The 72,089-nt window shown below is 39.2% G+C and overlaps 1 protein-coding gene across 1 annotated transcript; it reads left to right on the top strand.

Moving 5' to 3' along the window:
- Positions 1-20,778: 20,778 nt before the first annotated feature.
- NDNF (neuron derived neurotrophic factor) lies at positions 20,779-71,883 on the top strand. Its single transcript, XM_055143228.1, has 4 exons — positions 20,779-21,081; positions 55,019-55,207; positions 58,805-58,929; positions 61,562-71,883. The coding sequence occupies exons 2-4, from the start codon at positions 55,020-55,022 to the stop codon at positions 62,953-62,955; spliced, it is 1,707 nt and encodes a 568-aa protein (XP_054999203.1). The 5' UTR covers positions 20,779-21,081; position 55,019; the 3' UTR covers positions 62,956-71,883.
- Positions 71,884-72,089: the final 206 nt, after the last annotated feature.

The raw sequence follows: 72,089 nt of genomic DNA, 5'->3' as shown, positions 1-72,089 counted from the left end.
AATCTACTATATTGTCGACAAAAGACCCCCATAGTAAATTAGTTTAGTTTTATTTTATCATGTGAAGAACTATAAGATAACCACTTTATTTAATCAAGTTCATCACATAGCCATAGATATAGTTCATATGAAGAGGTAGGAGAAAATTCTATTAAATACTATTTTTACATATGAATAGATGGGCAAGTTGGCACATTATTGTGTCATAACTGTTGGATCATGCAATTATGCTGTAGTAATTAACACTGACCAGTAAGAGGATAAGAACAAATGAACTGCCCAGGGAAAATTATGTAAGTTACTTAAATTTAAATCCACATATATATGCACTCATATGTTGCAACTTTTACAAAGAAGGAGAGGATTATCACAAATTATGTTGAATCCTGAAGAATACTGGATAATTCACTTTATGCAGGGCAATTCTAGTAGTTTACAAACCTAACTGAATTATTCATCTTAGTAACATCAAACACAGCACCTCTGACATCCCCAAATGGCTTACTACAGACAAGAAATTAGTAAATTTCAGTGTTCTTTCATACTTTCCCAGAAAGTGTCCAGTATTTAATTGGTAATTTCTATGCAAAAATTTCCTATATTACAATTTCTTTATTTTAAGATGAAGTTATCCAAAAGATCAGGTTCCTGTACTCTGGGGACCCTTCCATATGGAAGCAAATTTTCCATATTGTTCGAAGCATCATAGAGGAACCATATGTCATGACTTCCTACTTAGTGCTTCTTTAATTACAGTGTGCTGCAGTGGACCACCCTGACTTCCCTTCATTCCCCTCCTAAACATCCTCAGCCTAGCACAGGATTTCCCAATCTTGCCACGTTGAGTATGTATTTCAATGACATATGTTTTCTAGTTTACATTCTTTTAAAGAAACTCTAATGAAATCTTATCTAGAATCCATTAAAACAAAAAAGAAAACAAAAACAATGAATCATTTTCTGAGCAATCTGAATTACCATTGAGAAGTGCTGAAATCCTACGTAGGGTGCACAGTTATAAAGGGTTTTAGAGTGAGAAGAGAATATTTGGCAGTGGTTGTTTGAAATCCTAGATTCTGCCATTCTCCTTCAAGTCCACTGGCTATAATAACAAAGTATTTTTACTGCATTTTCATGTGCCTAAAAAGCTGCTTTTCTTTTTATCACAATAAAACATCAAATACTTACAACAATAAGATAATATAACTCAATGCTCAGTTAAGACAACTAGGGGAAAGGAACTCTTATGCTTTCTTTAATTTGACAATTTTTTTTAATTTAAAATGTTTTATTTAGGGGCTACCCCATCATATATGGTTCTGGAAATCCAACTACGGTTGACTGCAAGCAAGACAAGTCCTTTAACCCCTGTACTATCTGTTTCCAACAATTTACTATTAATCAACATTTGGGGAGATACTAGTTTTCCCTAGAGTTTTGGATTACTAGCATCCTATCAAATCTCCCCACGAGTTAGAGATCTGACTCAAGACAGCCAAATGTTCTTAAACACATATTATTAAAACAGAGTTTATGTTCCAGAGACAGGCTAGTTATAAAACATTCACACATTCTATCTGCAATACTTTTCTTTTCCCCCATTCATGACCATTGGTCTACTGTTCTTCAATACTTATTTCACATCCAAACCCTCTCATAAAAATGGGTCTAACTCACCTCAAAGGCCTCTTTTATGACATTTTTATATGACTTCTTTTTTACAACCTGTCAGCCCCTCAATCTTACAGTTTTCTTAGTACTTACCTTCTCTCTGCTCCAACTTCCTCTCCTCCACACCCCAGGTACACGCTGACATTTTGGAGACTTTGCTCTCTTTATACTTGGTGTGTACCTCAAAGTGACTCTCCCTGAATATATAAAAAGAATAGGATTTGAGAAAAACAAAATGAAAACAAATTATACTCTCATAATTTGACCTATCTCAAAATTGCAAATAATGTATAAAAGATCCTAAACACTGAAGTACTATGCACTGCACTGCACTGTTGTCCAGTTGTTCATCGATTTGTTCGAGCAAGCACCAGTAATGTCTCCATTGTGAGACTTGTTGTTACTGATTTTGGCATACTGAATACACCATGGGTAGCTTGCCAGGCTCTCAAGAGGGATGGAGGAATCGAACCCGGGTCGGCCGCATGCAAGGCAACGCCCTACCCACTGTGTTATCACTCCAGCCCTGACTAATTGTTGAATACATTATTTGTTCAATTCTTATGGCATGGAAGTCTTATAACATGGGAGTCTGAGCATGAATGTGTCTGCAGTTACAGTTTTTCCACCAGGTGGAGAGAAATATGCAGTCCAGAGCTTTGCTGTAAACTCTATCTTGTGAAGACAAGATTCTCAATTTGTGGCTAGAGCGATAGCACAATGGGTAGGGCGTTTGCCTTGCACTCGGCTGACCTGGGTTCAATCCTTGGCATCCCATATGGTCCCCCAAGCACCTCCTCCGAGAGTAATTCCTGCATGCAGAGCCAGGAGTAACCCCTGAGCATCACTGGGTGTGACCCAAAAAGCAAAAAAAAAAAAAATTCTCAATCTATCTTGCAATCCTCAGTGCACCTAAGCAATAAGATGCAATACAAATAACCGGGCTGGAGTGATAGCACAGCGGGTAGGGCGTTCGCCTTTCACGCGACCAACCCGTGTTCGATTCCTCTGCCCCTCTTGGAGAGCCCAGCAAGCTACCGAGAGTATCACTCCTGCACAGCTGAGCTTGGCAAGCTACCCGTGGCATATTGGATATGCCAAAAACAGTAACAATAAGTCTCACAATGAGAGACGTGCCCGCTCGAACAAATCGATGAACAACGGGATGACAGTGATAGTGACAGTGACAAATAACCATTTGAAGCAAGAAAATCAAGTTGTTAACATAAGCTTTAACCGTTTGATGAGAATGGGGAGTCAGACATATGTGTCTTTGGTTCTTTCACACATAGAATGAGAATTCTGACATATTTTCCTCAAAGGCTTTTAGCGAGGAACAGAATGATTGTGGAAGTGAGAGCCATTGGAAACTGTTCAAGACAATACAAAGATAAATTAAAAGCTAAGTTGTTTTCTTTTTATTTTGAATAGATAATATGTAAACTTTGTACAGAAATAAAAATGCAAATGGATGTCAAAGGCAAGTCTTTCTATCGCTCCTTTCCCTCAGCCACTCAGATCACCACACTAGGGGCAACAGATGTGGTCACTTGGCAGATATATTTCCACAGAAGTTGTATTTATATGCAAGTTATTATGTATAAATTGGTGCATCATATAAACTCTCCAACTGTCCCCCACACCTTCTTCTAGACTGTTTTACCTAATAGTGGTAAGGCCAGCAACATTCAGGGCTAACTCTTACAGCTGGTCCACTTGCAATGCTAAACAATATAGTTTTTTTAGTGAAACAATATAGCTTCTATTAAAGAAACTTAAATGTGATAAGAGAGAGAGAAAAAGATAGAAGGTGAGAAAGAGACAGAGTAGCTTTTATTAAAGTAACTTAGATGTGAGAAGAGAGAGAGAAAAAGAAAGGAGGTGAGAAAGATACAGAAGACCGAGAGACAGTGCTTGTATTCAGGAGAGAACAGAGGCTTAAAAAAGCAAGCCTAAATGAATTTACTACTAAGAGCCACTTAATCATAAATACTTTGCCACAAGTTTGACAAAAACCATAATTATCAGGACAAGAGACCTCTAACCCCAGGGACCATGGGTGCAGTGAAGTCCACAGCTGTTACCTACGTCTTCTGCTCAGAACCAAGTGATCAAGATTAACATTGTGGGGTTGGTGAAGTAGGTCAAGTGGTAGAAAAAAATTCATTTTTTTTCTTTTTGGGTCACACCTGGCCAACCAGGGGTTACTCCTGGCTCATACACTAAAGAATTACTCCTGGTGGTGCTCAGGGGACCATATGGGATGCTGGGAATTGAACCCAGGTCGGTCTCATGCAAGGCAAACGCACTATCCACTGTGCTATTGCTCCAGCCCAGAAAAAGTTTCTAACCTGTTTAAGATAATGAGCTTAATACCTGTTGCCACACTGCACACTTCCTGTACCACTGGTGGTCCTTCAGCATCACTGGGTGTGGTGCTGGTGCCTTCTCACATCCAGTACCTTTAGTACAGCACCAGTAAGATAGCCCTTAGGCAATGAAAAGATTATGTTGCTACTTTATTAGCTTTGCTACTCTTTCATCATTAATTTCATCAATGAAATTTCCAAATGAATGGAGCTGATGTTAGTATTTTTATATTTTGCATCATATAACAGTCTGTACCCACCAGAGACCAATACAAAGACAAAATCTGTGTTATTTTACAACAGAGAGAATTTAACTTAACTATGAATGCAAAACGTTAAAAGATCGCAATAAAGGTAAAAAAGAGACTATCAAGACCTCACAGAGATACCGAGATTCCCTACACACAACGAAGGAAGGTGGGATTATAAAAATAGATGAAGCTATTGTGAATAGGAGACATAGGTGGACTCAGGTCACTGTGTCTGAACTGAGGAAGGGGCCCCTATTGGACTGTGACCCGATAACTGAGGACTGGTGTGTCTGAGGGAGGGCACGGAGGCCGAACTCTGCAAAACTGTCAGCTAAAGTCAATCATTGCCCCTGCACACAATCCTTCCTTCCAGATGATAAGTTGGTGCTGTGGGGAGCAAGGAAGAAAGAACATCCCATCACACAGAAACTCGACTTCCTACCTCAACAGCCTCATAGACTGAGCCACTGGCAAAACAAAGGACCTTTGCCGGGCTCCAGCCCCCAGTCCACAAAGCACTGGTGGGAGAAGGAAGTGGGAACATATGGAGTGAAAGATCTTAATATAAAATATTATATACAATCTCATACATGTTTAGACTTAGTAAAAGTAATCATGCCCAAAACCCAGCAATGAGGAAACAGTAGCAATTTTTGAGTAAGACCTATGAACTTTTCACAGCTTCTTAAATATTTGTCAATAGAATTTATAATTCTCTTCTCTACTTTTGGAACAGTGAAAGTATATTGGTACTTGATAAAAGGCTATAATATTACCCTTAGCTAAAAGTAAATTAAATAGAAGATTAATTATTTTTCCATTTTCACTGAAGTGAAATTATTCCTTAATTGACTCCTAAGATGCTTGAATTAGTCCTATCTTGCTTGCTGAGAGATGAAAAATATAACATTTTCTGTTTACTTTGGGTTAAAATTAATTAAGTTGGCTTTTAATTTTTTTCCTACCTATATTGTAAAAGTGTTTTTTCAGTTCACTTGAACCAAGAAAGTGCAAGAAATCTATGTGTGCGTGTATTTATGCCAAATAGGATATATGAGAATCAACATCCCAAAATAAAAGTGAGAGTTAAAAAAAAAAACTCTTTGCATATCCTCTTCTTCCTGACCTAATTCTATGTAGCTCAGTCCCAAATACGTTAGATCTGTAAATGAAAAGGGCTTATACTTAATCGATTTAGTTCCAATCTTTTACATCTTTAAAAGATAATTCAAATGACATTCCAAATGAATATTACCTCCTGATTCTTTGTGCAGTTTCTGAGCCTGTGATTTAATGAATTAAGATGGATTAAAAATAGTTACAAATTGTGTTTTGTTTTATTTGTTGTTCTTTCTGGGTCATACCTGGAAGTGCTCAGGGATTACTCCTCCCTTTGTTCTCAGGGATTATTCTTTGTCTGCCCAGGACACCATATATGACCCTGGGGATTAAACTAGAGTCGGCCACATGCAAGGCAAAGAGCTTAACCTCTCTACTATCTCTCTTCCCCCCACAAATAGTCACAAGTTGCTTATACTTAATCTCATCAAGAAGTGGGATTGGCTTCCTTATCTCTTGAATCTGGGCTGACTGTGGCTTACTTTAATCAACCGGATGAGAAAGAAGTAACAGTGCTTCCTCCGTACCAGGCCTTAAGGGACCGTTTCCTTATATCTTCCCCATTCCTTAAGCCTTGGGTTCACTGCCCTTTACTTTCCTGCGTTGCCTGCCTTTTTAGGCCCTTTCAGGAAAGATTCCCATCACTGTGCATCAGACCACATCCCTTCTGCCTTCCTGAAAGGCTCAATCTATCTCATATCCTCTGCCTGAAAAGCAGCCGCAGCATGAGGCAGTATTTTTTAAGTGGTTCCATAGCAAATATTTTATTTGTTTTAATGTGTATGAGAATAAAAAACATAGCCATCACATGAAACAGATATTACTGTTTAGGTTGCTAATTTCCTTTTAAAATAAGCTATTTAGTTAAAAAGAAGGCCTATAGTTTAAACAAATCAAGTAAGTAATAGTAGAGGTTGTGCTTAAATAAGAAACGCTTTGGGGAAATTTTTCTATAAGGCTTATTGGCTCAAAGCCCACTTGGTGAAAATACATAGTTAAATTTACATTCTCTCCTTTTACCATGAAAACCCCTCTAACTTCAAAATTCTTCCTGCTTCACAAAGTCTCCCTCTCTTCCACCCCAACTGTCTCTGAAAATCATGTACTTAACTCTTTGATACTTTTCTAACTGGTAGCAAAATGGAAATTCCTGAAACAATTTTCTCTGCACACCCCTAATAGCAGCTCAGTAAATGTCATTGTCCCTATCCCCTTTCTCCCTCTTCACATAAATAATGTCAGTATGAGGAACTGGTAGAACATAGCAAAGCATTTTCAAACTTTTTCTGTCTTTCTCTTGCCTGTCTTCCCTAGTTTTACATATTACTTCCTCAAATCTACAGCCCCTGCTTATTACATGGCCTGTAGATTCATCTTTTTCTCTTACACTCCTTGACTCCTCTAATGCATTTGATGGTCCTCTTTGACTGTCTTTATGGCCTCCATTGTCATTTTACTACCTGTCTTTACTTTCTCATCATTCTCTATGTTTTTCATAGGGACCACTCCCTGCCTTCCAATATTAAATTCAGGGCCTTACACATACAAGGCATACATATGCTCTACCACTTGGGCTATCTCCGTGTCCCCTTGTCATTCTCTATTTTAACTTCTTTGGAGGGAAGCATGGGGTCATACCCAGTGGTGCTCATGATTTGCTCCTAATTCTGTGCTCAGGGATCACTCCTCAAAGGCTCAGAGAACCATATTGGATACTGGGGATTGAGTCCAGATCAGCTGCACGCAAGCAAGTACACTACCTGTTGTACTATCTCTTCAGCCAATCTATTATTTTAATTTCTTAACTGCTGTTTCTTTGCAACATTATTCTCTTTTCTCTCTTTATATCTCCAATTATCTTTGATTTTTGTTTTAATGTGGTCTCCTGAACATCCCCCCTTACACACACACACACACAAACACACACACACAACACATACACACAGAGTGTTTTTGTGGAGTTAGCTTGCCTGGAAATACAGGGAAGATTCTATGGGAAGTATGTAAATGTGTTTGCTATGCACATGTAGTACTTTCTGCACTTGGATTCTGAATGACTTTTATCACTTATTCCCTGAAGAGCACTCTTACTCATAATAAATTGCAAAAATTCTGACCTAAAACTGATTAGATATGATTATCTTTAGTTCTTGAATGGGACTGTATTTAACATAAATTACATATTCCTCATAGGTCAGTGGGCAATTTCTCATGTAGATAAGGCTTTGAAAAGTTCTTTCAAAATCAAAATGCTTTGACAGATGTACAAATAGATTCTTTGGAGTTTAGGGTTTCAAGTGATGTCTGCATTTCTAATCTATTTAAATTTTCATGATGTTCTCTTCTAATTACAGAAAAAAGTCCATCATCTAAATGTACAATTTCTTCACAAAAGGAGTTTCCTCAGATTTTTGACTGAGTAGGTTAAGGATTGAAAGTGAAATAATACCACCATAATTATTACATTAATAAGTATTGATTGGCAAATAAAGAGAGCTCCTGGTAAAAGACCAGCAAGACAAAAGAAAAAAATTAAGGTTTTATAATGTTTAGAAAAGAAAATGTCACACAAAGATTAATATAAAGGAATGGAGAGAATTTAGACTGAGTGATCTAAAACTTACTAAAAAATCTTTTAAAAGTAGATTTTTGTCTTTGTGACACTGTGCATTTTTAGAATCGAATCTCTGTTGGAATAGAAACTGCATTCCCCAAATAATTTTAGTGATTCAATTATAACTTATTATACAGAAAATGGCTTTGCTTCTTTTAAATGACCCTAAATATAATGCAATATTTTTCTTCAGCAGAGCATAATGCGAGTTGAGAAGTTATGCTCAGAGATCAAGAACAACTTCTGTTTCTCATTACTCGCACATACACATTTTGAATTTTATAGGATAATGATCCATATTTGATCTGGATTTATAATGGAATCTGGTTTGGCACAATGAAGTAAATATGAATATGTTTCTTTCTTGGATTTGGTATTTAAAAAGTAGCAGTGTGACAAAGTCTAATGTTAACTGATATAATCCAATATGGAATTTAATATATTGGAACCTAATAACACACACAGAGAAGCTTAAAAAAACGTTAAAATTATGTTATTCTGTTCAAGAAAAGTTTTACTTGCTCATAGGAAAAATTTTTGTGTGCCAAACTACAAAAATATAGTTTAAAAATGATATTGATATGGCTCGGGTGGAGCAAATACACAGAGGTAGGGCGTTTGCCTTGCATGCGGCCGACCCGGGTTCGATTCCTCCGCCCCTCTCGGAGAGCCCAGCAAGCTACCGTGAGTATCCTGCCCGCATGGCAGAGCCTAGCAAGCTACCTGTGGCATATTCAACATTGCCAAAAACAATAGCAAACAAGACTCACAATGGAGGCATTACTGGTGCCCACTTGAGCAAGTGGATGAGCAACGGGATGACAGTGACAGTGATTGATATGGCTGGAATTGGCTAATTTTTAAATTATTTTGTTTATTTTCCATGTTCAGGAGGTCTTACCTTGAATTCATTGCAAAAAGAGAGGAGAATGTGTCAAAGTAAAAGGCACTGCCTGGCTTGAGTTTTATTTTTTTCCTGTTAAGAAACATAACAAGTGCTGACAGTCTCAGTAGCTTCCACTCTAAAAGAAGAATCATAATACCCATTGTGCTGGTTCTTGTGGAGACACACGTGAAAATAAAAATAGCGAGCACATAGTAACTACTCAATAAACAGTAATAAAACTATCAAAAGAGAAGAAGGGGTGCCTTTTTTTAAAAAAAAAAGGAAAAGTAATCCAGTTGTTAATTCAGGGTTAACAAGTTTCTTGTAATTTAAATATATAAAGTGGTTAAATAAAAGGTATGCATAATCATATCCATACTTTTTAAAACTAACTTTACATGTTAGCATTTTTATAGTGATGTATAACTGTGGAGATAGCTGGAAGACTGGAATGTACAACTGACATGTACTAGACCCCAAGTTCAATTTCTGGCTCTGTATGCACCTCAACCCCAACTACTTGGATGTGGCCCTGCAGATATACCTAGAATCCATAGGCTAGCAACACAGCTCTCCAGGCTCAGCACTGCAATTATCATGAGGAATGGTCATCCCTCATCCACAAGCATCACTGTTCCATAACTAAATTAACTTTCGCATCCACACTTTTTTTTATTGACAAACTACTTTATTATGAAAGAGCAGGACATATGTGTGTGCGCAGAATGAAGTATAAATTTTTTTTAAAAAGTAAAAAATTCTGGCAGCTAATTAAGTTTTGACTATTATACCTTCCCCATAACTTACCATATTGATGCCAGCATTCTAAGTTGTATTAATTAAACCACATTCCAATGTTAGCAACCAATTGTATCTGCTGACCTCAATGTGTCAATTCTTTAAAATATGTGGATCTGAGAGGTTTGGGGGCAGAATTGATGGACAAATATACTTTTGTGTGTGGTTAAGTTTGTTTTGGTAGTGTCAACAAGGAGCCACCACTCAAAATCTGGAGTAAATCTTCTTATAAAAAGTACCTTTTTAGGTACCTTATAAAAAGTACCTTTTTAGATACTTTTTATAAGGCAGCACCAAAATGGAGGAAAATGAATCTGAAGATAATTCACAAAAAGGGTTCAAGTAATTATGGTAGCATAGCAAACTGATTAAGAGTAGAGGCTTCAGATTCAGGACGTAGTTTAAGACTTTATGTCCTTAAACTTTCCCCTTCTGTGAAATTTGGAATATTATCTCATTTTCATGGTTATTTTATGGAACAAACCAGATGAATATTGCTATGGTAAGAGTATTGATAGAGATCATGAATGTTTATCAAACTAGAAATCACTCAATTTTGTCTTCCTAATGAGAAAGTTCTGAATTATTTCATTAATTTTATTTATTCATTTATTTATTATTTACAAATGGTTTCCTAATATCGACACTCCATACATTTAAAGACAGTTTAATTCAAACAATAGATTAAAAAATTTCCCCTGTCAGGGAAATTTGTTTATCTACATTTTATAGATGAGAAAACAGAGCTTTAAAGAGATTAAGTAACTATCTGAGTTAAGACAGTCCCAAAGGTATTAAATAATAATATAGAAAATTTTACTCCAGGTTTCTGATTTAGAATTCAATGTTCTTTCTCACTATATCTAATGTAACTCAGCTTCACAACATTTAAAAAATAACCAGACTTTGTGTTTGTGTGGCCTTAAGGCAAAATGCTTTTGGCGACATGTAACTATCAGGCAATTAGGCTAAATTTCTCCATGATATAGTTTTTGTCTTAGCTATTTCTAAGTAAGCCAGGGTATATAGAAAATGAAGCCATATTCAATGACCCCAAATTACAAGAACATATTAATCATATCATCACAGATCCCCTATTATACCTAAGAAAACATTCCACTCTTGGCTCTTTCGGCCCTTTTTATATTTGAGTCTGACCCACTATTTTTCTCATGTGGTTTCAAAGCCACACAAACTATACTCAGGGCTTACTCCTGGCTCTGCTCTCCCAGTGCGACTTGGGAGGTCATCTGGGGTTCTAGGGATTGGCCACATGCAAGGAAAGGACATACTGTACAATCTCTCTAGTCCCTATTTTTCTCATTTTAGATATATTTTGTAATAATGTAGCTTCAGTACCCCCAAAACTATTCTGCTAGAAAATGTTTTCACTGTTAGATAGTTGTTAGGGTAGGGGTATTAAAAAGAGCAGTCCAAACTGATTTTGTCAACCAGTCTAGATCAAAGAATAGTGGTAGAGGGCATAGGATGGTACACAGTATAATCAGTGTCTTGGATCTCTTTTCAAAGACAAAGAAGCCTTCTGGGAAAAGTTTTTTGGATTGACAGTACAGAGCACTTTAATTTAATGAACACTGTATCACTGTCATTTCGTTGACCATCGATTTGCTCGAGTGGGCCCAGTAGCGTCCTAGCCCTGAGATTTTAGCAGAGTCTCTTTACTCATCCTTCCCAATGGTGCTGCATTAGAGGCTCCTCAGGGTCAAGGGAATGAGACTCATACTCATCATTGCTACTGTATTTGGCATATGAATACACCACAGGGAGCTTGCCAGGCTCTTCCCCGTGCGGGCAGTAAACTCTTGGTAGTTTGCCAGGTTCTCTACGAGGTGGAACTAGGTTATCAGATGTCCCGGGGGTCGCATTGCGGCCTCGTGCTTCCAGTAGCTTGATGTTGGCTGTTGATGGGATTACATGGTTCCGGGGGCAGTTTCTGGGTGTGACTGCCTAACTACTGGAAAATGGGGAATCTGGGCGGAAGAGGCCCAGTCCCGATCCAAGCAGCCTTGGAGATCTTGGCCCTGGATCCCGCACACCTGGGTTCCTCTTCCAGTTCCTTCATGCATGAGGCTCGTCCTAACATGTGGAGAGTGGCCTTCAGCATGGCTGTGTCTGGGTTCCAGAGGTCTTCAACTGCTGGGGCTCAACAACATATATTTTGTTGCATAAATGATATGCTTTAATATATCAATTGTGGGAATGGTCATAGGAAATGCAATGACTTAGCAGGCAATTTATTTCGATGCAAAGCAAATAGGTAAGTTAATGTAAGAGAAATACATTTATTATACAAAAAAGAATTACTTTAGACAAACCAGGAATATACCAGTACTTTGAGTTTATGTATTTAGGTTTTGCCCATATCCAAGAAGATAAAGTTCAAGACTTGTTCTCTAATATGACCACTCCAATCTGACCAACCTTCCTATGTTTCCTTTCTTACTAAGTTTTATTGCCCACATTCATTGTAATCAAACTTTTCTATTCATTATCTTTGAATAAATCTTGCTCTGAACTTTTTCCTGGTGTATTTCTTTTTACCCTCTTATCCATCAATTTAAACTGCTCCCAACTGTGACTGGGTTATATCCTATAACTTTTACTACTCCCTTAGAAATCATCATTTGGTGCCTGATATTAAGAGATATTTGATATTTGAAAGTAATTTGTCACTATTTTGTTTCACACTCTCTGAAGGTAGGGGAGAAATATGTCTTTTTTAATGATGCATCCTTAGCAGCTGGCAAGTTATAGATAATAAATATTTGTTGGTTGTCTAAAGGAAGAAAAGAAAATATGGTTCAACACTATTTGCAGAATTTCATGGACAAATAATGTACTTTAGGCACTAAACTCAGTGCCTTAAACAAAGTTAGGATTTTTAGTTTGAGAGTTTTTTAATGGCGGGAGGTGCATAATGGATGGTGAGTGGGACCAATTCTGACTCTCTACTTGGGGACCTGTGCCAGGGATTGAATTAGAGTCAACTGCATTTAAAGCAAGCATCTCAACCTCTGTACTATTTCTCCAGTCTCCAAAGTAAGGATTTTAAAAAAATCATTCAGTCAACTAGATTAATTACTGGAAATCAATGCAAAATTGTGTTTGAGATTTTTTATTAAATGTTTAATCTTCTTTTAAAACAATGACTATTTTGTAAGGTAATTGCAATTCCAACTTAAATGTAATTCATTCCTTATAGTGGCCATTACCAGCTGTTCTGGGGTCATACAGAACAATCAAACTCAGTACCACATAGGTACATGCTCTATCACTTCAGCTATCTCCTCAGTACAAATTAAATGTACTTAAATTCACTGTTAAGACTTGAAATATCCAGTTTACTTCTGAAACTAAAGCTCAAATGAAATAAATTTCCCTCATATACACTTTAAAGCTTAAATTTCTATAATATTTCCTGAATATATTGCAATCTATGCTATTCCTTTTTCCTTCAAACTCACTAACTTCGCAGTCACAATCTAAGCCAAGCTAAGGTTCTCCATTTAACTGTTACTTCACTGCCACTTGCCTCACTGACTTCCACAGCACTCTATAATTATCTGATTATACCACATGGTCATTATCTGATTCTCCACCAGACTACAGACTCTTGAGAGCAAGGGTCTTTATTATCATAATCAAGTACAGTAACTAGTACATAGTTGGTAATTAACAAACACTAATGAAGTGTGACTAAAGTTTAATGTTTAAACTTCACATTGAGTAAGTATAGAATAGTCATAATATAAAGACAATTATTCATTCTGAAGGAGCTTTAGGGAACTACCTCAAGAACTGTTAAAATTCCACCATGGTGGATAAGAGTAGAGAAGGAATTGAAACAGAGTTCACGAAGGAATGCCCAGTGAAGAGTCACTAATGATATAAACTATCATACTATTATACAAACATCATGGTTTATCTGATGGTTGACCCCAGTTCTTCTGTTGCAAGATATAGAAGTCAATTATAACATAAGGATAAGTATGTGCATGTAAGGGCATATGTACATTTGTGTTAAGTGAGAAATACATTGCACAAGGATAATTAAGGTGGTAACTAATCCATTATAGTGATTGGGGCTATAATGGATTATCTCTGAGCATCACTATATAAGATAGTGATGCTCAGAGACCTTTACAGTCTTAAAATTGAGGATTGGGTGGGAGAGCACAAGGCATTTGCTTTGTCAACTAAGGTTTGATCCCTGATGCCACATATGGTCCCTAAGCACCAACCAGGAGTGACTCCTGAGCACAAAGCCAGAATAAGCCAATGAGGACCACTGGGTATGATCAATATCCTTCTCCTTCAAAAGTTAATAAGAATCCCAATGTTTCTGTTTTGTTTCTGTGAGTTTAATTTAAATATTTGATTTGTGTGGGTATTTAGTATGACTGAAATAGAGAATGTAAGAATATTTATTAAGCATTTAAAAATAACTAATATGGGGGCCGGAGCGATAGCACAGCGGGTAGGGCGTTTGCCTTGCACGCGGCCGACCCGGGTTCGATCCCCGGCATCCCATATGGTCCCCCAAGCACCGCCAGGAGTAATTCCTGAGTGCAAAGCCAGGAGTAACCCCTGAGCATCGCTGGGTGTGACCCAAAAAGCAAAAAAAATAAAAAATAAATAAAAAATAAAAATAACTAATATATTTCATAGTAACAGATAATATCATTTTCTGAAAATAATTATATATTTTAAAGAAAATAATTTAATGAGAAAAGTAACATTGCTTCATATTTTACAAATCTCTCTAATGCCTGGCTTAGTTGAATTCTCCAATTATTTCTGTATTCAATTGTGTATTGTTTGAAGTAAATGGGGATTATCTGGTTTCACACAAAGAAGTTACTGGAAAATGCAACAGTGAGGCACTGGAATAACCTTTTAAAATAATTCTGGATATTCTTTTTATGCTACACCAAAATTTAACAAGTGGGAGTTTACTTTTAGTTATTTTGGAATAAGTCCTTCTCAGCAGGACTTTGTGACCCAGGGGTCACTGTCAGTCGCAGCAACTCTGCTGTCCAGATGCCACAGTTCTGTGTTCAGATCTTGTGGTACTGGAGTCATACCTGACTGTGCTGAGGGGACAATGTGGTGTGGGGAATCTGCTTTGTTCCAATTCTTTGAGCTATGTTTCTAGTCTTTACTTGGTACTTATCATTTCAATGTGGAATAGAAAACTGTCAGTTCCCTTTTCACACAATTTTAAAATTCACTGGATTATATATGTCTTCATCTCCTGTATGAGTTTAGAGCATCATTTGTTATTGAGCATTCGGAAACACTGATTCATTGCGTTATGAAATATTCTCAATATTTATATATTATGTTGCACAAACCAATGATCCACATTAATTAAAAATATTATAATCATTATAAAATATTATCAAACTCATAGTATCAGATACCTGCTTTCAAAATTTTCTATTTGTTACTCAAAGCTCTAATTTTTCACTGAAAATAATTACCACCTATAGTTTAAGTGACTGGTTCATTTCATTCATTTTGTAAAGAGTACATCTGTGAAATATCCAAGTCTGAAAAAACAGAGTTTGTCTGTCAATTATTCTTTCAGTAAAAATGTTTCCTGATAAAAAAAGCAGCAGTTTAGGTCCTAACTCAATCAAGTATTTTAATTCAGGACAAACATGGGTGCACAGGAGCAGAACTTGATGTCTGCCTCTGATTTCAGCACCTAGACTATTAAAAGGAGAGAATCAAAGTCTAAAAATTAATAAGATGAATAGTCTGTATTACTTCATCAAATATTCTCAGAAGAGAAACAGATATTTGTGGCAGAGGAGATCAAAATCATTATTAGTGATATTTGAAGCCATCTTGACACATGAAAAGGTGGCATTTTTGTTTATTGCTATACTCTTTGTGCAAGTGTCTATACATTCACTGTAGCACTGTCGTCCCATTGTTCATCAATTTGCTCGAGCGGGCACCAGTAACATCTCTATTGTGAGACTTGTTACTGTTATTGGCATATTGAATATGCCAAGGGTAGCTTGCCAGGCTCTTCCATGTGGGTCAATACATTGAAAAAGGAAAATTAATATTTCACCATAAACATGAAGATAATTTCATACTTTAAAATAGGGTATCATGAACTCATTGGAGTTTACACAGATCACATTTGTTACCTTAAACACAGGTTTAACAAGGAATTTTATGTGCACTAGAATTAGCTTCTAATTTTATAATTCTTTAGGACTATCTACTTTCAATTGATTTAGTATGTATTTTCTAATTTAAAAATAATTCAGACACAAATATATGCTCTACTGCCGTTATGCTCTCAGGTATAATTCTTATACTTGATGGCATAATTCTTAAAAGCATATATGATGACACAATCCTTAAAAAGTATCTGTAAGTTAACTATAATTTGTTCAATATTTATATTTTTAAAATAACACTGATATTTAGTGAGTTAACCTATTTGTTCTTCAGCAAACAACTGACAGAATCTATAATTAAATGCAGTCTGAATAAATGACACATTTTCAATCTAACAGGGCTATCACTAAGACTCTCTAAACATTGAAGATTATTTATAGACTTAAATAAATACCCATGGTTCCACTGATTTTACCAATGACATAATTTTTGAGACTATGGGTATATTGATATATGTAAATCCAGTGCTCAACACAGGGATATTTTTAGGAACTTTCATTAAAATATCTTGCACAGAGTTCTTAGCAAACTTTTCCTAAAGACTGCGATAACAGGCTGAATTCAAGTCACTTTAAGGTCTAAAGAATCAGTCTGTTCCTAATAACAATCTTAAAGCACTATCTCTCATCACTAGCTCATGTGAGTGTTCCACTGACCCTGCGAGATCCGTATTGCTACCATTACACTGAGGGGAAAAGTGACCTTCAGAGAATTTATTAGATGAATAGCCTTTTCCTCTCCAACCACTTTCCTTGGTTATCACTCAACTAAGATCTGCTCCTTTTTTTCAATTGTTGTTGTTAAAATGACATGGCTATGATATTGTTAATGTATAGTTTTGATGTACACAGTTATTGCATCTCACCACTAACAAAGTACTCAGTACCTTCCATCAATATTCTTATTTGCCCAATGTCCTTACCTAATTCACCTCTTTCTTTATCTCTACCTCCTCCCACCCCACTTTCACATATAACAATCCAAGTTTTGTAATCAAAGGCAAAGGATTTGTTATTGCTTATTACTATTTATTCATTTGCTTTGTCTACATATCACAAATTAGTGGAATTGTCCAATATTTGTCCTCCCTTTGACTTGTTAACATCTGCTTAACATCTGCTTGTTAACATTTGTTAACATCTGTTTAACATCTGAGTGTCAGCAAAGGTGCATGATTTACAACTGCATAGTATTCCATTGTGTATATATACCACAACTTCTTTATCCATTCATATGCCATTGACAGTTCAGTTATTTCATATCTTAGCTATGTACCAAGGTCTATAATGAACATAGGTTCTACCTGCTATTTTTTCTTTTTCTTTTCTGGTGTTGGTGACACAAGATAGTTTTTTACTGTAGCTTATTTAGACATATGTAAGGGGAAAGAAAGAGTGTGCTTGAGAGAGAACACGGGCTTCTCCAGAGTGGAAATAAGCAAATAAAGAAATAAAAAGACAAGTAAGTGAGATACATGTTCAAGGGAGAACACAGGCTTGGAGAGCAAGCCTTTCCACCAGCTCTTTTCTGGATCCTTCCGTATGCATACAATAAACTGCATTGATTCAGGGCACCAGCACAGAGATTTTGAAAACAGAAGCAGTTGCCTTATGGTCTGGTTGTCTTCATTACTCTGCCATATCCTACCCTGATCACCAGCCCCTTTATCCCTTGGCTTCATTAATTCTGTTCTCTACTAAGCATCCTCATCTATGGCAATATCACCCCATCTCGTCTCTTACGAGTCCTCCTCTCTCAGTGGTCTCCAACTCTTCCTCTTATAGGTTCCTCTTCCTTGCACTTCCCACCCCCTGCAACATTGGTTCCTGCTATGCTCAATCTATAGGTTTTTCCCTTCCTGGCTGCTTTCCTTCTCTCTCAGGCCAGGAAGACTGCTGATGAATTCCTCTAGATTGGACACTCTCTCTTGAGAATTCTTCAGATTTTCCACATGACCCTGAGCTTAGATGCTTCATGAGCACCTCTACCGTGTTAAGTTTAGCACAGAACTCATTTACATTCCTACAAAAACAGCTCCTCTCTATTTGCTATTTCTCTTAGCAAATGGAACCATCACCTGCTTTCCTGAAAATTTCAGTCAGAAATCTGGTGTCAGCTATGCCTCCTCTCCTTTACTTTCCAAACACCAAACCCTACCTATTCCATTTTCCAAACAGCATGAGAGCTTTCTCAAATTCCCAATTGATGCTTCTGTTGAAGCCTGTCTTCCTCTGGGAATAACCTCCGCACTGTTGTTTCTCTCCTACTGGTCAATAACACCAGATGAACCTTTCTAAAACTCCTATCTGAAGATATTTACAAGTCTTCAAAGCTGCCCTTGCTTAAAACCTTTAGTGTCAACCATGATCTGCTTTCAGGAAAGTTTTGTCTTGCTATGTCTTTGTAGCTTAATACAACCTGGCCTTGCTCACTTCAGCTGCAAACCAGCCACACCTAACTTCTCCAATGTCCAAGACACACCATGGATGTTGACACCTTCCTTTTATTTTTTTTTAACTTGCTTCTCTGTTTGGAATGACCTTCCCTCTCCCATTCCTATTTGATTCCATTTCCTCATCCATCAGAACTCTATGTAAAGTCTCTATCAAGAATTCCTTCTAAAGGAGAGTTAGCTGCTTCCTTTTCCAAGAGGTGCATTTATTATATTGTCACTTATGCCAAGGTCTCCCTGTCAGGCAGTGAACTCATTAAAGATATGCACCTCACCTCAGCTTCAAATCAAGACAAGGAGTTGTGTTGGTAATTATCCGTGTTTACAGTGAATACCTGATCACCTGTTCTGGGTTCTAGTTTCTAAGTGCAGGAGTTCTGGATCCAGCTTTTTGAGTGGTTATCCAGAATTTCCTTCTCCCACCTTATTTTTTCACAGAAAAAAAAGTTACACATTAATCTCAATGTCTCCGGTTAACATTTAATCGATATGACATGTACACAACTATTTTGTGACATATATATGGTCTCATAAATACACCTCCTGCTAATTTCTCATCTAGAAGGCACAGAGCATCAGGAGTATCCACAGGGAGCATATTTCATCAAAAAGATTCGAGTTTTTAACTAAACTGGGTTCAAGCTGACTTTGTTCTTGTTCACCTTTTGCTGTGGTTAGGGACGAGAGGGAGAGTTTCTTATACTATTGGTATTAGAATCTCATTCTATTCGGAGAATTAAAAATTCTAGCTTCTAAAAACTGACTTTGCAGGAGAGGAGGCTAACACTTGCAAAGGCAATCAACATTCAATCTCTCAAGACCCTTTTCCTCCTTTCCCTGATCCTGCCAAGCTGTTAATTAGGCAACTTCTTATCCTAATTACCGAGTCAGCTTAATGACTGGCCACTCCGCCTGCCGCTACACGGTCCCCAGAGCGCAGCTTCTCCGAGGGGAACTGGCCGCCTAGTTTCCAGTCCCTGGGCTCTCGGGCGACGCGTCGTGGTGGTAGAAAGTGGAGCGCGAGAAGGAACAGCGTGCGAGCGCCCCGCTTCCCGCTGCAGCCTTCCTAGTTGAACGTGTAGCCTCATCCAGACCCTGTCATCCCAAAGCGGTCGCCTCGGTGGGCGCCTGGCCTCCCAGAGGGTGTCAGCGTTGTTGGCCAGGGAGGATGCTCCCACGTTAGTGGCAGGGAGGTGTCGAGGGGGTGCTCAGTGGGCCTCCCCGTTAGCGCTCAAGTGTGAGGCGCGGGGTGCGGGGGAGGGCGGTGGGAGAGAAGTGAAAGAGCAAAGAGTCAAGAGTGGGTCTGTGGGAAAAAGTGCTCAGTGTGTGTGAGAAAGTGTGTGTGTGTTGTGGGTTTGAAATAGTGAGTGTGATGCTGTTTGTGAGTGTTTAAACGGCAGGTGTGGTGTGTGTGTGTGAGGCAGACATGTTGTGTGAGTGAGGGATGTATGTGGAGGCAGGCGTTTGTGGCAGTGTGTGTGGTGTGTGCGGAGGCAGGTGTGTGTGTATATGGCGTGTGAGTGTTGAGGAAGGTGTGTGTGAGAGTGGCGGTAGGAGTGCATGAGTGTGGTATGAGTGTGGAGACAGGCACGTGTGTGAATGTGAGGGGTGTGTGGAGACAGGCACAAGTGTGAGTGAGAGGTTATGGGTATGGAAGAAGATATGTGTGCGATGTGTGGGTGTGGAGAAAGGAGGATGTGTGTGAGGTGTGGGTGGGAAGGGGCATGTGTGTGAGGTGTTAGCGTGGAGGCAGGCGTGTGTGTGAGGTAAGTGCGGAGACAGGCGTGTGTGTAAGTGTGGAGGCAGGCGCGTGTGTGTGAGATAAGTGTGGAGGCAGGCACCTGTGTGAGATAAGTGTGGAGGCAGGCGTGTGTGTGTGTGAGGTGTGAGTGTGGAGGCAGGCATGTGTGTGAGGTGACTGGAGGCAGTCGTGTTTGTGTGAGATAAGTGTAGAGGCAGGCGTGTGTTTGTGAGGTGAGTGTGAAGGCAGGCATTGTGTGCGTGTGTGTGAGGTGAGTGTGGGGCAGGAGTGCGTGTGAGGTGCGTGTGGGGGCAGGTGTCTGTGTGCGTGTGTGTGAGGTGAGTGTTAAGGCAGGCATGTGTGTGCGTGTGTGTGGTGAGTGGAGGCAGGCGTGTGTGAGAGGTGAGTGTGGGGCAGGAGCGTGTGTGCGGCGCGTGTGGAGGCAGGCGTGTTCGCGCGCGTGTGTGCGAGGTGAGTGTGTGAGGCGCGCGTGCGGCGGCGGCGCGTGTGGGAGCGGGGAGCGCGCGCGCGTGCCCGGGGGCGCGGGGCGGGGGCGGCGCGGCGGGCAGGGCGGCGGCGGGCGGGGCGGCGGCGGCGGCGGCGCGAGTCCGGGGCGCTCTCCAGTCCGCGCTCCGAGCCGCCAGCGAGCGGACGCGCCCCCGCCGCCCGCGCCCCGTCCCGGCTCCGAGCGCCGCCGCCCCCCGCGCCCGCCCGCGCCGCGCTTCGCCGCAACTTCGGGAGCCGCGCGCCGCCCGCGCTCGCCCGCTCGCAAGTTGGCAAAGTTGTGGGGGGCCCCGGGGCCGACTCCCTCTTCCTCCCTCGCCACCGCTCTCCGCGGCGCCCCCCGGTGCCCCCCGTCTCCTCGCTCGCTCGGGGCCGGCGACGCGGCGCGTGGGGCCCCCTCGCCTGGACGACGGCGCTCGCCTCTGCCCTGACGAGAACCCGCCGTTCGCCGAAGGTGAGTGACCGCCGCCCCCCGGACCCCGGTCGCGCGCCCGCGGCGCTCACCCCGACGGCCGGCGGAGACGGGGTGCCCGGGGCGACGGAGGGAGACGGGGGTCGTCCGTCTCCCCGGCTCGTCTGGGACCCCCCGGTCCCGCCGGTCCCCCTTCTCCTCAGACAAGTCCCCGGAGCTGCGGGCTTGAGGGGGCGTCGGAGTCGCGGCGGAGAGTCGAGGGGTCCGGGGAGGCTGGCGAGCCGCGGGCGAGCGTCTGCCCGGCTCGGAGCTGGGGTGGGCTGGCTTGGGGGTCGGGGCGCGGGGCAGAGACGCCCCGTCTAGGGGGTCCCCGGGGCGCGCGGGAGTCGGGGCTCGCTCGGACGCGCTCTGGGGACGGGAGCGCGGGGTTCCCGGCGGTGCCCCGGGGGGTGGGGGTGCCGGGGCGCGGGGTGGGGGGAGACCGCGGGGTCGCGGGGCGAGGACGGAGCGTCCCCCGCGCACCTCCGCGCGCCGCGTCCCGCGACCCCCGCGCCCGGCGCTGTCCGGCCCCGAGGCGCGCCCGGGACCCGCGTCTGAGAGAGACCTTGAGCGCGAGCTGAACCTGAGCACACGCGTCCCGGCGTGGGACGGCAGAAACGCCAACTCGAGCCCACCGCGCGCGAGCCGTTTCCTTTGTAGCAACTTAAGTTGGGGCGGCCCCATTGTGGGTCCCGGGGTCGCGCCGGGGCGGAATCCCGCTCCTTTCCCAGGGAGCCGCACACGGTCCCCGCGCCGCCGCACCCCCCCCCCCCCTCCGGTCTCGCTTCCTGAACCCTTTTTCTTCTCGGAAGGAGGGAATCTCGGCACCCCCCACCCCTCCTCTCCTCCTCCCACCCGGTCCCGGAGCGCCTGTGAGAACCCGGGGAGTCGTCAATGGAAATAAATAGGACCCCGCGCCATTCTCCGCCCCCTTCAAACAAGAAAAATCCTCGCCCGGCTGGCAGAAGTGGAGATAAAACATCCCTCCCGAGGGAGCGCTTGTGAGGATTTGATGGGATTGAATTGTTTTATTATCCTCAAAGAGGTGATGGATGGATGCGAGAGCAAATATGTGTGCAGCGCGGAGGGACCGAGGGCGACCGGTATTTCTTCGTCCTCATTATTGTTTGGGAAGAGCGATAATGAGGCTGTAACCCGGGCTGAGGGCTGTGTTTATATTTGGTTTTGATTTTGTGTCAGTCTCTTATTACAAGTGGTTTCCGAAAGTGAAAACACCAAAAGGAGTATTAATTCCTCGGCCTCATTCTGCATATGGGATTAATCAGATGTCAGAAAGATACTGTCATTTTTGCCAGTTTTAATCCGCGAACTTTTAAAAGGGCAGTCTTAAAGAAATGCCCTCATTTGCCTCAATCTGTCGTCTTAAAGTTTGAAGGGGGAGAGAATACTTGGCAAACATAATTAATTATGGTCCCAATTCCCATTTTCAATCTAAACCTATATTCAGGATTATATTAAAATATCGGTTATCTTTTAAAAGTGACTCTGATTAAATTCTTGTAGGGAGGGTCAGATGGGAACAAGGCACCTAGGAGTTAGAGAAATTAGTACCATTTCAGATTTTTCTCAAATATCTTCCACTTCTTCAAGAAAGAAATGACACGCGCTTTCTTTGCACAATTCTTAACATCAGTGAATGTCCTTAGTCTTTGCCCTGCACTCCAAACATAACAGCTTGCAGCTTTTTCTGTATTGTTTTCATTTTAATGTCAAGACGGTTTATTCACTAAAGCTGTATGTTGAAAACACAGGCTTGGCATGGCAGTAACACTCTGTTTTAATTAGTAACTATCATAAAAAAGAAGCTAGACCTCTGTAATGGGCCTAAGTTGCTATGAATTACGTGTGGTTTAAATTATGCCTTTATTGCAGTAGAAATGAAACCATGAATATAAAACATCTTTTAATCACTTGCAGATACATCTTTTATCTCTTAAGAAGTAACAAAATGTATATTTGAAAACATCCTTTTGAGAATGAAGGTCCCCCTCCCCCAATTAATCTTTCCTGAATGTAGTGAACATTCATGTGGTAAAGTATCGCTTTTAAGACATCATGTCATAACCTTGGCAATACCACGCTGAGGGAACTCTGCATTTCAAGTAGCCACAGTAGGTCAGTCTTCAGATAGATAACTTAACACAGTGATTTTTACAATTGGCTGCATGAACCTGGTGATTTCTATTTTCATTTTCTCCGTTGAATTTATTGACCAGATCTTCTCTGTGGAAGGGTGGGCAAAGTGCCTTATAAAACTCTAGCAAGTTGTTTGAAGGGAAGGAGTAGGGACAAGGAAGGAAGTAGAAATCAAATGTATTTGTATTGTTATCATCCTCTTTTCCCACAGAAATTCTATTTAGTCTATCTAGAGGTCAGATTTTTTTAAAATAATAATTGTGTTATGTAGTTACTTTTGGCCTAGAATTCAGCTTTCATTTTGATATTGTGGGTAAATAGATATTGGAAATGCACTAAGACTATTGAATTAATAGATAATTTGGAGTGGTATGAATGCCTCATAATTTGCACTAAAATTCTTTTTATCTCTTTAATTACTTTTCTCAGTGATAAGGTAGTTGATTCTAATTCTAAGGTAGCATTCCAAGCCATGCTCACACACTTCTTTTATTTTTGTAAAACTACCTGTTCTCTTTCCAATTCTTGTTTTGGGGAGCAACTTGCTAATGACAATGCTTAAGCATTCCATGGTTTGTTATTATCAACCAGTCACCAGAGAGAAAAGGCAAGTGTAACCTGGAAATATCATCCCAATTATATGATCTTGAAACAGTAACTGGGATAATTAAACATTTATTTTGGAATATAAATTTATCCTGCTGTTGGCTTATAATCATTTAGTAGAAGCAACAGCTACATAAAACTTGTACTTAAAGAATAAATAGTAAACCATACCAACTATTTGCTTTAAAAACTGACTTCAAGATTAAAATACTCCAATATTCAAATGTTTCACAATTAAAATACTGAAGTTAGGTAAAATTCTACCATATTTTCCACTATATTACAAATGCAGATTGATATCTAGTATGCATGCAGTCATGCCTCTGCATGCTTATTTCTAGAGGAAAAAGTAAATAGTTCATGGTAATTTTTGTTGCCATAAAAGAAGCACATAGAATTATATAGAAAAATAAGCTGTTAATAATTTATTGTGTTATATGATGAAATGTTGATCATAATTCATTTAAAGATATGGGTAAAAACAGGCCATTTTAATGTGCATTTGTGTTTGTGTGGATGTATGTACAGATTCATGTATCATTTGCTGTTTTCTAGTCTACCAGTGGATCAAACCACTTTGAAAGCAGGTGTTTTCTTTGCTACTTGTATGCCAAACACACTCTAAATCCCCCAAATGCTCTATCTATACTTTCCCTCTTCTTTCTGGCAGTTTTCTGAAACCTGCAAACTAACAAATATATATGTTTTAGCCTTTTGAAATATTGAGGAAATGTGTAGTACTAAGTCATCCCCAATAGAAAGATATTGTGTGTTTTCCATTAAACATTTTAAGAGTAAAATATTTGATCAGTATGGAATAAAAACAAACAAGCAGTAAGTCTCTGCAGATTTTTCCCTTTGGGATGAAGAGACCAATTTGACCACAGAACAGCTGGATATTGGTTCCTGTTACAATGTCAATTTCTTTTTTAAGAGCTCACTGAGATAGATTTGATTCAAAGTTCATTTTAAAGGTCCTCAGAACTCATGTTTATAAGTTAGGAACTTCCAAGGTTAGATATCATTTGTCTTTCAATAATTTATGAATCCTTTAGTAACCAATTCATTTTCATAAGTTGGAGAATAATTTAGAGGTTTTAATCTGTTAATTTTTTTCCCTATAGAAAATTTAAATAAAACACATTATGTGCCATTTCTTTGTTTTTTTTTTTCCTTTTTTAGTGGATGGACCGTGGCTTGGGTGACATCCGTCTGAGCTTGAGGCTTATTCCTGGCTCTGTGTTCAGGGATCACTTCTGGAACTATTCAGGAGACCATCTGGGGTGCCAAGGATCGAATTGGGGTCAGCCGTGTACAAGGCCCCCAGTGTTTCATATATTCTCTCCCTGGCCCCTTATATTTCCTATATATCTCAGAGAATTTATATTTAGTTTCACTTGTGAAAATTCTGAAATCTTTTCTTTAAAAAGTGGCAAAATGTATATTAACCCACAAAGTGTTTCTTTTAATTATTATTATGAGAGAATTTTCTGTCTTCTATATAGTTCTGAGAAAAGAAAAATCATTTTTAAAATAATGAGGTTACACAAAGTTTGGAAAGAACTCAATGAAAACATGATTACCATTACGTATGATTGGAAATCATCTCCTTAGAGTGAACTCTTAGACACTGCCTCCAAATAATAAAAATCAAGTTAGCAATATTTGTTTCTGTTTTCTCGCCGGAATGATTTCAGTGTCACAATGGTGGTGACCGACTGAATGTAGGCAAGTCTACAACTTTCTGTCTGTTGAGGTTTCTTCTCCCTAACATGAAACAAAGGTAAACACCATCTTCCAGCTGTGTGCTCAGAAAGTGTGTCATGTATTCCACAATCTAAACACAAAGCCAAAAATATGGACTATATTTAAATGGAAGTTTTATCAACAACTGGAAATTGTCTTAACTGTAACTGGTCCTTTGAGGCAGTGTGCTTATATATAGAGAGATCTGGGGAATAAAATAATGGGACTGAAATGGAGCCTTTTTAAAAAAATAAGTTGTAAAAATTGAACTCATTAGATTTGTAAAGTGCTACAACTTGTGATATTGTATTTTTGAAATCATCATGATTATTTTTAAAGAAACTATGAACAAGAATTTATAGGCAGGGATTGGAGGAGGTATTAGAGGAATTGGGACATAAATCTTAATTTGATTTCCCCCCTCTCCAACTACATGGTCTCCTGAGCACGACTTTCTGAGGATCCCAAGGACCCCAGCACCACAGACCTGAGCAGCCCGTGTCTTCAAGCCCTTCTTTCCACTACAGTCTGGTTGGCCAAGAATTGCCGAGAGCGACCCCTAAGTCTCCTGAGAACTTCTTGGGAGCACCCCCATCTAATTTTTTTTTTTAGTTTAAGACTTTATAAGCAAAAGATACCAGATACATCTGGTATCTTTTGCTTATAAATTAGTTTGCCAATTATAAATTTATTGGCAAACTAAATTGGGGACAATAGTGCGATAGTGTTTGAAAATATTAAATGGAGAAATGGAGAAGCTAATGTGAAAGGATTTGATTCAATTAAAATTTGTTCTCAACTTAAGTGTTTTCAAGTGACCCTGCTTCCTGCAGTAGAGATGATTATAGTATCACCTTGTAACAACCTGCATTTTATTCCAGTAATAAAATGTGTTTCTAATTAAATTATCTGCTGTACCAAATGAAATAAAAACACTTACATACAAGTGTAAATATGCTTACTCCTATTAGTTATTATGTTTAAAATGATAAACATTTTACTATTAATAATATACTAGCATATAAATATAAATATGTCTAGATTATATAAATCAATAGCATATTTTATATGAAATTTAAAAATTAACTCAGATTTACTGATGGTATCCATCAGTATCTAAAGCTTCAACTGGGACCGATTCAGAATTGGATTCTGTAATTTAGAGAGAGAGCTGTTGCAACCACTGGTGGCAGAGATCAAAAATAACTGAAACACCTAGAAAACTAAAAAAAAAAGACCAGTCCTTTTTCTCTTTGCCTTCCTGTGATTCTCCTCTATCTCAGTTCTAGGATGCTCCTTTGAAGTTTGTCACATGTAATATGAAAAAATAAAGTTGTCTCTTAAATGGGAGATAAAAGTTTAACTCTCTAGCAATCACATATTAGTAGATGAACTAACAGGAAAATTGGGTGTGAGATGGTCTGAGAAGCATGAGGGAAGCTACCCTTACCCACATATATTTCTTAGGCCTCACAGGGTATTGAAATACACCTACAAAAATATTTTTCTTTTTTTGGAGTGATTTTGCTTCGAGTCCCCTATAAATATGAAAATATCCATGGGTCGTAAACAAGGTAGACTGAGGTCCACTTACATTTTACAAACATGTTATTAACAAGACAAAACTAGGTTGGAATGGGGCTAACTAACTGAAGACAGAATTTTAGAGAGGAGTAATATGTATTCCTTTGCATCTCTTTGGCCCTTCTTCTTCGGCAAACTATCCTTAATGTATGCCTTCTTTTTATTCTTTTCATCGTAAATTGATTCTTAGTTTCTCATACTATCATACAAGGTAAACACAGAACCAGCTTTCTAATCTACATTTGGAATCACTCCCCTGCATTGTTTGATACTGTGCCGTTGCCATCTTGATATTTTTATTCTTGAACAAGTTATCATCCACTGGGTCCACAGATGATGCAGTCTGCCTTCTTTCTCTTTTGGTTTGAGTTCAAACTTAGACTCTGATTTTGAGAAATTAGGAAAGACATTTAAGATGATATTTTCAAGGTTAGTCCATATGTATACATATATACATATATATACATACATATATATTTAACTTTTTAATGGAATCACTGTGATCTAGACCCTTACAAAGCTGTTCATGATTGCATTTCAGTCATACAGTGATCCAATACCCATCCCTCCACCAGTGTACATTTCCCAGCACCAGTGTTTCTTCCCAGGTTCCCTCCCATCAGCCCCCAGCCCCTGCCTGCCCCTATGACAGGCACTCCTCCTCCTCCTCCTCCTCTTCTTTCTTCTTCTTTCTTCTTCTTCCTTCTTCTTCTTCTTCTTCTTCTTCTTCTTCTTCTTCTTCTTCTTCTTCTTCTTCTTCTTCTTCTTCTTCTTCTTCTTCTTCTTCTTCTTCTTCTTCTTCTTCTTCTTCTTCTTCTTCTTCTTCTTCTTCTTTTTCTCCTCCTCCTCCTCCTCCTCCTCCTCCTCCTCCTCCTCCTCCTCCTCCTCCTCCTCCTTCTTTCTTCTTCTTTCTTCTTCCTCCTCTCTCTGTCTCTCTCCTTTTGGGCATCGTGGTTTACAATATTTATACTGAAAGATTACGAAGTATATTCCTTACCTACTTTCAACCCTCAGATCTTGTCCAGCATGATCATTCTCAGCTATTATTGTCATACTGGTCTCTTCTCTATCTTATCTACTCTCAGCCCCCCCACACACTTGTGATTATATGTAACCATCGACCAGTCCTCATAACCCCTGTTTTTCCTGGCCATGGAGCAGGTAGGGCATTTGCCTTGTACATGATTGACCCGGGTTTGATTTCTCTGCCCCTTTCGGAGAGCCCAGGAAGCTACTGAGAGTATCCCACCCACATGGCAGAGCCTGGCAAGCTACCCGTGGCGTATTCAATATGCCAAAAACAGTAACAAGTCTCACAATGGAGACATTACTGGTGCCCGCTCAAGCAAATCGATGAACAATGGGAGGACAGTGCTACAGTTCTATTAAACATATATATAAACATAAAATATATAAACATATATATGTGTTTATATTCCACAAATGCAATTAGTCATTCTATATCTGCCTCTCTCCTTCTGATTCATTTCACTTAGCATGATACTCTCCATGTCCATCCATTTATAGGCAAATTTCATGACTTCATTTTTTCTAACAGCTGCCTAGTATTCCATTGTGTAGATGTGCCATAGTTTCCTTACCCATTCATCTGTTCTTTAGCACTCAGATTGTTTACAGATTCTGGCTATGGTGAATAGTGATGCAATAAACCATAGGAGTGCAGATGGTGTTTCTGCTGTGTGTTTTTGGGTGCCCAGGGAAATATATAAATATATACATATATATTTAAGTTGTCTTTTCAGTAAAATGAAAGATATGGGACACTTTAAAAAATTGAGGTGGAGGTTTCCCTTTGTTTCTAAATTCATACTGAACAAGTACCCAGTACTTAATAGAATTTCTATAAGACAGTGTGTCATATATAGAGAAGAAAATACCTTAAAATTTATTTATTTCACTATTTGTAGGCGTTTGCCTTGCATGTGACCGACCCAGGCTCAATTCCTCTGCCCCTCTCAGAGAACCCGGCAAGCTACCGAGAGTATCTCGCCCCCATGGCAGAGCCTGGAAGGCTTCCCGTGGCGTATTCGATGTGCCAAAAACAGTAACAAAAAGTCTCACATGGAGATGTTACTGGTGCCCCCTCGAGTAACTCGATGAGCAATGGGATGACAGTAATACAGTGATACAGTGAATATTCCGTAAAATTATATCTGTTAACAGGCACTTTAGCCTTTTACATAGGTGTTTCTTAAAGTGGGTGATGGCATCCACTGGGAATACTGGAATGATTCAGGTAGAGCTGTTAGTTGTTCCTTGGATGCTCCAGAGAGAACTTTTTTGTTTACTTATGAAATACAAATTTCCAAGTGGATGTGGTACTAAGATTTGTATCTGGAAAGATCAAGTACATTTGAGAACCTCTGTTTCAGATGTTCTATGAAAAATAGAAAAATTTCTTTGTAGGCTTGGGGAGATGACTCAAAGAACAAGAGTGCATGCCTGGCATTCGCATGACTCTGGGTTTAATATGTGGTACCTCTTGGTTCACCAAGCACTGCAAGAAGACCCCTCACAACTCTTCCGTAACTTGAACTTTGTCTCTTTTGACACTATGCAATTCTCCAATTCTCCTGCATCCACTTGCCTCCCTCTGATTATTGCAAATCTCTGATTTGCTTCTGCCCCTGCCCTCTTTTATTTTTTTCCATTGTTTTCATTTTGGAGCCATACCTCAGGATGCTCAGGGTTTACTCCTAGCTGTGCACTCAGGAATTACTTCTGGTGGTTCTCAGGGTACCATATGAGATGCGCGATTAAATCTAGGTTGGCCTTTCCTCTCAACTATGGTTCCAGCCACAATGTTTTCTTTCTTTTTAATTAACTTCTGCATGTAAGTGACATCATAGAGTGTTTGTGTTTTTCTATCTTATTCCAGTTGCTTAATTTCCCCAGTTTAACCCTCTTGTCAAGATAGCAGGATTTCCTTCTTTTTAAATGGTGAATAGTATTCCATTACTTATGTATAAGCCAAATATCCCTTTATCTGTTCATCTGTCTGTAAACAAATAGGTGGTTTATATGTCATAGCTACTGTAAAAAAAGAACTTTAAAAATAAAGACTAACTGTAGTTTCAGAAGCAATATTAATGAAAATTTCAAAAGCATTTATTTTAGGTTTTCAACCATGCCCGGTGGTATTCAGGACTTACTCTTGGCTCTGCACTTAGGGGTCACTCCTGTGGGGTTGGGGGGACCATATGGGGTACCAGGGATCGATTCAGATTGGCTGTGTGCAAGGTAAGCACCCTACTACCACTGTACTACCACTCTGTTCTGGCCCCAGGAAATTTCTACAGCTTTTAAATGGAGTAGAATGACAAAGTAATTCACATACACATGCTTTAATTAGAATTTCATAGTAATTAAAAATACAATTAAACCTAAATTTACAAGACTTTAATTATAAGCATCATGTCTGCTAAATGTCTGTTTGTTTTGATATGAGTTAACATTTTAGGAAATCTTTTAGGGGTAAATGATTAAACATTTCCACTTTCAAATCAATATTAAAAATCATGCCTAAAATTTTGCCTTTCAGGATAATAATGTTCTTGTTAGCAATAACACAAAGAGCTAGGGGGAATAAATAAATAATGCCCTACATCTGTATTTCTAGAAGGCGAAAGTTGTTACTTTTTAAATTTAATTTATTTATGTTTCAGGGAGCCCCCAGGTAGCGCTTGGGAGCCTTGGAAATACTATAGCTCCTCCTGACAATACTTTTCCTGCTTGAGGTTCACTGATAGGCCCCAACGATATGGTGCTGCTCAGGCCCGGTGGTCACTAAGCCTGCAGCTCTTGGGGTCGTTCAGGGCTATATCCAATGATGCTTAGGAAGCCAGGAGGCATAGAGGATAGAACCCTGGTTGGTACTCTCTGTTCTAAATCTCTGGTCTTCTTATTTCATAAATAGAGGAAATCATTGAAAGTGAAATAGGACATCAATATCAATTTCTGAATATATGTAAGCTCTGCTATAAACTTTCCCATACCCATAACCAACGTTTACACATTTTTTACCCAAATGTGAACCTATTTATCACGTTGTTGTTTTAAGTCTCCATATAGTCATAGAATTAATACTTGAAGGCAAGGCTTTTCTTTCTTGGCCCCTTCTACTAATTAGTCCAACTGGCAATTCATTTACATTTTGGGGTTAAACTGCCCTCAGATACACTATCTGTTGCATCTGATCTGTGTGTTTGTGCATACATTGTGTGATTGGTTGGGGGAGTGCAGATGTCTTTAACATATATGTAGACTAGCTGTCTAGAAAAAGAAAATAGTAAAACATTTGTTCCTCAGTAATCTGATAATAAAACCAATAAGTAAGAAAAATGAGTTTTAACTTTATTAGAGCACAAAATCTGTGATATTGAAACATATTCTAATTATGTGTTGGGATAGATACAACACTAAAATAAATCAGTAAGCTACAGAATCCCTTTTTAGATCAGTAATTAGTAGCAATTCAATTGTACAAATATTACATTAATATTGTGACATTTTGAAAGGGAAGATTTGAAGTTAGATTTATCCTAAGGTTTTTAGAGTAAGTGCTTTTAAAATTGACAAAATTGTACTTCTCAGTCCAACAATCAGCTAGTATAGGCATTTAAAGTAGGAGATTTCTAATATTCTGAAAGTTTAAAGCCCTTTAAAACACAATAAAAAGTTCTGCTAGTGAAAGTATTTTTATACATACACTCACACCCATATTAGCATTTCAGCCACCAGAGTTAGTCTATAATAGAAAAAAAAAACCTAAAAACCTTTTTTTCTTTTTGTGAAAAGTTTATTCACTCTTTGAAAACAACCAAGAGGCAGTTTCTAAGCATCGTTTTCTCTTGGCAGACTCTCTTGTAATGACCACTGAACATTGTTAACCCCTAACACAGCTTACAGCCTTTCCTTAATGCATCTTTTTAAAAAGAAAAAGAAGTCATCAGAAAATTAAAATAAAAAGAAGAAACAAAAGAAGAAAAGTCACACTTTTCTGTGTATCTTACTCTAAATTAAGGGGTCAGGGGAGGAGGATGAAATAATTGTGATTCTGAATTCCTGTATTAGGTCAGTATTTTGTGCTGTTATCTCTCTTAATGTCATAGGTTCTTACGCTTGTATGATTTCATGAGAATTTGCTATACCCTCTTCTTTAAAAGCGACTGTAGGATCTGTCCACATCATCTGCCTTTTGCATGTCCCATTCTTTAATCATCTCTTAATCCTGAAATAATAATGTAGAACATCCCAGGAATTGAACCTAATCCTCCACTCTCTTATCTCAACACGTGCATCTTAAATCCTTTGCTACATCTAGTGCCTGGAAAGCCTCAGCACACTCACCTTTGAACCAATTTTTAATCCAGCTTTGTTTATCGAACAACATTGAGTCTTCATATATGGTATATAAAAACTAAGAAAGAGTATTAAGAGTGTCCTACAGCGTTTGCAATTATTTTTTAAAGGCCTAACAGCTTGTTCTTTGCTCTGTTTCTAGTCAGTCTCAGAACAGAACCTAACATTTTAACCTAATGCTTAGAAAACTAGAATGGTGAAACTCCTTTTTTTCTACCTTTAAGTGCAACTCAAAATAAGTGCCATTTGTTGTTGAATAAATTTTGTGACTAGTTTGATGTGCTTGCTTATATCCTGTAGGAAAAGAGAATCTTTTAAATTTTTATTTCATTTTTGGGAGCCTTCCAAATGGTATTCAGAAGGCCCTCGAGGCTCCACTGGTGATTATCAGCCACCTGAGGAGAGGCTCAGTGTAAGGGCTATACTATCTCCTGAGTCAACTTTTTAAATTAAAATAAAAAAATTTAAGTTTTTAAACTTTACTTGCCAGGCTCTGCTGTGTGGACGGGATACTCTTGGTAGCTTGGCAAGCTACCTGTGGTGTATTCGATATGCCAAAAACAGTAACAACAAGTCTCACAATGGAGATGTTACTGGTGCCCGCTCAAGCAAACTGATGAACAATGGGATGACAGTACTACAGTGCTAAAACTTTACTTAAACACTATGGTTTAAAAAGTTGTTTATATTACAGTTACGGGTAATCAGTGTTTCAACACCAATCCCATCACCAGACTGACCTCTCATCCACCATTGTCCCCATTTTCCCAGCCACCCCCTTAAGCCTGCCCCCTTAACAGGCACAAAATAATCCATTTTAGATTGTTTGTTACAACTAAATGGCTTATGGAATTATCAAAAATTACTTCAACGAAAGAAAGCTTATTAAAATTGTTATATCTCACTATGGGATCATTAAGTCCTTGCCTGAGGGTTTAATTTACTAAACTGTGTGTTGCTAGTTGAGCCTTTTGTGTTATTGTTTTGTTTATAGGTGTACTCCTACCGAGCTGTTGTGGAATTTGGAGGATCTGTAGAGCTAGGCTGGTGGGTGAGTTTACATGGTGGCTATGAGATGTGGGGAGAGCTGCTGGGGCTACTGGGAGCACTGTACTGGGAGTTTGGAAGTGCTCCCAGTCTGGAAAGACCCCAGAGTCCTCAGCCTGAAGAACTTGGCTTCTACAGAGATTAGTTTTGAAGCAGTGGAGTTGGGCCATTGGTATGGCGACGGCTCGGGGTTTAAATGTGGCTGCCAGGGTTTCAGCAGGGTATGGACTCAACCAGCCTGACTCCCCAGGAACCCCAGAGTTTTCGATCAAGAGACCAGTGTACTCGTGAGTTTTAGCAGATCGGCTTACATCTCTTCCAGTATTTGTTATGAATCTGTGGAGCTGGGCCAGTGGATGAGTTTACATGGTGGCAGTGATGGGACGTCCGGCTTTTAAAATTTTAAATGAACCTTTCCATAACAGATATTAATGTTCTGGTCATTTTAAGAATAATTGTTTCTATTGGTTGATGAGGAAGCTGAGACTCAAAAGAGGTTGAAAGACTTTCTCAAAGTGAAAAGCCAATAATTGTTTAGTCAGAACTTTGTCAACTCAAATTTTTCTTACTTTAAGATGCTGTCTGTTTTCCTTAATTCAGCAAATTTTTAACTATCCTCTGCATAAACAAATGGATGAACACTTGATGGTGAAAAGTAGAAAAGAGTCACAAATTTGACCCAAAAAAATGAAAAAAAATTATTAAATTAAACTAAACCCTGGAGCCCAAGAGATAGAAGGTAAGGTGCTTGCTCTTGCATGTGGCCAACCTAGGTTCAATTCCTAATACCACATATGATCTCCCAAGCTATGCCAAGAGTGGTCTCTAAGTCCTGAGCACTGTCAGGTGTGGCTCAAAACCAGAAAACCAGAAAAAAATAAATAAATCCTAAAATAATAGGAAACCTAAATTGTAAGGAAGAACCAATCTCAGATATTGAGACATGAGATAGGAGAGAGAAAGAGAGAGAAAAAAGAGACTGTTATATTAATTATTCTTTCTTCCACATTCTCTACTAGATTGTCAAGGAGTGATGTCCTTGGAGAGTATTAGCTCATTGCTACAGCATGGATGCTCTCAATTTACAATTTGGGTTTGGCTTTGGATTTTATAAGACAGATGGTAGGAGAAACAAATATTTTAAAACCGTTACTTTAATTCATTTCTGTTTGCAAGAACCAGACAACTTCATATTTATGTGCCCTCTCCCTGCCTCTTTTAAAATTTTTCCTGGAAGTAATAATTCAGGGTTTTTAACCATTTTAAGTGTTTAAATTTCGTGGAACATGTATTCCACTCATCTATTTTTGAATTGGATTTTCTTTATTGTAGTTGTTTTTAAATCGCTATTTGATTTTGTCCTGTGCTTTAGCACTTAATCTAGCTCAAATCCTCTTTGGTATAAGTCAAGCTCTTAGTTCTATCTAAATAACTACCAGAAAAAAAAAGAGCCTCAGAATCATTAAGTATTTGAGAAAATATAGGACAAAATTCATGGAATCAAATTTCATTTCTCATTACATTATAATAATATATGATTTTTTTCTTGATAAGTTCTTATCAGTATAGTGTTTGAAAATTTTATTAGCATATGAACAAATTAGAAGTTTTGATGTAACATTACATCTTGTGCAACTCTTCATTTCCTGAACAACATATTAATTGTGCTTTAAGATAAAAAACATTCTCTATAGGAAATAAACCCATGTTTTTTTTTGCATGAAAAATAAAGGAAGAGGTTGAGGAAGTAACTAAGTCATAGAGTACATGCCTTGCATATATGGAGCTCTGGGTTTTATCCCAGAACTGCAAAGAGAATGAGAGACAGAGAGACAGAAATGGAGAGAGAAGAGAAATTTTAAAATGATTTTGATAGAGTAGTAGTTCTAAAAAAAGGAAGAAAGGGGTGTGTGCTCTTGTTGTAGATATTTAAAATATTAAACTTAGATAATGAATGAAAATTAGCAACCAGAAAATTCTACAGATATAAACCATAATACTTCTTACCTGAAACCTGACTATTCACAGTATAGCTCCTGAACTCTGCATTCTCATTTTGACTTACCCTAGCAGGATTGAATCAAGCCTGCCTTTTAAGCTGAATGATTTTTGTGTGTGTGTTAGACTTGCGAGGCCCTGAGCTCTGCACTACTCCTGTTCTTATAATGTTCCACAGCCAAACCAGATTTACTTGTTTTTAGATAAAATATAATAATAATTAATAATTAGTAACAATAATAATAATAATTATAAAGTGGTAGTTTATCTTCCTATGAGGACTGTCTTTGTTTTGGGGTGACACCTGGCAAAGCTTACAGTTTATCCCTGGCTCTGCACTCACGGATTATTCCTGGCAGGGCTTGGGGTACCTTTCATAGTATGGGAATCGCAACCTGGGTGTGTGCCCTCCCCAGTGTACTAAAGCTCTGATTCTTACTACTGAGACATTGTGTGTATATGTGTGTATGTGTGTTTCAGTGCTAAGACTTGAACCCAGGTTTTATGTATGCAAGGCATATACTTTACCACAGAACACATCCCCACTCCCATTTTGTATTTTTATGGACTGTATGATATTTTTACCAGCTTCTGGAACACCCAACTCACACCATGTCTATATGGTACCCATGCCATTATATGAAGACACACATTCCAATGCTGTAGGGTTCACACAATAATCTATTCTAAATTAAACATCTGAAGAATGATCAAGCATACCCATTATATATTCCCTATTTAGCTGTCTTTTGGGAAAATTACTAGATTGTATCATCTTCTTAAGTTCTATACTATGAATTCACAAAATATTTTGAAATGATATGCTGTAGATTTATGAGCATAGAAACATGTATAACTAAATTTCCCTGTGGTTGTAGATACAGAATGGTAAGGAATTAGTTCCCCAGAGAAGCAGAAAAGGTACCAGGAGGTAATCCGTGGAAAGACCTAGTAGCACAGAACTGGAACTGGGAATGGGAGGTGGAGTGTGGGGAGGTTTCAGGAAATGAATGTATAAAGAAACACTTGCACCATGGACTTTGTCCTTTTTATTCCTGTGAAGCCTTATGACTTTTTAATTTTAATCAGAAGAGTAGAATATCTTTAATTATGAGGTAATGTCAATTTTATGCAAAATGACTGATGACATATGGGGAGAAGAGTGAAAGATAGGTGAAATGCAGTAAGTGGATACTTTGCAGCATTGGCTTGTTGGGTGGACTGAGAAGAGAACAAACTTGCAGAGAGAAAAGAGACAATGCATCCAGGAGATTATGTGGTAGTTTAGGACATGGGCTATACTTGCGAAGTTCTTGATTGTTCCACTGAGGTAATATAGGTAGGCACTGATTTTCATGCTATATCTCAGCTAATCCTTTAGCAGTTTTACCTAGAACTACAGGAAATTTCCATCAGTAGACTTGGAAACTGAGACTCAAAACGGTTAGAATTCTACCCACAATCAAGGTGGGATGAAACAGGCCTGGCAGAAGGAAGAAGTCACAGATTTACGTTCCAGCCTGACCACTGTGTATGTCTTGAAGAAAACAACACGGAGTTATTCAGTCATTTCCGGACTGTCACTGTCACTGTCATCCTATTGATCATCGATTTGCTTGAGCGGGCACTAGTAACATCTCCATTGTGAGACTTGTTGTTACTGTTTTTAGCATATTGAATACACCACAGGTATTTAGCATATTGAATACACCACAGGTATTCAATAGGCTCTGCTGTGCAGGCGAGATACTCTTGGTATCCCAAGAGGGGCAGAGGAATCTAACACGGGTTGGCTACATGCAAGGCAAATGCCCTGCCCACTGTGCCATTGCTCCAGCCCATCATTTCAGGACTCACAGGAAAAATGGATCTGGAACTAAGAATCTGAATTGAAGTTTTGATTGCCTCTACTTCTAATTTATGCAGACCAGAAATTGAGTGTTTTTTCGGATGGGAAATAAGAATGATGAAATTTCAAATTATCTTGTTTCCTGCTATAACTTCTTGAAAGTGATACAGTTAAAAAATATTTGTTCAGTGCTACTTTATGCAAGAACTCAGAAAAGTATAAGCTGAGGTGAATAAAATACCATTTTTGCCTAAGAAATAAAATGCCATTGATCAAGATAACAAAATGCCATTTTTACCTAAGAAACTTTTGCTTGAGTAAACTTGGGTTAAGGGAGCTGCTTGAAAGACTTTTTTTGATAGAGACAAGAGAAAATCCCAAAATATCTCTAATTCAAGTGAAATGAAAAGTGCCATAGAGTTGGAGAGATCTTTCAGCGGGTGAAATGCTTGCCTTGCATGTGGCTGACCAAGGTTTGATCCGAGCCACCATGGCTGGTCCCTTGAGTGTTATGTGGTCCTCAAACGAAAACAAAACAAAAAAGAATCCGTTGATTTCCCCAGAAAATTCTCATCCTGTCTTATCAGTCTCAGGTCTGAAAGAGTTTCCAAATAAGGCACTTAACAAACACTGGTTGACTCAGTGACAGTGTACAGGGAGCTCAGATAATACACCATCTAAATGAAGGCCATAATTCTCAGTCCTATTAAGGGTCTCCCCAGAGAGTTCCTTTCTCCCTCCCTCTCTCCCTTCTCCCTCTCTCCCTCCCTCCCTCCCTCCCTCCCTCCCTCCCTCCTTCCTTCCTTCCTTCCTTCCTTCCTTCCTTCCTTCCTTCCTTCCTTCCTTCCTTCCTTCCTTCCTTCCTTCCTTCCTTCCTTCCTTCCTTCCTAGGAAGTGGCTGGCTGTCCTCTGTTAGACTCCTCCGTTTTAAACTGCTCTTTTCCGTCGATGACACTATCTTTTATATTTCTGAATTCCAGTCACTGTCCTTGGAATGAGATCCTAGCCCTTGTGGACTCGCTGGGCTCCCCACACCCTAATCCACTATCTGATAATGGACCTTCAAGCAGTCTCAGCTCCACATCCATCCTGGCAACCTGCCTTCAACACTCTGTAGCTGAAGTGATTGCACTGAGACTTGTGGTCTCGTGGTGTGCCACTGTGTCCCTTCTTATATTCTCAGAGTCAAGTGAGGACTCAGCTTGAAAGTCTCCTGAATACAAATCTAGAAGTCTCCTTCTCCCCAACTTTTCCTTTCTGAAACTCCCTTTGCTTGAAATCAGCTTATTTCATTTCACCTTAGAGCTATGATTCCTTCTGGATAGTTGTCAACTTATTGTTTCTCCCCTCTCTCCTCCCCTACCTCTTTCTCCCTTTCTCTGATACTCTTCCTCTTCTCATTATTACTCCTTTTCCTTCTCTGCCTCTCCTGCTTCTCTTTTTTTCTCTCTTTCACTCTCCAAAAAAAAAATTCTCTTCACACTTGTCCTTGGTGCTTCCTGGTCTTGGGGCAGCACTAGGATTTGAACTACAACCTTGTGCTTGCTGGGAAAATGTTTAAAGTCACTTAGCTATCTCCTAGACCCCTTCACTGTCTCTAAAACCCACTGTCGCATGAGCTCTGCTCACACAAGAAGTTCACACATCTTGTTCATGGCTGTTTTCCCACTAACCCAGGCAGGTCCTGGTACAGAGTGAATGTCCCATAAATATGTGGGGAATCAGCTAGTGAACTACGTAGTTCCATCAGACCGACTCTTTTTAAAAAGTTCCTGTTGTCACAGCCTTGTTGATGGGTCTCACTTCATATTACATCACTGGAAGCTGGGTTATAAAAGATTTCTTTGATCAAAACTTTATGGTACATGCAGCCCATGTGCTCTGCAGACATAGCTGGCAGAATTACCAAGGAATTTTTCAAACCAGGTTTGTCATCTGAACAGGAAAATCTTTGAACATGAGTTATTGAAGTATCTATGGTCAGTAGAACTCAAAAAAGCCTTTGAATCTTGAAGACCCTTTGAGAAGAAGTACATGTTATCTGAGGTAGCTGAAAATGTCTACATATTGCAAGACGGTTGTAGATGGAGAAGATGGATCCTTTTTAGAATCTTTTGTTCCTGCTACTGAATTTTCTTTTAACCTTTTAGTTTTGTACTTACTCATGATAACAAAATCAGTAAAGATCTCAGTTCCAAAATGGCAGTGATTATTCTCTTTGGTCCACTGCTCAGTAATTAATTGTGGAATGTCTGAAGTGGGCCTGGGGAGATAGTAGATGGGTTATGTGCAAGACTAGGGTTTTATTCCCAGCACTCCATGGCTTTCTGAGTACCACCAAGTGTAGCCCTACTTGCCCCTTTCTCAGCAACATTAAGTGGCCCCAGTGATCCCCAGCACTGCTCAAACAATGCCACATCCTTAAACCCATGCGTTGGACCACCAGCTCCAGCCCCTTAGAACCACTTGGGTGGCCCCCCACCCAAAAAAAGTGTCTGAAGAGATTGGTGATTATTCTCTTTTTGAATATTATGTTTCACAGGGTGGTATCTAGCTGAACAACCCTGACTGTCAGCTTTTGCTGTTTCCCACCTATCTCTGTGACTGTACCCCTTCTAAACTTTTCTTCATTGAACTCACTGCTTATTCCCTGCCCCTTATTCATTTTCTCTCACTGCCTTGAAGATTTCTTTGTTCACAGTTCTGCTCTTCAGAAAATCACCTTATACCATCAGGTACATGGCAGTTGGCAGATATGGTAAAACAATTTATAAATTTAATTTACCCTATCAATGTGGACACAGCTTTTAAAGAGGTCTGGGTGCTTAATTTCTGACTTAAATGTTTTCTTGTCAGATTTCCTTTATAACTTCTGTCTCTGTCTCTCTTAACTTCCTACTCATTTATCATTAAAAATTCTCACCAGAGCTATTATACTGGGTCTTCTTCCAAACTCTTGGTACTTTGGACAAATTGGTCAACCTCAAATTTTCTGCAACCCTTCACTTGAAATAAAAAGTTCAAAGAAGCAATTGGGGGTTTGTGTGTGTGTGTTGTGTGTGTGTGTGTGTTTGGTGTGTAGATGGCTAGTGTCTGGTGTGTTGAGTGTGTGGTGCTGCGGATGTATATGTTTGCATTTCTCAAGTCTGTCTCACCTACCTTTCCATCCACCCACTGCACATCCTATTTCCCATCAAGGCAGTTGAAATCAATATTTTAATTTTTTCAACCCACATATCATTTTCTTTCTCACTGTGGCTGAGCTAACTTTGTATTTCTCATTTGGAAAGAGATCAGCTTCTCTTTTTTTTTGTTCTTCTTTTTAAATGCTTTATTTAAGATAAGAATAGTATTTTAAAATTTTTGTTTAAGATGGTCCACAACTCATGAATTATTTGGGAATATATCAAATAGCCGACTAATTCATTTCTCTCTGTTTTCTTCATTACTTGCTTCTCCCCACCCACTTCTTTGAAGCTCTTTCCATTGTAAGATATTCAAGATTATAGCAAGGTTTTATCTTTGAGTCTTCTATTTCCCTCACTTCTATCTCCAGCTCATCCGGTGACCTTGTCTAGATATAGAATACACAGTTGTACATTTATCCATTACTCTGTCTCATCTACTAAGTTGAAGACAACAGCAGTTCTACCACAGATAACCGCAGTAGCCTTCAGATGCTCTACTTTTTTTGAAGACGAGGTTGTTTTTGTCTTTGCAACTCTCTTTTCTAAAATCCACTTTTTATGCCATAGACATTTCTTTTAAGAAATTCACAGACACGGATCAGATCATTTACCTGGCCTACTTAAAGAGCTTTCTGTTATGCTCAGAAGTGATTCCAAACTACTTAATATTGTTTGCAGAGTTCTATGTGGTCTGCCCTTTGCCTTCCTCTTGCCTCTTTGCCTACTCAGATCCACATCCATTCCTTCCTTTTATCAGCACTCCAAGCTCTTGCAACCTTTGAGGCTTCATTCCAGTTGCTTTTCTGCCCCAAATGTTCTTTCCCGGTCATGTACTTTATTGGCTTCCTTGGGCTCATATCTTATAATCAATGTTATTTTTCCCAAGGAACCTCTGAACATTCAGTCTGACCATGAGCACTCTACTCACAAGACTTATTATAATTCTCTTCATGCCAAGGAATACTAGCCCACAGTTCTCTGATCTACCTGTGTATGCCCATCACCCCAATAAAACAATGTTTCATGGTCCTTAGAGTTCCTAGAGGCAGGTTTGTAGTGTAGCAAGAGCTCATTATAAATAATTTTTTATAAAGTATGATTAAATATACTGACCTTGTTGGAGTTACTGCTTAAAATTTTGTCTTTATATAAGCAAATTGTAAATAAATCTCTCAGATAATTCTTTCTAACTTTCATGTAACCCAGTTTAGTTTGGAGTACAGAGTCAGTTTTCAACAAGTTCTTGTTCTCTTGGTTTTTGCATCCTTAGAAATAGTGGACTACTAGTAAATAGTTATATTCTGGCAAAAATAACTGAAATACCAATCTCCAGTAGATATGCCATAGATGTAACTCCCAGTAAGTCTACAGTAACTTGCCTCATATTTCCAAGGGGATTTGAACTGGATTTACGTGCTATTAGAAATTCACCCGATATTCTATGGCGCTAAATGCAGCAGTGACAAGCTCCCTAGACTAACCAACCATGGTGACTATTCAGTACAGGACACGTACTGACACATATATGTGTTAGACACATACTCATGAAAGTATTGTTTTTTCACTACTTCTGTCCTTAGTTGGCTCTTTCTTATCTTGGAACTAGAGAAGAGCACAAGTCGCATTATGCATCCATGACAAACTCAGCAAGAAAGAAGGTAGTGAGCAATCACAATGACCTTTTTGCTTTTTCTAAGTGTTTCTTATTCTTTGTAAAAATAGAATTTGCTTTTGTGCTGGAGGTGAGGAACCATGCTTTGCCTAAGATCAAACTTGGAACCTTGGGCATGCTAGGCATGTGCTCTGTCATTTGAGCTATCGCCCTGGCCTCTCCCTTATTTCTTAAAAGACTGTGAATACCTCTAGGAGAAAGGATGGTTTGGATTATTGGCACATAGCTCAGTGTTAGGTACATTAAAGTTGTCCAGTTAACACTTTGTATATGTATAAAGTGTATGTGTATTTTTGTATGTGTGATGCTGAGAATGGAACCCAGGGGCCTTGCACTGCAAGCACTGCAAGGCATATCCTATACAGTCTGAGAAATATCAGCAGCCCTTTATTTGGGCTGTTACTGATGCAATTTGACTGCAGTAACTCAGTTCCCTAAAAGCTCTTCCAAACTCCATGTCCCCTCTTTAAATCTGGTTATTTTGTCTCCCCTATTTTTTTTCCCCTGAGTCTATTAAGTCTTCAATGCAGTCCTTTTCAGCATTTATTATCTGGTATTATCTCACACTAATCACCTTCAAGGCTGATGTGTGCAGTTGCTGTATGCTCCTGGAATGCTGTTCTGTTTCATCATAGCCAAAAGTCAGTGTCGAATGGGTGTGCAGTTGGCTCACTGCTTTGGGGAACATTGCACAGGAAGTCATTTTCATTTTGTTTCAGATCAAGAGGAAATAAGGCTTAGTTGCCAAACTAATGCAAGAAAAGCAACCAAGCATATTATTCCTTATTATTGCTCATATTCCTTCCTTAGGGGTTTTCATTATTTCAGGAGTTATTAGCTTCTCCTAAGATGGTGGAAATTATTCCAGCTATCTCAGTTGAAAATACTGAGAAACTTTTGATATGAAGAAGACATTTGGCATTATGTTCCAGTATAACTTTGCATTATCTTCTACTATCTCTCCAGCTTCATCTTACAAATGGCATTTAAATTTTTATCATAACTTCTGATCACCTATCAGATGAATTTAAGAGGATCCATTCTTTCCTTTTGTAAAATGGGTCTGGCTCTTTGTTCAGTGATTTTCTGTCGTTCATCATTTGGCCTTTTCATCATCCATTAATCTATTTATTGGCATATTGATGATAGGAATGCGGAGTTACTTACTTTAAAATTGAATCTGATTTCAAGCTCTTTTATTCTGTAGGCTTGGCTATCTTCAAAATTAGAATGCTCTAGCCTTGGCCCCACCATGAACTACACACCCAGAGAATCAGAGAGGAGGGGATGACCAAATGGAAACTTTATTCCAATCCTTGGCATGTTTTAATTTTACATTGCTTTTACATGCTAATTCAATTTCCTTTCAGAATGAAAGTTGGCAGCCCCTTAGAGAAGTGATATAGGAGGTTGGAATCATAGCAACTGTGAAATGCATGTGATGGTCTCTAATCCATAGATTATTTGATATAATGAACTTCAAAACCCTGAGCATCATTCCACTGCTGTGTAATAACAGCCTGTGTTTAGAATTTGGTCCATAAATTCTGTACCTAACACTGGCTCTGTTTTGTTGGGCTGTAGTGCTAACACGAGGCAGACACTACAGAAACTTACATATTCTGTAGTTTCCGTGGAATATGAGCTCTAGTGTACCAGACATTGCTCCTTAGGGTAGATCAGAAACTCTTTCCTCACCTGGTTGACGTCACCGTTTTGAAATATGAAAGCCTCCCAAACCACGAGGTGTTATTTCCACCAAATTCTCAACTACAGCAAAGGATAGTTCTGTTTTCATAAAAAGGACCAACGAGCACCAGTTAACACTGTCACTCTTCGCTAAAGTAAACAAAATGAATAGCTTCTGGAATTTTTTTAATTGTCAAATCTCTGCCTTGAGGAATCTGTTTACTTAAGCTGGGTGTTCGTTCTATTATTAATGTGCCCAGACTGACTCTCCGAGGCTTGCAAGCAGATCTCAGTAGACACAGGGGCCTTTTCCCTGACCAAAGCTGCATTTTCTTTGCAGCTACATCAAATACTTCAAATTCATTATCAGATGTGGCATGGATGATTCAAGCAAAAATAAATGCCCTTGGGTTTAAAAATAGAAGTTAAAAGACTAAATATTTGCACTTAAAAAGGAAAAGAAAATAACAGAAATCTCTGTGGCCTACCATTCCTTGAAATTATCCTCACTAAATTATAATCATATACTTTCCACTCCCTGTAATTAAACATTAGATTTCATTTATTCCAGATGCATTTGCTGCAAGTAAATTCTGAATGCCCATACTTCTTTTTGGTCATTGTAAATTTATTCATGTCTGTGGTCTACACATGATTGATGCTTTGGGTACTTTTTAAGTGAATCTTAATGACACTACACTGTGGGTATTTTAAACTGTATACTGTATGTGTGACATTTAATCTATACCAATAAATATGATTTTATTGTTTTATCACATGCATTATCAGTAAGAGCTTGATGACAGTTTTTCCCCCATGAGTTTTCCACAGCAAGACCTTAACCCCTTAATCCCTTAAGCCCTGTGCTATCTCTGAAACCTCTTAATGAGGTTTAAATAAATGTGTCTACATGTTTCTGGAAGGAACTTGCCATGCTTTGGTGGTTGGTGGCAGAGGGACAAAAGATTTTTGCTTTGATCATATTACATACAGGTAGGGAGGGCTGTTAGCCACTGTTTTGACAACTAATACTGGGAAAGGTGACAATGCCTTTAATTCATTTGACACCTTCTATTTTGAGAGCTTTCGACAGTTACATTAAATCCTAAAGGATCTTTTTATTGCCAATCTGCAAATTCCTTACCTCAGTGAGATACCATAATTAAATCAGTGTATCACTATCACTGTCATCTCGTTGCTCATCGATTTGCTCAAGCGGGCACCAGTAACACTACCGTTGTGAGACTTGTTACTGTTTTTGGCATATTGAATATGCCACGGGTAGCTTACCAGGCTCTGCCTTGAGGGTGGATGGACTGGAGTGATAGCACAGCGAGTAGGGCGTTTGCCTTGCACATGACTGACCCGGGTTTGGTTTCTCAGCCCCTCTCGGAGAGCCCGGCAAGCTACCATAATTAAATAGCAGTCTATAAATATTAAAGACATGCTTTTGGTGATTTGAAATAGTTTCCTATAGTTAGAATAAAAACTCACTTCAGCTTCGTGAATAAATTTAATTAACATTTTAAAAATGATAAAATAATTTTAAATATTCTATATATTTAAAATATTAAAGTATTTTATATTTTTTACTTATCAGACACTATTTCAAACAATAAATTTTAATTTTTATTGAATGATTTGACCAAAATTAGTGAATTGACTAGCTCATCTTATGTAATTGAAGATAAATTTTGCAAAATGGCAGTAATAAAGCCAACTGTAGACATTTAAGAACAAGTTGTGTGTCTTTTAGATGTATTGTATTTTGGGGATAAGTAAGGTCACCCGGGTTTTATACATTGGTTAGTACATTGGTAAGTCATACAATCTTCCTTTCATTTTTCTCTATTCATATGTGACCACTTTACAGTTTGCTAGCATTTTTTTCGGGTTGGGGAGGACAAGAATTTGTCAGATTATTTTGGACCATTTAGTTTTTATTTTGTTTGTTTTGGGGGTGCCACATCCAGCTGTGTTCAGGGCTTACTCTTGGCTCTGTGCTTAGGGATCACTCCTGACAATACTTGGGGGAACATATGTTGTTCCAGGGATCAAACGGGAGTTGCTTGCATACAAAGCAAGTGCTTAAACCTAGCTCTTCAGCACCTAGACCACTTATTTCTGAAGTCTTCTGAGAATGAAAGTTCAAGTTGATGTTAAAAATAAAACCTAAGAGTTATTGGGATGTTTTGCTTTCCTTCTCTGCTCCATTCTCTACTTTGAAGAACAACACAAAACCCTCATGTCTCTTCATTGGCATTTTCTGCAAAGCCATCCAAGGGAACAGTGGAATCAAGAGCCTAAGTAGGAGCTTCATGGAAAGACAGGCCCTTTCATGTTCTGATATTAGAGCCACAGAACACTTAAAAACATACATATATATGTATATACATATGTATATACATATATATGTATATATGTATGTATAAATATATGCATACACACTTCATGCTTTAGTCACTGTATATTCACCTTAACCCTTACAACAATTCATTAAACTCATAAAATGTTTGTAAATAGTTTGACCTTAAATTCTCCCTCTCTTTCTCTCTCTCTTTCTCTTGTTCGCTCTCTCTCTCTCTCATTCTCTCTTCCTCTCTCTCTGTGTATGTGTGTGATAAAAATGTATTATATTAAATTTGCAGTACCAAAACCTCTCTGCCTTTTAGGACTATCATTTCAAAAATAATTTCTCCTTTTAATCAAGGACATATTGACATCCCAAAGAATAAAACTATTTCACATCACTATGATTCCTTTTCTAAACATTGAGGCATCAAGTCGTTTGATCAGTTGTCTCTTCACACTTAAGTTTTGATAGGATCTGAAAGTGTGTGCCAAATCTGAAGAAAGCCTCCAACAACATGAGCAATATAAGGTTTTGATTCGCATTGAAAATCTGGATTTATCAGAAATTTTCACTAAACAAAGTCAATCTTCTCAGTCACAGGATGACACTGTCTAGTATTTCTGGGTTGTGCATAAAATTGTGTAACTAAGTTGATTGATTTGCTTAGCAAAATACAAATATTTGGTTTCTTCCTAGCAACATCCTACTTCTGTTTGGCCTAGAGCCTTGATTGTCGAAAGATATCAGTGATTTCTTGCTGAATAGACACATTTTAAAATTATCAACCACTTGTCTAAGATGAAAAAAAGATAATATTGAGAAACTCTAAGAAATGCTATTTAATTTAAACATTACAACTCGATAAGCTCTAGATAGGTAGAAGTAAAAGAAATGAGAGGATAAGTTATGCCATTAGAGGGCACTTTTGTAATCTTAGAAGAAAACTTTGTTTCTAGATGGCTTACCTGAGGAATTTTCATTAAAGGAATGTATCTTCAAGTTTTTATTTTGTATGACTAATTCTTAAGCTGGATGTCTGAGAGAGAATATATTATTGGTGGAAGAAAATAACATGATAGACTAAAGTACCCTTTAAACAATCAGCAAAAATTTAAATCAGTGAATAAATGGTACAAAAATAACAATTTTGTTAAAATTAGGTACAGAATTTGGGGCTTCTGCTAAGTACATTTTGATGAAATAAAACTTCCCATAACCCAATGAAATGGGAAAAGTGATTAACTTTACAAATAACTAAGTTTTATCCCAATAATAATTGCATGTTATTAAATTATATTTTAGAAACTGAACCTACAGAATTCTGTGTTTTGGAGTTTCAATGGTTTATAACCACTTCTTTTGAAAAAGATCTGTTGACTTGATAATTAAAATGGTTGCAATGTTTCTGAAACAAACTAAAAAGCATGACCTAAAAATTTTCAGTAGGGCAATAAGGGTTTCTGTTTCTACTTTTTAAATTATAAAAGCAGAAGATAAAGCTGAGTCTCTTCCCCATCAGAGGCAGTTTATGTTCAAAGTCAGGTAAAACATTTTAGTGAGGAAAAACTTAGTGTCAAGAGCTGTGAAGGGTTTGAGATTTTATTCTACTTGCAGATTCTTGGCAGTCCTGTTATAGTTTTGTGAATGCTAACTCACATGTGACTTCTGTCCAGAAATAGCGGAGTTTACTAATCAGATCAGTAGCATATCCACAACATTATATTTGTCCACTGGTTCCCTAATCCACAATTCCAAAGGAAGATGGAACCAGCACAATAATATCCCTCCCCCCATAGTTTGGGTTTTTTTTTTTTTTTTACAATGAAGGGTCCCTGAGCTTCAAATCTATACCTTTTCTTTTCTTTTTTTCTTTTTAAAATTTTATTTCTGCTTGTGCTCAGGACTTCTAACTCTGTGCTCAGAGATCTCTCCAGGTAGTGCTCAAGAGGACATTATGTAGTGGTGGAGTCAGCCTCATACAAAAATGCAGCACCTTAACTGCAGTACTATCTCTCCAGCTCTTAAACCTTTTCAAATGGAGAGTAATCATGTTTGCTTTCTGCTCAAGAGGCTTTATCTTTCAAGGCTATTTACCACCCAAACAGCCTGGAAATAATTGCCTGCAAGAAAGACAGTCAAGGCTTTGCTCCCCAGATTTATAAAAAAAGATATAGAAATCCATGGAAAATATTCCTCCAATACTAATTCTGCATAATTTTATCATCTGAAATGGATTAATTTACAAAATTTTTGATGACTAAGTAGCTGGTGTGAGAATGCATGATAAACATTTTTACCGTACTTTAAAGGACTTGTATTTGTCACATCTTGTCATTTTACTATATGTTTTAACCTGCCCATGTCTCAGTGTCATCATTCATAAAATTTTTTTTAAATACCTACATTGTATGGCTGTTGCTAACATTGAACAAACGTATATGCCTACTGGCTTGCTTATTATATAAAGTAAAGTATAATGTTTTTTTCTTTACTCAAATTTATCTCTTGTTATTAGCTAATTTATAAAGAGAAACTTCTTCCCATAGGTAGCTGAGAAGAAATTCCCACCAATATGAACAAGTTAGTTTTCTGACTCTGTAGTTCACTTAAATATCCCAGATATCCTAGGGCATCAGGTGGTTTGTCTTGTTCAGATATGCAATTGACAACTTTGTGGGCAAATATAAGGCCTTGAGAGCATGAGTGGTTCTAGGGCAAACACTTCCAAATATCTCATCCTCAACACTACCCTAGTGTGTTTGCTTGAACTTTCTAATAAGTCTGCAAAACCAAATTCTAGCCAGTCCTGAAGTGATAGGTTTTTTTTTTGTTTTTTGTTTTTTTGCTTTTTGGGTCACACCTGGCGATGCACAGGGGTTACTCCTGGCTCTGCACTCAGGAATTATTCCTGGCGGTGCTCAGGGGACCATATAGGATGCTGGGATTTAAACCCGGGCAGCCGCGTGCAAGGCAAACACCCTACCCGCTGTGCTATCTCTCCAGCCCCCTGAAGTGATAGGTTTTATTGGATGATCTCTTTTAGGAGACAAAGTTGTTGTGGTTTTTTTTTTGTTTTTTTGGTTTTTTTTTTTGCTTTTTGGGTCACACCCGGCGATGCACAGGGGTCACTCCTGGCTCATGCACTCAGGAATCACCCCTGGCGGTGCTCAGGGGACCATATGGGATGCTGGGATTCGAACCTGGGTCGGCCACGTGCAAGGCAAACACCCTCCCCGCTGTGCTATCACTCCAGCCCCCTAGGAGACAAAGTTTTAAGGATACTACTGTAAAGTAAATGTGATGTCGGTGGGCCCCACAGGTGACTTACATGAAGCGGGGAGAAGACGATCACTTTCTCCCCAACCGCCTCTACAACCCGGGACCCAGAGTTACTGGGTTCTTGTCTTCGCTCACTGAAAAGAATTTCAGGAGTAGACAAGCAGTGAAGTAAACAGATTTTATTTAGAGGCTTTTGAGGATAGGAGGAAGGGATAAGAAAGGGAGAGAGAGGTAAGAGTAACGTGTTCAAGAGAGAACGCGGGCTACTCCAAGGGTGGAGGAAGCCCCTACAAATAACCGAGCTCTAGACACAAAAGTATGAAAGCATGAAAGTACACATCTCAAGAGGGGAGATGCGGGCAACACATGTGCTCTGGCGATACATGTGCTTGGCCACGTGGGCGCAAGCAGCACATGGGCTCAGGCAGCATATGCACACCCTTCCTTTGTTCAAGGTGTCTTTTATAGGGTTTCTTCAACCTGCCCCCACTTGGGGTTTCTTTCCCCAGTAAAAGTTCATTGCTAAGGTTACTAGGGAGGTTGGGAGATGGCCTTCTTTGGGGAACTTCCTGGGGAGGGGTCCATTATCCTCAGGGTCTGCTGATGGTTTCCTCGGGGTCTTTTGTTTTCTTAAATCTGCAAGTCTTAAGAGTCTCCTTCCCAGAGACTCTGTTAAATCTAAATTTTCATTGCCAAGGCCCTTTCCCTATCTACCTGCCTACATCAAATGGAATTAATTTTGCTATGTTGAGATAATAAGTATTATCTCAACTATGATACTCATACTTCTATATGAGTATCATATCCAGATCTGTTCAAATTTTTCATTTCTGTTAACTTCAGGAAGAAGGTAGCAGAGGACTGACATTGAGGTCTGGGAGTGAAATTCTTGGCCAGTATAGTCACAGTTCAGTCACAGTGAACTGGAGCAATACCACAGCGGGTAGGGTGTTTGCCTTGCATGCGGCCGACCCAGGTTTGATTCCTCCATCCCTCTTGGAGAGCCCAGCAAGCTACCAATAGTATCTTGCCCACATGGCAGAGCCTGGCAAGCTACCTGCTGCGTATTCACATGCCAAAAACAGTAACAACAAGTCTCACAATGGAGACATTACTGGTGCCCACTCAAGCAAATCGATGGACAGCAGGATGACAATGCTACAGTACATAGTCACAGTGTTTCAGATATAACCACTGAGTTTCCATTTTGACCTAGCTAGCATCTTTTGAAGACTCTGTTTATAGGAAAGTCATGTAGTCCCATTTTTATCATCAACCTCCTTGGACTTCATTTTGACAATCATTTGGCTACCCAAGATTATTTAGTAGAATCTAAGGAGGCCTGATATTATTATTGTTTCCGTGATTGAGAGATCATCTGTCCCCTAGTGTCTTAAGCTATGCACCTCAACCCCATTTGGGATCATGTAACTGAATGTGTAAATCATACACACATACACACGTACACACACACACACACACACACACACAAAGCATACTTCAGATTTATTTTTAGATAAATTTGCTTGTTTATAATTTATTATCAGTAAACATTTGATTTGTATGTATACTTTAGCTGGGTGACATGAAAATTTATCTGGTTCAAAGGAGTTGCAAGTAGAAATGTAGGTGCTTGTCTTGCACACATCTTACTCATGGTCCATCCCTAGAACCCCACATGGTCCCCTGAGTCCACCAAGAGTGATCCTGAGTGCAGAGCCGGGAATAAGCCCTGAGCACATCCAAATGTGGTCCAAAAGCAAAATAAAAAAGAATTTTTGATCCATTCAAGTCCTCAAGAAAATTGAGAACCAGGGCCAGAGTGATGAGTTGTTATAGTGGATAGGGTGCTTGCCTGGTATGCCGCCAACCTGGGTTTGGTCCGCCAAATCCACCAGGAGTGATCCTTGAGCATGAAGCCAGGAGTGAGCCCTGAACATTGCTGGGTGTGGCCCTAAACTCCACCCGCCTGACATTCCCTCATCCTCTGCCAAAATAAAAAACCAAGAAAATTGGGGACCAGAGTGATAGTACAGTAACTATGGCACTTAATTTGTACATTGCCAACCTGTGTTGGATCCCTGGTACCCTCTACGATCCCCCAAGCTCGAGTGATCCCTGTGCACAGAGCCAGGAGTAAGTCAATAGTACTGCTGGGTGTCACCCCCAAAACAAACAAACCAAAAAGAAGTTTGAGGTCTGGAGTCTGTAAAAACATGTCTAGTAAGGAGCAAAAATTAAGTATTTGTTTCTTAGATCTTATTTAATTATTTTTTCTTCAGTGGGAATCCAATTAAGAAATAAGGATGGGAATAAAAATCTCTTGTGAGAGGCTAAAATGACTGAGCACATGTTTTGTATGCAGGAAGCCCTGGATTTGTAACTTTCCTTTTGTTTCTATAAAAAGAAATTGTGTTATTCAGTGGATATACGTATGCCCAGCTGTGCTTAGGATATACTTCTGGCTCTGTGCTTAGGAATCACTCTTGGAGAGGTTCGAGGGATTGACTATACTCATTGCTTCAACTATATGTGGTACCAGGAACTGAACCTGAAAGATTTATTCTTAATAAAAACAGTTCCTAATCTGCAGTAATTCATTAGTTAAATTAGTGAATTTAATTGTTTTGCACATACAATCACCGTAGATGCAGTGTAAAAAAAACTACAGAATACATACCCTCATCTCCCAAAAAAAGTTTTTCAAAAAAAAAATTAAACAAACTTCTTGAGCAAGGTCACTGTAAAGAAACTGTTCTCACTTTCATGAGAAAGAAAAGATTGTTCCTTTCTAAAGTGTGTTTTATAAAATGCAAATTATATTTGTATGAATATAATTTTGATGTCACTCAAAGAAAAAATTGAAGTCATATGATGTTTCAAGTAGAGGTGGTCTCATAACTATAGTCATGAGTCTTTGGAAATAGAACTGGCTTCATCTCATTTCAAGTTATGGCAAATATTTGCATTTGATTAACATGCTATTTAATGTACTCAGGTACACTACATTCTCTCATGCTTTAATTCCCTGAAGTATGTTGTCAATGAGACCATGGGAAACAACTCTACATAGTTCTTTCTGGGAAGAAAAATAATATACCCCATGCTTAGAGGAAACAAATCTCTCTCTAGATCTTGTCAGGAAGACAACTTCTCATCCAAAGGCTTCCAGTGGGGAATGGGTATGTCCTTGACCGCATCATCCTAATGGACAGTACAGTACGGTTGGTTGGAAGGCAGTGACAAATGGTCCAGCTTCTCAGTGGTCTTGCTTGATCTGAAAATGGAAATTCTAAGGCCGCTTAATGTGGTAGAAATTTATTTATAAGTACTGAAGAGGAGTCAGGTAATCAATAGCAGCATTCTTCAATCTTTTGACACTATCAGCTGGCATCTGTTCTGCATACTGACCCATGGACTTGTAGTTAAAGCCACGTTGGTAGACTAGTGATTTTTAACTTTCTTACACCTGTGGAATAGCATTGGTTTGTGGATCAGTGGTCCAAGACCTCTGATCTGTGTAGCCTAACTTCTTAAACTGTAGGTCATAATCTCATACAGCATAACATCACTGAGTGTGGAGGTCCTGAAATTTTTAAAAAATTGTTTTAGAATAAATTTATTTATGATTTATTATCAGTAAATTTTTAGTGTGTGTAGTTATTTTATTTATCTATTGGATCCTATGGAAATGTCTTGGGTGAAATGGTTTGAAGGTGAAAGCAATTTCAGTAACTCCTCTCTTGGAATTAGATATCAGTAAAATCACTGACCTTATGTTTTGGACCAGTTGCTTAATCTCTGAAAGAGTAAAGTTTATAATTTTTTAAAAATTATGATTTGTGGGGGCCGGAGCGATAGCACAGTGGGTAGGGCGTTTGCCTTGCACATGGCCCACCCGGATTTCATCCCCGGCATCCCATATGGTCCCCCAAGCACTGCCAGGAGCAATTCCTGAGTGCAAATCCAGGAGTAACCCCTGAGCATCACTGGGTGTGACCCAAAAAGCAAAAAAAAATTATGATTTGTGCAAAACAACAGTGAGATATCACCTCACACCACAGAGACTGGCACACATTCAAAAGAACAAAAGCAACCAGTGCTGGCATGGATGTGGGGAGAAAGGGACGCTCTTTCACTGTTGGTGGGAATGCCAGCTGGTCTAGCCTTTCTGGAAAACAATATGGACAGTCCTTCAAAAACTAGAAATTGAGCTTCCATATGACCCCACAATACCACTTCTGGGAATATATTCTGAAGATGCAAAAGAGCACAGTAGAAATGATATCTGTACCTATATATTCATTGCAGCCCTGTTCACAATAGCCAAAATCTGGAAACAACCCGAGTGCCCTAAAGCAGATGACTTGTTAAAGAAACTTTGGTACATCTACACAATGGAATACTATGCAGCTGTTAGGAGAGATGAAGTCATGAAATTTGCTTATAAATGGATAAACATGGACAGTATCATGCTAAGTGAAATGAGTCAGAAAGAGAGGGACAGACATAGAGGGACTGCACTCTTTTGTGGAGTGTAGGGTAGCATCACATGAGCCTGACACCCAAGGACTGTAGACACAAGGGCCAGGGGGATTGCCCCATAGCCAGAAGACTGCTTCATGAATGGAGGGTAGAAGGCAGATGGAATAGAGAAGGGATCACTAAGAAAATGATGGCTGGAGGAACCAGTTGGGATGGGAGATGCATGCCGAAAGTAGATAATGGACCAAACATGATGACCTCTCAGTGTTTGTGTTGCAAGCTATAATGCCCCAAATTAGAGAGAGAGTATGGGGAATATTGTCTGCCTTAGAGCCAGGGGGAGGGTGGGAAAGGAGGGGCATACCTGGGATATTGGTGGTGGGGAATGTGCACTGGTGGAGGGATGGGTGTTTGATCATTGTGTGATTGTAACCCAAACATGAAAGCTTGTAACTATCTCACAGTGATTCAATAAAATTTTTTAAAAATTAAAAAATTATGATTTGTGAAAACAGAATATTGGAAATAAAAATAATAATAATATTTATATATGTAACCTTTAGTTGAATTTTTAAGCAGAAAAATAAATGTGAAGTGGTAATTTTTAGCTATCACATTTTTTGGGGGGTCTGTATATATCTACAATGACCATACAAGATTCTGAAATAAGGAAATTGAGATTCTTTCTCTCTGGAGACCCAGGGGAGATAATACACCAAGAGTTCTTTTATTTCAAGATCTCTATAACATCTGAAGTTGCAGTGAAGTCATTCCCAACCCCATGAAAAGAGTTTAAAGAAAAAAGAATTCTAAGTTGCCTTCAAGAACAATGTTACCCTTTAGAAAGTTTGCAGCTTATCCAAGTGTCTGCCTGCAGAACTAACCTAAGCCATTAATCATTCCAGGATGGTGGCCCTCCACTGGTGTCTGCTGTGCCTGCTCTTACCACTCAGCTCAAGGACCCAGAAGTTACCCACACGAGATGAGGAGCTTTTTCAGATGCAAATCCGGGACAAAACATTTTTCCATGATTCATCAGTAATTCCAGATGGAGCTGAAATTAGCAGCTATCTCTTCCGAGATACACCCAAAAGGTATTTCCTCTGCACTACTTTCTTTATCAGCAAACTCACAAAATATGCCCTTAACAAGAAATTACTCTTTTAGAGAAAGTAAAGTGAAATTTATCAACTACACAGGTGGGGTGGGGGGCTGGGGAGCAGGGGGGGAGGTGAAAGAAAAAAAAAGAAATTACTCTTTTAGACTCGGTTTAGATAAGTTGCAATAAACCTCCAGTTTGTATTATGTTAAAATAGAAACAGTAGGTTTAAATACTGTTAAGCTAGAACAGTAACAATAATATTAGATTTCAGGAGCCTCTTTTAATTGATTTGACAGCTCTTTCACTCAAAAATGTTTATTAAGGGGGCCGGAGCGATAGCACAGCGGGTAGGGCATTTGCCTTGCACACGGCCGACCCAGGTTCAATCCCCGGCATCCCATATGGTCCTCCAAGCACTCCAGGAGTGATTCCTGAGTGCAAAGCCAGGAGTAACCCCTGAGCATCGCTGGGTGTGACCCCCCAAAAATATTTATTAAGTATCTATCATTTAAATTCTGTTCTAATGAATAATAAAATTATATAGGAAATGCCCAAGTGGTCCATTTGTGGAACGAAAAGGCATAAATCAAAAACTATTACAAATACACTTACACAAATTGAAATGAAGACCCAATGTAAAAAGTCTAGGACTTAAAAAAATCTCCTCCTAGGACTCTGGGGATGTATAAGAGAATCAATTCAGAATTAAGGGTTGGGTCCAGCGTGATAGTATAGGAGTTAGGGTGCTTGACTGGCACGTAGCTGACCCTGGCTCCATATTTGGCACCACATATTTTGGTCTTCAAATCTTTATCAATGAAGATGGAAAAATTAAAAGATACACAGGAATTTACAGGTATTGGGTTGACAGATATTGAAGAATAATGAAGATGAGAAATCCTTTATATGCAGGAAGGTGACAGTGTGCATGATAGCAAGGGTCCTGAATCTAGCGTTTAACATTTGTTTTAAAGACAGGGAGGAACTGAGCAAAGGAGTAGGCAGTGCATGAGGAAAATAGTGTAGAGGTTAACTGGAGATCCAAATCACTGTGCAGAATATGACTTTTACTCTGTACCCTTGGAGGGTTTTGAGCAAGTTATAATCTGCTGTGTATTCGAGGATCACCCTGTAGAAGGGATTATATAAACTAAGGGGGGGGGCAGTCAAGGATGAAAACTGTAGATCAGTCGGGAGGCCACTACAGTGTCCAGGCTACAAGTCATGGTGGTTTGAATTAGGTGTAGACAGGGAAAATGGGACCAGATGATGGATTCTCAATATGATTGCAAAGTTGGAGTAAAAAATGTCTGTCTGTGTGGAGTTAAGAGGAAAAAGGAAACATGACTCTAAAATGTTTGTCCTGGGAGATTGGGGCTGTCATTTACTGAGAGAGGATAGACTTCAGAGGAAGCTTAAGTAGGGGAGAGAATCAAGATTTTAGAGTAAATATCTTAAATTTGCATGGCAGAGCCTGGCAAGCTACCCGTGGTGTATTTGATATGCCAAAAACAGTAACAACAACGTGCTCTTCATGTTCCTGGAGCGAGCAAATGCCATCAGGCTACATAAGCACATGACAGGGACAAATGAAGATGTTACTGGCGCCTGCTCAGGCAATTTGATAAACAGTGGGATGACAGTGATAGTGATCTTAAATTTGAAAATTTCCATCATATCAGTTAAGATGGCAAGCAAATAATTTTATCTAGAATTTCAGACTGACCATATAAATTTGCGAGTTACCATATATAAGCAGTTCGAGCTGAGTGTGGTTAATATTGAGAAAGTGGAGAAACAGAGATCCCAGGACATATAATCTACAGGAGGTAAAATTTCCTTCTTCTTTGCCATAGGATCATTGAACTACTCTAGGCTTGATAGAACTGAAACCATCATTTGCTCATTTACAAGATGATAAACTTTGAAAGATAATTAAATCATCTGAGTGTTGTCCACTAAGACTGTATGACACTGCTCTGTTAGGCAATATTTTTATTCTCCTTTAAAAAAATGAGAAGGGGGCAGGGAGGTTGAGTGACACTTAGCGGCACTCAGGGTTTACTCCTAACTCTATGCTCAGTGAACATCCTTGGGCAACAGTGAGATTTGGGGAACTATTTGGGGTGCCAGAGTTCATATCCAGGTAGACCATGTGAAAGGCAGGGATCTTACCAGATGTACTGTCTCTCCAGGCCCTTAAAAAATACTTTGAGGAGAGTGGGTTATGGCTCAAGTGATAGAGTGTGTGCCTTTGCATATGTAAAGTTTGATTCCCAGTATGACACCCCCCTATACACACATATCACTAGGTTGTTTAATTCATCTGGAAATGTCAGGGAAAAAAATGATAAAGAAGTTTCTCTTTCCATCCTTGGACATATATTTACACTTAAAAATGCATTGCAAATGATAGTTACCTCTATTCAAAAATGTTGGAGCAAGTAGGAGCACATCCAATTAGATAGGAAAGTAGCATAGAAGCCAACTAAGTAAACTCAATAAACAAAAACAGTGACACGGAAGCCTAAACTAGCAGTAACATACAGCTTAATAAACTCTCAGGCTTTCCTGACTCCATAGTGAGATGTAACAATTAAAAAAAAAATCTTTTACTGAAGTATTTTTTTCATAATTCCATTAGCCATTTTTGTTATAACAGGCAGCATAAAGTAAATTATTTTGTGCCTGATAAAAAGGGCAGGCTTGGGAGGCAGGCGGGAATCTGGGAACAATAGTGGAGGGAAAATCATTCTGGTCGTGGGATTGGTGTTGGAACATTGAATGCCTCAAACGACTGTATCATGAACATCTTTGTAAACCACAGTGTTTCGATAAAGTTTGAAAAAATGGAAACAAACCAACCAACCCCTCCTCTCCATCCCCCCTCAAATTTGGAGGACAGAAAAGATAGTATGGGGAGTAAGGCTCTCGCCTGCCTTTACTGACCCAGGCCCAAAATGCTTCTGGTCTCCCAAGACCACCAGGGGTCACTCCTGAGCACAGAGCTAGGAATAGCCCCTGAGCACGACCAAGGTATGACCCAACCTCCCAAACTTAGGGAATGGAAAAGCTGTTAAATAAATAAATAAATAAATAAATAAATAAATAAATAAATACAGTGTTACTTTGTCAAAGACCAACACTTAAGACTTCGGTTGCTGTGAAAATGATCTTTAGAAATAGTTGGTGACTATGTCACAAACCCTCAGGATAACTTACAGATTTAACCCTAAATTTATGGAAAGCATAGTACCTCTGGGTCCCCATACTGGGAAATTCTTCTGGCTTGTAACTTACTTTCCAGTGGCAGGAACTATGTCAAATAACACGCTGGAACAGGTAGTTGTTGATTCTTAAATTATGTTTGCTTCAGCATCGTTTCATTATTTCACACTTCACTCACGGTAAATCTGGTTGCAGAACTTCTACAATTAATGCTGAACGTATTTCCTAGAATAGCCAGCCAGGTTTTATGCCTAATGGCCTGCTCCTTTGCTCTGTTCAGTGAACAAAACCTTTTTCCTGGGTCTTGATTTTAAGTGTTCCAACACTTGATCTCGGTCTGAACCGGTCCTCTTTCACACAGGTACTTCTTTGTGGTTGAAGAGGACAACACTCCACTGTCCGTCACTGTGACACCCTGTGATGCGCCTTTGGAGTGGACTCTGACCCTGCAGGAGCTGCCAGAGGAGGGCAGTGGCGAAGGCTCAGGTAAGGAGCTGTAGATCTTTCCCAACACTTCCAGTGAAATCGCCACTTGTTAGTGAAAAAACACAGAACAGGTAGCATAGATCAAGCTAAAGTTTGGGATGGAGATGAGGAAATGAGGCATGGCATCAGGTAACTGTGACCTTGATTAAACTAAAAGGTCAGAAGAAGGGACTGAAGGAATAAGGGACAGGGAGAAACACTAGCCCCCTGGCTGAGGTGTGCAGATTTGCCTGAACTTTGGGACCACTACTGGGAGCTTGAAATAGTTCTAAGGCCTAGATCCTATTTGCCAAAGTCCCTTGTTTAGTTGCTGTGGAGTGTGGTCTAGACATTGGGAATGAAAAATCCTTAATCTATGCAGGCAAGGTTAAGAACGTTTTATTCCTTGGGAATAAAGGGTGGAAACACCAAGAGGCAAAACTGACCATTTAGTACCACTGAAAATCCTAAATTAAAAGAACTGTATCAGCAGGAGAGCTGGTTAAGCATTTAAGGGAGATGTAACTTAAGGGGGAAAAAAAAGCATGCATCCTCATGACCATGGTAACGTTACTCATAATAGCCAAGAGTACGAACAACCTAAGTTCCTAAGGGGAAATGAGTGAATGATGTCTACACAACAGAATTTTATTCTACAACCAAAAAAAAAAAAAGGAAATCCTATCATTTCCAACAACATGGACAGACCTAAAAGGAATTATGTTTAGTGAAATAAGTCAGTGGATGGGGCTGGAGCAATAGCACAGCGGATAGGGTATCTGCCTTGCACGCGGCCGACCTAGGTTCAATTCCCAGCATCCCATATGGTCCACCAAGCACCGCCAGGAGTAATTCCTGAGTGCATAGCCAGTAGTAACCACTGTGCATCAATGGGTGTTAAAAAAAAGTCAGTGGATAAAGATAAATACTATGTTTACATACATATGATACATAAAGAAACAAAGTGAATAAATTAATAAAACAAAAACTTTTAGACTATCAGAAATAGAATTGGTGATTCACAAAGGGGAGGGAAATGGGATGAATAAGTCCATCTGAAAAAGGTTTAATCATATGGTGACGGATGGATTTATACTTTTAGTGACAAATTTAGTGTTCTACCTGCAGATGTGAGTTTATGGTCATGTATACCTGAAATCTATATACTATAAACCAATATCACTTTAGTAAAAATTGTGCGTTTATAAAAGAAAGATGCAGGGCCAGAGAGATAGCTTGACATGCTGGAGTACATGCTTTGCACACAGGAGGCCTGGGCTTGATCCCCAAAACGGTCTCCTTATCACCGCCCAGGAACACCACGCTGAGCAGTGCGGGGGGTGGCCCTCCAAATTTTCAGACATGCAGAAGAAGGAAGGGAAATAACAAAATTTAAAGAGATGAATAGAAGCACCCATGTGAGGCCCTAGAGTGATGCTGCGCCCTTCAGGACCAAGGCATTATAGCTGAATGGGGAGAAGCATTGAAGCTGGTGCCTTCAGGATTGGCAGTGATGAGAGCACCTTGGAACTATGGGACATACCGGTTACTTGTGGAAGGATGAGAGGCCCTGGAGAAAATGAGTAACTGTGATAACTGTTAATCTCATGGTTGGGAACATGAAATTCTGCCTTCCGCATTCTCTACCTACATCGTTGACTACAAAATCTTACATCAGGTCTTGAAAACTTGCCTACACATCATTATCTGTGCAATATCCAGTATTAACAGTGACCAAATATGGGTAACATTAGTTTGGTTTCAATGCTTCCCCATATTGTTTCAAAACATGTGGTCTATACACTAAAAGCCTTTATTGTATCAGTCCTGTCCCATGCATTATATTCTATATTTTAACTAGATTATCTCATTCTACCAACAAAATTGAAATTAGCGTAGTGTTTCACACACAATATAAACTAATAGAGTAGTTTTTGGCAAACAGACAGGCAATAAAGATTAATCATTGACTTAGAATTTCACTTATTGGAATCTATGCTGAAGAAACCATATAAATTTTGAGAAATCTTACTAAGCATAAAAGCCTCTTTAGAATGGTCAAAAATTGACCTACAGAATTACTTTGATAACATGGTATTAGTGAGAAAAAATAGTATTCAAAAATGAAAGTTTGGGCCAGAGAGCCAATGTGCAGGGCTAGAATACATGCCCTGTATGTTGAATCCCAAGTTGAGTCCCCAAGGATAATTCAATCTTTCACACCCAATGGTCTCTTGAGCACCATCAGGTGTCGTTCTGGTAGACCCAGAATCGCAGAATCATTAGGCCTGCCTGCAGAGTTGGGGAAGCCCTCCCCTAGATGAATAAAACTTTTTAAAAATAAGAGTGGAGATTTCCCCAGAACCCACATGCTTGTGTAAAAGATATATTAAGGCATAGAAAAGACTGAAACCTAGAATTCATTCCATGCAAATATGTGAAAGATAAGACCGGAAGAAAATAAACCAAAGTAGTTCATAGAGGAATGATTTCTTAAAAACATGATTCCTTTTCTCCATTTTCCAATTTTCTTCTGAGATTCTGAATCATTTTCATAATATAAAAGGAAGTCTCAAAAGCATAGTTTAAGATTGTCAAGGACAGCACAGCTCTTGATTTGTAGTCTGTATTTCTGTGTTTCTGTGTCTTCCAGGAGATCCAGAGCCTCTGGAACAGCAGAAACAGCAGATCCTTAATGAGGAAGGGACAGAACTATTCTCCTACAAAGGCAACGATGTGGAATATTTCATATCTTCCAGTTCTCCATCTGGTTTGTATCAGTTAGATCTTCTCTCAACAGAGAAAGACACCCATTTCAAAGTTTACGCCACCACGACACCAGAGTCTGATCAGCCCTACCCCGAATTACCTTATGACCCACGAGTAGACGTGACCTCCCTGGGACGCACAACCATCACTTTGGCCTGGAAACCGAGTCCCACAGCCTCTTTGCTGAAACAGCCCATCCAGTACTGCGTGGTCATCAACAAAGAACATAATTTCAAAAGCCTCTGTGCAGTGGAAGCAAAACTGAGTGCAGATGATGCGTTTATGCTGGCACCCAAACCTGGTCTGGATTTCAGTCCCTTTGACTTTGCCCACTTTGGATTTCCTTCCGAACACCTGGGGAAAGAGCGTAGCTTCCTCTCAAAGCCTCCTCAAAAGATGGGACGGCACATCTACCCTAGGCCCAAGGTGGACATTCAGAAAATCTGCATAGGAAACAAGAACCTCTTCACCATCTCGGATCTGAAGCCTGACACACAATATTACTTTGATGTCTTCATGGTCAACACCAACACCAACATGAGTACTGCTTACGTGGGCACCTTTGCCAGGACCAAGGAAGAGGCAAAACAGAAGACTGTGGAGCTCAAGGATGGGAAGGTTACAGATGTCTTTGTGAAAAGGAAAGGAACCAAGTTTCTCCGGTTTGCACCAGTATCTTCTCATCAGAAAGTCACCTTCTTTATTCACTCGTGTCTGGACGCTGTCCAAATCCAGGTGAGAAGAGATGGGAAACTGCTTCTGTCTCAGAACGTGGAAGGCATTCGGCATTTTCAGCTTAGGGGAAAACCAAAAGCAAAATATCTCATTCGACTGAAAGGAAACAGGAAAGGCGCCTCCATGTTGAAAATTCTGGCAACCACAAGGCCTAGTAAGCAGTCCTTTCCCGCACTGCCCGAAGACACACGAATCAAGGCCTTCGACAAGCTTCGCACCTGCTCCTCGGCCACCATTGCCTGGCTGGGCACTCAGGAAAGAAACAAGTTTTGCATCTACAAAAAGGAAGTGGATGACAATTACAACGAAGATCAAAAGAAAAGAGAACAAAACCAATGCCTAGGACCAGATACGAGAAAGAAATCGGAAAAGGTCCTCTGTAAATATTTCCACAGTCAAAACCTGCAAAAAGCAGTGACCACAGAAACAATTAAAGGCCTTCAGCCTGGAAAATCTTACCTGCTGGATGTGTATGTCATAGGACATGGGGGGCACTCTGTGAAGTATCAGAGTAAGGTTGTGAAAACCCGAAAGTTCTGTTAATTACCTTGTGTTGAGAGGTATGACGTAGAACTCCAGAATAGACATGAAATCACTTTGAGGACAAACTGACTACTCCCACAGCTGAGAGAAGTTGTGACCTGTACTTGTGCTGTGGAAAGAAGGATATCAGCTTGCGAAGACTGATGTTTCCGTGTCATTGTTGGAGGAGACTTGTTCTCGTGTGCCCCTGTGGTACCTAGTGTGTGTCTGATGCCCCTCAATGTTAAACTAGAACACATCTTGAAGGAACTGCCATCCCTTGCTTTGACCACTGCATGAACTGCTTCTAAATTATTTTATTTACTTAAAAATTAAAAATATGCCATTCATTGCACACACCCTCAAATGCAAATCATTCTTCTCTATAGATGCTAGGATATATATATAAATTATTTTATAAAGTCATGTTTTAATTGTCAGTGTTTCTACGATTGTAAACTATTAAATTTTGTTCCTGTTAAAGCAAAGATCTAATCTTAAGTATATTAAGTGGACTGTCCTCTAGTCTGTTATATTGCTATTGTAAATTCTTATCTGTTGAGTAAAATGTTTAAATACTGTATGTATCTCATGTACAAAGTTGGCATACATTATATTCATGTACATAAAATTAAAGATATTAGATTATATACTGTTCATTAACCCAATAGTTCCCTTGGTTTATTCAATTTCTATTCTGTCCTCCAAACTTCACCTATGGCACTTGGCATCAGCGTTCACCCCTTTCTTAAAAAGGCATGGTATAATTCTCTAAAGTTACTGTGGTTAGAGGTGGTTATTACAATTTGTGTTTTGACATTGAATAGGAGCAAACACTTCTTTACATGTGGAATGAACTCCCATGGATATAGAATAGGACAAACCAAGCACTGTTGCATGATAAATATTCTACAAATAGGACTTACCAAAAAAATGTACCTCACTTCTATTTTTAAGTGTACATTTGTTTCAAAATATTTCTGATCTGCTTGAATATTAGCAAAATATTTATTTTAATTTCTATCCGAAGCAACTTAGCAACAACCAATTAGGGCTTTAGTCAGGTGAACACTTCAGATGCTATTGTTTTTGTAACATAAAGTTTTCTGCTACTTATTACTATGGTTTTTCATGAATTTTAAAAACTAACTTAGCTATAAGATAAAATTTAGGCCAACGATAACAAGTCATCTATCAAAGATTCACCCAATAGGCAGTTTTTAATAGCTTCATTATCCACAGGTTCAATATATGCTATAATATGAGAATATTGAACCAGGATTCAGAAAAATAATTTACTGTCACTTTAGTGGACTCACTTTAGGAAAATCTACTAGCTCCCTTTGTCTTCATTTCCCGTATATAAAATAGGACTGTGATAGTTTGGTACATATGACATTGCATGATACCCTCGACAATGCGCCATAAGGTCTTCGTAGAATCTTATAGAATCTTATTGTAGAATATTATTCTAAATGACAACATGTTTCTGTGACCACAGTGAGGACAGATTAAATTTTTTGTTGTTGTTTTGTGGCCACACCCAGAATCGCCCAGGGGTTACTACTGGCTCTGCACTCAGGAATTATTCCTGCCAGTGCTCAGGGGACCATATGGGATGCTGTGACTGAACCCAGGTCAGCTGCATGCAAGGCAAACACCCTGCCTGCTCTGCTATCTCTTCAATCCCAGAACATATAAAATTCTTTAACATGTACAATGATCTCTGAATCCTGGCACCCCCCCCCCCCAAGAGGCCCCTGTGGACATGTATCAGCAGCTTTCCTGTGGAGTGTATGTTCACTGTGGCTCAGGTAAAATGGTTAGTTGTCCTATGAAAGATACTCTACTTACCTTAGGAAAAAAGTGCCCCCTTGGAAATGTATTATGCAACTCTTCTGCTTAGGTATCAGAACAAAATTGAGCAAGTGTGTACAAAATAGTGAAACATTTAAATAATTGTAATACATTCTCAGCCAAAAGGGGTTTATGTGCTTCCTTTGCATGTAACTGACGCAGGTTCAGTCTGAGGCTCTATTACATAGCCCCAAGAACTACTGGTGTGTCCCTATACTCCCCACCCCCACACTGGAAGAAAAAGAGAATTTTTATATATTCTTAAAATTTTTAAAAAACATGTATCCAATGGTCATGTATCCAACCAGTTTTAGCAGAAGAATGTTAAATTGACAGCATCCCAGAGACGTTATATCCTCAGTTATGAATGTGGTGCCTTTGGAAGGAGAATCAGCTTTCTCAGATTACTCTATATATATTATGAGAGAGCAATGTGCTGAACGGGGCTACAGTGATTCAGCGAGTTAGTAGTGCAGCTTCTGAAGGTGATGGACTTAATTCTCAGATATTGCTTAATGCCTGGAAAACCCTGGGAACCAGGCCAAGCCAACCTAACCATGCTGACTTTTCAGACAGCTGTGATGTTGCTTTCTACATAGCCTGGAGAATTCTTTCATAGCCCCAGTGAAATTTGACGTTTTTAAATTATAGCAAAATTTAGTACACATGGTAAAAATTATCACTCATAAATAAAGAGAAAAGAAATGATTTAAAAAAGCAAAAAATCTCCTATGTACTGATGTATATGTATTTTAGGAGCATTTATGTGAACTCAGGGAGGGGGAAAAAAGGATTATTCTAAATTAATAAAAGTACTAGGAAGGAGAGCCATATTATCATTAAGATAGCAGAAATCTTTGAGGATATTTAGTTCAAGTTCACCATCTTTGTTTTTTAAGTACAAAGAGAAACTTAAGACCAGAGAAATAAAAATTAAGTTATCTTATGTGAAACATCTATCGTATGGGATTGCCCAGACTCTAAAATCTTTACCAGAATATAAATCACATATTCCTTGGGAGAAATAAAAGTACGTAGCAGTATTTTCCAAAAGAAAATCTTTTCTCTCATTGAAATGATTTTTTAAAAAATTTACCCTTGTTACGTTTGTTTTGTTTTGTTTGGGCCACACCTGGCACAGCTCTGGGACCTATGTGAGGCTGGAAACAAGACCTGCATGCAGAATGTATGCTCCAACTCCTTGCTATTTTCCAGGCCCAAAGCAACTTTTTCTTAAAGACATTTAAGATTTCCTTAAGGTAGTGTATATAAGCTATACCTATCAACTACAAACCTGTCCAAAAAATTTAGTTATTTTCTTACTTTTAAAGAGAAAAGTAATTACCCATAGGTTTGCGTGCTGCACCAACTTGAGATTATAAGAGCAGTATCACAACGCTGTAATTGCTTTATTAATAACACACACAACACCTAACACTCACCACACACATACACACATGCATACAAATTTGGTTTTTGTGGAACTCGGAGATTGCTCTCAGCTCAGTTTCTCTCCTGGTGGTGTTCGGGGACCATCTGGTGCTGGGAATAGAACCCAGAGCTGTATCATGAAAAGTGTGTGCTCGGGCCCATTGAGGAGTGTCTCCCCAGCTCTAGCCTTGTCATTCTTAATCTAAAGCTCATCAGAAACTACAAAAGATTACAATAGACAGTATTCTTGATCAGACAGCGAATTTTTAAAGCACGCATTGAAGAATGCATTAAACTGCTGGAACAGACATGAGCATTCTTTATTTTTCTTACTCAGAATACCAGTCCAAGGTAGGTAGGTAGGACTGGAGCGATAACACAGCAGGAGAGCAGGAGGGCATTTGCCTTGCAAGCGGCCGACTCAGGTTCGATTCCTCTGTCCCTCTCGGAGAGCCCAGCAAGCTACCAAGAGTATCCCACCCGCACAGCAGAGCCTGACAAGCTCCCTGTGGTGTATTCGATAGGCCAACAACAAGTCTCACAATGGAGACGTTACTGGTGCCCGCTTGGGCAGATCAGTGAACAAAGGGACGACAGTGCTACAGTGCTACTCAGAATACATTTGCAGAGAACAGTTTTTAGTATTTAGTTTTAGTATTCTAGAAAGTGAAATGAAGTGACCTCAATTTAAAACTTGCATATGGGCCCCTGGGTCCCTACACTGTATAAGACTATATGAAAGGGCTGAAGGGCTGGAGCGATAGCACAGCGGGTAGGGCGTTTGCCTTGCACGTGGTCAACCTGGTTTCGATTCCTTTACCCCTCTCGGAGAGCCCGGCAAGCTACTGAGAGTATCTCTCCCGCATGGCAGAGCCTGGCAAGCTACCTGTGGCATATTGGATATGCCAAAACACAGTAACAACAAGTCTCACAATGGAGACGTTACTAGTGCCTGCTCGAACGAATCAATGAGAAATGGGATGACAGTGACAGTAACAGTGAAAGGGCTGAAAAGATAGTATAGCAGGTTGTCATGTACACAGCCAACCTTGGTTCAATCCCCGCCACCCGTTCAATTCCTTGAATACCACAGCAGGGATCCTGAGGACAGAACCAATACTGAGCCCTGGGTGCTACTGGGTATGGGCCACAAACCAAGCAAACCAACATGAACAACAAAAATATCAGAAATTACTTAGGCAGATCTTAGAGTTGAAGTCAGATTAACAGTTCTTGATTGTAATGTACAGAGATTTTTTTATGAAAACAACATGTATGTATGTAGGCTTGTATGCACATAGTTGTTTTTTTATTGAGAGATACAGTTACAAAACTGTTCATGATCAGGTTTTAGTCATACAATGTTCCAACACCCATAGCTCCACCAATATACATTTCCCACCACCAGTGACCCCAGTTTCACTCCTGCCACTCCCTTCTCACCCCCCAACCTGCTCTTCTCTCTTTCTCTTTCTCTCTCTTTCTCACTTTAATTCTCTCTCTCTTTCTCACTCTCTCTTTCACATTCTGTCTGTCTCTCTCTCCCCCTTTTGGGCATTCTGATTTGTAATACAGATGCTGAAAGGTTATTATGTTTGTTCCTTTACCTACTTTCAACATGCAGTTCTTATCCAGAGTGATCATCTCCAACTATCATTGCCATGGTGGTTCCTCCTCTATCTCAATTACCTTCTCCCCCAGCAACTGAGGCAGGTTATCAGCCAGGACCAATCCTCCTGTTTCTACAGTCCTTGTCTCACAATATGGGCATTCCTCAAAAAAACTAGAATTAAGCTTCCTTAGACCCAGCAATACAGGCATATTTTTAAATCAAAATTCAAGGGGCTTAATGAACCTCTAACTAGGCAGGCATGTATTTTTTATTGTAATTCAAGGGATTTCATGGCCCCCAAACCATTCAGGATCTTTTCTGAGCGATCATCTGTTTTCCCTTCCCTTCTTGTCTCTCTTCACTGGCTGACTTCAAAGCAAAACAGAAGGGGAAAAAAAACACACAACAGAAACTGATCTATAACTTGAAGAATGAGGTCCCTTGGAGCACCTCCAGACAATTTCTTCTTCAGTTTGATATGGTGTGATAGAGATAAAATCAGCTGGAAACTTGACTTTGGTTCTCTCTCCAGGACTGAGTGAAGTGACCACTGGCAGATTTCAGCTGTCCGCTGTTTGTAGTTGTCTGAAGGAACTGGGAGGCATCAGACACACTCATTATTGTGTTCTCCCTAGAGAAATTTAGTAAAAAAATAAAACAGACAGTAGTTTAGGATTTGAGCTTTGTTGTTGTTTTAAAATTAGGAAGTAGGCAAGAAAAAAGGAGTGAGAGGAAATGGACATTGGAAGAAAAGTAGTATAGTTTCAGCACACTTCTTTCTTTGTAAAACCCGAGAGATCAAAAGAAGTGAGAAATCTAGTATAGCTTTATGATTTGAAGACTTTGTCTTACATTTGACTTTACAGTCAAAAGTTGGTCTTGATCATCATCTCTCTATTAAAACTATATCCTAGTGATAGATATCTGCTTTTCTAGGAATGATTGATCAGGGCAAAATTATTTTCAGCTCTATTTATTTACAATTCCCACCCCATCTTCAACCTCTTGGAAACACAGTTAGTAATTAAAGCTAAAGATGAAATTACTTATATTTGCTTTGTTTGTATGCAAATAGATATATATCTGTTTCAAAGATGTTTTAAAATATTCTTTCAAGGGGTCAAAAAACAGAAACTCTTTATTGCTACTAAAAAAAAATTAATTGGTTCTAAGGTGGAAGTGTTTAATACCTAAGGCCATCTCACAACTGTTAGGTAGGGAAGTAGTACAGAAAGGGCACCATGTACTAGAAAAAAAATTTAGTTAAAAAAAAGGAAGAATGAATATAGCTCATCATTCCATTTTCAACAGAATAGATCTTTCCAGAAAGTATGAGACCTCTTGAAGCTTGTTAGAATTACAGTCTGGAGGCTTTAAGTCAGAGACACATTGAACAGCCACCCCACTCTCCCCTCAAAATGTGGTTATGTTACAAGAGTTTGGAATTTGAAATACTTCCCCCCCTAACATTTTTCTAAATTTTGAATTGAGACAAAAAGTACAAACCAAATAATTCCTAGAAAAAAAGATAACTAGAGAGAGGTTATAAATGTGCTACTCTGTTTTGATATTATTATCAGAAACTGCTGTTGAGAAGCATTTTCCAAATATTTCCTTCTAGTTTCTCCTTTTTTGCATATATACCTGCTATTATTAATATCCCAGTTAAATTATTTGAATTTGGAAAGAATCAAATATTCTTTTAGATTTTTTACTTTTCTTAGTTTGGGGACCATACTCAGCAGTGCTCAGAGCTTACTTTTTACTGTGCTCAGGGATCACTACTGCCAGGCCTGAGGGATCATAGGGGATGCCAGGGATCAAACCTGGGTCAGCCATGTGCAAGGCAAGCGCCCTAACTGCTGTACTATCTCTCCAGCCTTTCTAATAGCCTCTTCTTATCTTTACTTGTCCTTGGTCTAATCCTTCTAATAACTTGTATAAATATGGAGGCACTGGATAATATAAACAGTTATTTTAAGATATACTTGACAAGAACCCAAAATATCTATAATTATAATGGATAGAGTTTTGCTCCTGAGAAAGATTGTTTATACTAAATAATACCAAGTCTATTAATACATACAAGAATTAGAGGTTTTGCTATTGCATCTGCTCCTTCCTATAACATGAAGGCAGGACTATTAAACATGACCAACATATCAGCTACTTTTATCACATAGGCTAGAAATTTTCCACAAAAGCCAGGCTTATAGGCTGTTTCTGGGAGCACTTTGCTACTGTAAGGGGTCACAGAAATGTTTCATAGGACCCTGCATGTGTCTCACCCACTTTGTGTCCTTCTGTAGATTTATACTCTATGAGGGCTACCTTGTGGCTTTAACCATTTAATAGTGTTAGCAGTAGATACCATTTACTGAAGGAGTAATTTGCTCAGAGCATTGGATTGGGTCAGAGATATGGCTCATTGCCAGTGGTTGAGTTTCCATGGATTGTGGTCTCCACACAGTTGCCTGAGTGATCTGTTGTGCTTCTGCTTTTCCTGGCTCCTTTAAGAACTTTACTTCGAGAAGTAAATATGAGGGAGAGGATAGCTGAGGAGGGGAGGAGTCATATCTTTCAAAATTAACCAAATAAAATTCTACCAGTCTTATTTTGGTAAACACATCATTTTAAAGCATGTTTTTAAAGAAATAACTGATGCTTTTGATGGCCAAGTGTCTTTAAATGGCAGTATAGAATACCTCCTTCCCGCTGAATAAAGTTTACCATTCTTTCTCAAGTAAAAAGGCCAACATCAAACTTATAGGTTGCCCAATTTTGCCTGTTTTCCAACGTGCACATTATCATGATTCTCTTGGGTTATCCATTGAGTTTTCTTCAGGTATGGAGAAAGAGGACAGAGAAAAGCAGGGTAAGAATAACGACATTTCTATGTCATTGCTGGCCTTCTCTGTGTGTTTCCTTGGCTGAAAGCAGAGAGCTGTGCTTTTAACCCCGCTCTGTGCCCTCCACACCACTCTACACTCAAACTGCAGGCCAGCTCCTTTGCCAACTCCACGGACAAAGCTTTCCGGGAGGCCTAAGTTGAAATGTGCAAATAATTTCTCAGTTCTGGAGGGTTTGGTGCCAAAGCATACGAAATACTTATGTTCTGCTATGGAAATCTTGGAAGAACAGAACTTCTGTTTTTAATATCTCCGAGGATTTAAAACAGTTCTTAGGCTGCTTATTGCGTTTCATAAAAGTTACTCCTACTTGAAATATCTCTTGGTGGCTTACCTATATTAAAAAGAGGGAAAGAATCCTTTCTGATTCCACTGTTTCCTCTCCTCCACCAGAGTCATAAGAGAAAGGACAGCAGTTGAAAGCCTGGGGGGTTGCCCGTGTTTCCCACCCCACCCCCCCAGCCCCTCTCCAGTGGACTAAGTTCTCTTATTTGCAAAATGAGAAGGGTGATGATCTCTCAGATTCTTTTTTGGGAAGGCAGGGAAACTAACCACCGTTAAGCACACAGTGAGCGCCAGGAATTTGAAATATCATTATTCAATCCTCAGAACGACCTGAGATGAAGACAGTCATTATTTTCTCATTGAAAAGGCAAGGAACTTGAAGAATCAAGAAATTGCCTGATGTGCTCAAGGTCACAGAGTGAGTCGAGTCTGGGTTCATCTCTGTCCCAATGCAGACGGCTTCACAGTTGTGCTTATATGAGTCTGAACCCTTTTCAGAGAAGCAGAATTTTACTGGAGGAGAATAAAGGAGTACTGGGTTGGTTAAAAAAAAAAAAACAAACAAACTGGGGCGACAGAATTAGAATATACTCAAAACCTAGCCCAGACTTCTAGAAACAAACAATACCCAGCATGAATCACTGTGGAGAATGGGAGAACAAAAAGAAGTCATTCAAAAAGTATTGCTAGATTTCTTTTACTGAATAGAAGTATTCCTCTTTAATTGTGTCTTATACTATTCCCTGTCACCTTTGCTGGGAAGTTGCTGATGTATGTTCTTATATAAAAGTTGCTGTGACACTTACATCTGCTATAATGTGTCTGTAATATGATACCAATAAACATTGTGTTTTAATGTTTGCAACGTTTTCTCTTGGTGTTTTTGTTTGTTTTGATAGGACATACCTAGTTCTGCTAATAACAAATATTTATTTGGCCTTCACTATATGTTACTTTCTAAGATAAGGCTTATTACCTGAGCTAAGTTCCCTTATGATGAGGCTCGAGCAATAGTACAGCGGGCAGGGCGTTTGCCTTGCACAGGCCGACCTGGGTTCGAT

The sequence above is a fragment of the Sorex araneus genome, chromosome 6, assembly GCF_027595985.1.
Source record: "Sorex araneus isolate mSorAra2 chromosome 6, mSorAra2.pri, whole genome shotgun sequence".
NCBI classification, from domain to species: domain Eukaryota; kingdom Metazoa; phylum Chordata; class Mammalia; order Eulipotyphla; family Soricidae; genus Sorex; species Sorex araneus.
Note: the sequence above shows the minus strand (reverse complement) of the source record. Positions and strands in the feature narration are given on the sequence as shown.

Bases quoted from the DNA above. Each gene is read 5' to 3' on its own strand.
- NDNF (XM_055143228.1), top strand. From the start codon at position 55,020: ATGGTGGCCCTCCACTGGTGTCTGCTGTGCCTGCTCTTACCACTCAGC. The intron at 55,208-58,804 runs GTATTTCCTCTG...TCTTTCACACAG, and splicing joins TTCCGAGATACACCCAAAAG to GTACTTCTTTGTGGTTGAAG. The intron at 58,930-61,561 runs GTAAGGAGCTGT...TGTGTCTTCCAG, and splicing joins GGGCAGTGGCGAAGGCTCAG to GAGATCCAGAGCCTCTGGAA.